General features: G+C 41.0%; 1 protein-coding gene and 1 long non-coding RNA gene across 2 annotated transcripts; one reads left to right on the top strand and one right to left on the bottom strand.

The window, feature by feature from the left end:
- Window positions 1-18171: 18171 nt before the first annotated feature.
- Window positions 18172-26874, top strand: LOC103696449 (chloroplast envelope quinone oxidoreductase homolog). The gene is made up of 4 exons (XM_008778081.4): window positions 18172-18294; window positions 20060-20201; window positions 24433-24524; window positions 26010-26874. The coding sequence occupies exons 1-4, from the start codon at window positions 18226-18228 to the stop codon at window positions 26694-26696; spliced, it is 990 nt and encodes a 329-aa protein (XP_008776303.2). The 5' UTR covers window positions 18172-18225; the 3' UTR covers window positions 26697-26874.
- A 1627-nt stretch (window positions 26875-28501) lies between these two features.
- LOC103696448 lies at window positions 28502-31210 on the bottom strand. Its single transcript, XR_602403.3, has 2 exons — window positions 31003-31210; window positions 28502-30758 (listed from the first exon to the last, which is right to left on the bottom strand). It is a non-coding gene; the product is annotated as an uncharacterized LOC103696448 (long non-coding RNA).
- Window positions 31211-72089: the final 40879 nt, after the last annotated feature.

The following is a 72089-nucleotide window of genomic DNA, read 5'->3' as shown; positions in this document are numbered from 1 at the left end:
TTAGACCCATCAATTGAAACACCTGATGTAGATCAAGTATTGTAAGGATATTTTGGTTGGGGATACATTAGTTGAGCTACTTCAGGCGAATCATATATTGTAATTATATAATTAAGAAAATGAATTGCAAAATTTTGAAATTGACATCTGTAATGCTCTTCTAGATCCCTTTCCATAAATAAATTGTATTAAATTTTCTAAATTTATCTAACAAATTTTCAATTTGTAAAACAAATTTTTCCATGTAAATATTATCATATTTCTCAAAGAAAAAAGATGTTCTATTTATTGCTTATTTTGGTGTTTTGGACTTATTATGTATCTATAAAATTTAGTTATACTTAAATGTTTGGTTTTCTTTTCCTTATTATTTATTTAACTATATCAAATTTATTAATACAAAACTTAGTTAATCCATCCTGTCAATGAGGCTATTAACTATATATGCATATTTTCTTTCAAGATATGGAGTTAACCAAATAATGAACAAGAAATTTTCAACAACCTCTCACAATAATATCTATGTCTCTAATCTCTACAAACATAAAATAACATAAATCTATATTGTATATAAAAGTGCCAATAAATTTCTATCCAGAAGTGATCTAGACCATTGAATCTACTTCAGGAAATTATAGTCATCTAAAATGCAATAGGAGAATCCTACTTAAATCAGTCATGGTCTTCAAATCCTATTATAACATAATAAATCTATGCAAAAATGACTCTATTTTCCTACTTTTGTCATAGCTAGTTTCTTTCCCCTTAAGGCCTAGATTATAATAAACTTGGATTCTAACATTGTAGGATTTTGCTATGAGTCCCATATAGAAGAACTTCAATACATACAGGATTTTTTCGTAGATCAGTCCTTGAACTATTCTACATTTGTATATCAATCTATATCTTTTTCATTTTTTTATAAGAGTCGTTGAAAAGTTCTCTATCTGTATAAATTTGTCCTTTCACTAGTTTTCTTTAACTATGATTAAGGTTAACTAGGATTATAGAAGACGAAAATACACTTAGTTTAACGGAATGGGATTCGAGACTTGGCCTCTTCCCACTTACATTCGTCCTATTCTCACTTGGGACATTATCCACTAGGAGAACCAACAGTAGGGACAACTTAAGAGGCTAGTTAAGTTTGAGGGCTAAAGGCAAAAATATTAAAAAGATAAAATATTAATACTACTAGGAAAATTAGTTAATATCAGAGAATACAAGTAATAAGTATAAGATTTTAGAGATTAAAATACAAACATAAAAAAGAGATGGCATAATATGCAAATATGAATAATTTTATAGACTAATCTGCCACAAACACCAAAATAAATCTCCCATAGGTCCTTCGCTCCATATCAATGAGTTTGATAATAAATTCTTTCATAGTTTTTGTATTTTCCTCGCCTCATATGCCTCTGATCCCATCTCTCCTTTCACCAAAACTTTCTTGCTAACTCAACTTGTATCTCTTGTCTAGTTCAAAGGTAATATAATCAAGTCTCAAAGCAATTTTCATATGGTGAACTAAGTGTCTGGTACTCTGTATGACTCAGGATGCAACCTGAGCTCCGTTGCTTTGATTGCCATGGAGCAAATTATTCTATCATTATCCCTTGGCTTAATCATAATACTAATATGTAAAACTAATAATCAAGCCTTATCTTATTAGTGATTAATTCTTTTTTTAGCACGTGTGCCGGTTTACTAATCACTATATTCTAGAAGGATCACTGAACTTAATGTGGATCACTTTGGCTACAATAGATAGGGCTGGATAGGGTCCAAGAATGAGATTTGTTACATTAGAAGCCAAATCATGTGCCAAATTTCTGAAGGTCATAACTTGATCATACAACACTCGATTATGATGATCATTTTTCAAATTAGATTATTTTTTTGAGATCTAAGACTTAGCGCTAACATTTTAAAAGGTTAAAATATGTTGAAATTCTATCATTTGGACCCCAAATAGGTTGATCTATCCACAATTTTTTTTAGAAAAGATTTTGACCTGATGTATCTTTCAATCCAAGAAGAATCAGATAGATCGACAAAAAGGTAATGTTGATGTGGGAGTTAAGATATACCTCCAATAGGATTTTAGCTTTTTTATATTTATTTCTATTAGTCATATTTATTTTTAGAAAGCTAATCTTATTTGAACTAAGAGAGAAATCCGACCGTTACTATGCAAGGGCGGATCTCATTATTATAAATCAAGACTATATATATTAGTTTTTGAATCATCAACGAAAAGAAAGAGGAGCTAAATCCTATTTTTTTATTTTCTTTTTGTCTTTCTCTAAATTTTTTTTAAGAGATTTAAGTTGAGTAAGTAGAGAAAATTCTTCTTTTTTCCTGATCAGACCATACTATAAATATATTAAAACATCACTTTGTAAGTTTAATTAATGTTGTTATTCAACACATAAAAGAGAAATACTTAGATTGATAGGTGCTCTCCTAGGTTTAAAAATTTAGATTTTCACAACTAATCCAACAAAAAGGAATTTTACCCTATATTTTTCGGTATAAGTCCTATTGGCCGTCTCACAATCTCCATTACCACACCAACTCACTTTATATGAGCCTAACTCCCTACCATCCGATCTAAAAGAAAACACAGATTATAAAAAATAAATTAGAAACCTCTCTGCACTTGACATCTAATGCTCTTATACATGTTGCATTTTCCATTACATATTTTCTCTTTCTAAATGTGGCATGTAAAACAGCTAACCTTCCTTAGCCTACATTACACATTTGTTCTGAGTTAATTGATAATTTCATCCCCTCCTTTTTATCAAGAAAGAGTTCCGCCTGCAATTGTTTGAACTTGAATTCTAGCAGCCACCTCACAAAATCAATGAAAGTCTATTCAAACTAATGAAGTCTATTTGAATATTGCCTTCAAATTATCGAACAATTGTCCCTAGTTACAAGCAGAACATAGATCTTGGTTCCCCATCGAGGATAGATTACTGGTTTAAACTCAAAAGATAGTACTCCCATTGTAGTTCTGTAAGAACATAATAACTTTTCATAATTCTTGCATACAAACTTTAAATATCACTAAAGTAGATTACATACAATGTCTGGAACCCTGGTTGGCAAATAGAACAACCACAAAGACATGATATGAAAGTGGCTCCTCACTCTGTTACAGGAAACTAGCACTAAAAAGTCTCAAAGGGAGGTTCTATATACACCCCCCCCTATTGCTAAGGACATCCCCCAAAAACCAAAAAAAAAATACCCAAACTAACCTTTAGTGTAATTACCATATTGCCCTTGAAATTTTCTCAGTACACCCCCCCTTCCTCCTCCTCCGTTTCGTTTTGAAAAGAAAAAAAAAAACACCCCTCAAACCCCCCTTAAACCCCTCGATCCATTTACATCGTTTAGGCGATCTTTGAAGGAGATTTAAGCCCCATTCGAAGCATGGACAAGCAACTAGTGATTTGGGACGAAGAATCGGCCGCAAAGGTACGTGTTCCACCTTGTTTCGAATTTTTTTTTTTTCACGGTTCGTGCTCCGTTCGGCACTGGATCGCCGAACAAAAGGCTTCTGTTCGGCTGAACAGTGCCGAACAGAAGCCTTCTGTTCGGCAACCCTCAACCGAACAGAAGCCTTCTGTTCGGCTGCACAGTGCCGAACGGAGGGCTTCTGTCCGGCACTGTGCAGCCGAACAGAAGGGTTCTGTCCGGCTCTGTGCAGCCGAACAGAAGCCTTCTGTTCGGCACTGTGCAGCCGAACAGAAGGCTTCTGGTGCCAAATCGCGTGCCGTGCTGAATTTTGTGCCGAACAGATTCTCTGATTCATTAATTCTTGGTGATAAATTATTTTATATGTAAGGCTATGCTACAACCGAATCGAGTACAATTGGATCAGAATTTGTACTGGATTACACAAGCGAATTTACAACTTACGAGGTATTATAATGTATTGTGCAATTTTGTATTAGTTTAGCGAGCTATTTTTATAACTGTGTACTTACATAAATTGTTTAATGTATAGATCTTCAAGAGTAGAGAGGACTTGTGTAATTGGTGTCGTGAAGCTGGGAGGCGAAATGGTTTTGTTGTTGTAATCAAATCATCCGATGCAGGTACCATTTCTAAGAAACCCAGAATTATGTTAGGTTGTGAGAGGGGTGGGACGTACCGAACCAAAAAAGAAAAGCGAATAAAGACTGCCTGTGGGACAAAGAAGTGTGGATGCCCTTTTGCATTAAGAGGAAAGAAATTGGATACTGCGGATGATTTGATATTACTGGTCGTATGTGGAGTGCACAATCATCCCGCTGCAGAGAATCTGGAGGGGCACTCATATGCAGGGAGATTATCTGAGCAGGAGACGGAATTGTTAGTGGATATGTCGAAGAGTTTGGTTCGTCCAAAGGACATATTATCCACATTGAAGGAAAGAGATGCCCTCAATGTTACGACTATCAAGACTATCTACAATGTACGTCAACGGTTTAAGGTTGTAGAGAAAGCCGGGAGGTCTGAAATGCAACATCTATTAGGTAAATTATCAGAGGCTAAATATATTGAGTGGCATAGGAATTGTACTAATACGGATGTTGTGCATGACTTATTTTGGGCACACCCTGGCAGCATTGATTTGTTCCGTGCATTTTTTCGTGTGTTGATAATGGATTGCACGTACAAGACGAATAGGTATCGTCTTCCGCTCTTAGAGATTGTGGGGGTGACATCTACTGACATGACATTTTCAATTGCTTTTGTATACTTAAATTCTGAGCGGGAAGAAAGCTATACTTGGGCATTAGAGAGATTGCGCAGTGTCATAGCTGATGATGTTTTGCCTGAGTTGATTGTTACAGATAGAGACTTGGCTTTGATGAATGCAATTCATAGAGTATTTCCTACTGCTAGACATTTATTATGTAGATGGCATATTAGTAGGAATGTTTTGGCCAAGTGCAAAAAATTTTTCGAATTGAAGGAGAAATGGGATAAAATTATTATGAGTTGGAATGTACTAGTGCTGTCCTCCACGGAAGACGAGTATAATGATCGCTGGAGTGCACTGCAGAGAGAGTTCGGTACCTATCCAGATGCACTACAGTATGTGTCAGATACTTGGCTGAGCAAATACAAGGAAAGATTTGTTGCGGCGTGGACGGATACATGCAGGCACTACGGAAATGTGACGACAAATAGGTATCACAAATAAAGACTCATTTAATTTTAATTTGCCTCAATTGTTATATCTAACTTTCATTTGTTTACTAGGGTCGAGAGTGAACATGCAAAGCTCAAAAAGCAGCTTGGATCAAGCCAAGGAAGTTTCGAGTCATCTTGGACTAGAATACATGGATTGATTGAGTTGTAGCACAGCTCCGTTAAAGCCTCATTGGAGAAGAGTTTATTGGTAGTGCAGCACAACTTCAAGCCAGCTGAATTCAAAGAGTTGCGAGGTTTCATATCTATAAGTGCGTTAAATCATGTCCTCGCCCAATCGAAACGAGCCAATTCAGTTGGGTTTGATGATTCAAATTGTGGGTGCGCTATTCGACGCACACATGGTATACCATGTGCTCACCAGATTGCGCGGTACAGGGTGGAAGGTCGGCCCATTTCTCTCGACTGCATAGATCCTCATTAGAGAAAACTTGATATTCTGCCTACCCCCCCCCCCCCCCCCGTGCAGCCAATTCAGTTGAGTTGTGATGCAGAGTTAGATTTGATTGCGCTACGATTCAAGAAGTTAGATGGGGCTTCTCAATTGCAGATGATCAAGAAGTTACGAGAGATTGCAAGTCCAGATAGTACACCTCTTTTAGAGCCTGCAAAACGGAAGACTGGTTCACGTGGGCGCGCTTCAATGAAGGTTGATACGTCTACTCGACGTGACCCGTCTGCGTTTGAGTTGGTTCTATCTGGACAGGATAGTTATTCACCTGGTGTTGAGAAAGTTACCATCTGCAATCCATCTACTCAGATTCAAAAGAGGCGGCCCAAGCAAAAGGTAAGTACCAAATATTTATTTCCTTACAATAGGTATCACAACGTCTACGGGATGGTCCGTGCCGTGCCGGTATGTGATGTGCCGATACGGGACATGTCGGGACGTGCCGTGCCGAGATGTGCCGATACGGGACATGTCGGGACGTGTCGTGCCGAGATGTGCCGATACGGGATGTGCCGTGCCGAGATGTGCCGATACGGGACATGTCGGTACGTGCCGTGCCGAGATGTGCCGATACGGGACATGTCGGGACGTGCCGTGCCGTGCCGGTACGGGAAGTGCTGAGACGGATAACTATTTGGATATTTCTGCCATTGTTACATATTTTCTATCATTTGATATTATTTGCAGGTTTTTCGTACTAGAGCCCAGTCACATACGCCCATTATCTATATTGATGCTATTCCTTCTGCCTTGAGACCATACATCCAGCATATCAAGGATGTAAAAGCTGATGGGAATTGCGGATTTAGGGCAATAGCTGACTTACTGGGATTTGGAGAAGATGACTGGGTGCGTGTTAGGAAGGATTTATTGCAAGAGTTGCAATGTCATTCGGACCACTATCGCACATTATATGGTGTGGAAGGGACGATTGCTGAGATCACTCATGCATTATCATATTATGATGATTGTCCACCATATGACAGATGGATGACTATGCCGGACATGGGTCATCTTATAGCATCCTGCTATAATGTTGTCCTATACCATCTCTCGTTGCAACAATGTCTGACCTTCCTACCTCTCCGTTCTGTGCCAGTACCTCTTCTATCCCGCAAAGATATCGCTATCAGATTCGTAAATGGAAATCATTTTGTTGAGGTACTACGTTCACAACACTTGCGAATATTTAATTTTGCTTATTTAATTTTGCTTATTTATAATTTTGTAGCTATTAATATTTTCTTATTTCTAATTTTGAAGGTGTTCTTGTTGCCGGGACATCCCGTTCCGCCAGTAGCGACCAACTGGCGAAAATATCATCTTCCTTGTGCTACCGGATGGGAAAATTCATATGAAGCACGGATTCAACAGTTCAAAGAGAGCATCTCACCTAATGTTATAACTAGTGAGACAGTAGAGTTAGATTGATTCTTTATATATGTACAATTTTTGAAAGTTGTAAATTTTTTTGGGCTCTTAGAGTCATGTACTGTGAAACTCCATCATCAATATAAATCAAAAAATATCTGTCTTCGCATTTTTCGGGTATTGGGGGTGCTGAGGTGGCTCTCCATCAGCTGGGAATACATATGAAGACTGTTGTTTCCGTTGAGATTTCAGATGTAAACAGAAACATACTTAAGAGCTGGTGGGAGCAATCCTAGCACACAGGGGAACTAATAGACCTTTCTGATGTACAAGAACTTAACGGTGACAAGCTTGAGCAGATGATTAACACATTTGGTGGGTTTGATCTGGTTATTGGTGGAAGTCCATGTAATAATCTTTCAGGTAGCAACCGCTATAGTCGTGATGGGCTGGAGGGTAAACATTCATCTCTTGTTTATGATTATTTTCGCATCTTAGACCTTGTGAAGTGTATCATGGGGAAGAACTTCTGATTGCACCATCTCACTTTCTTGTTTTTGGGTCAGTGAATCTAGTTGTATGTTACATCAGGGTACGTTACAGCAGGCATCATCATTTCTGAAGGAAAAGTTGAGCAGGCATTATCATTTCTTTTGTTGGAAAAGAGGGCTCTGTGATGTTCTTGGTCTGGTGAGCGAAGCGCAAATAGGCTGCGCGCTTTATTTGGGGGAGTGAGAAATTAAGGGGGTGGTAGAGCATCTTTTAAATGTTTGCCTTTGATGATTGAGGCGGATTTTCTGATAAGCAACAGTTATGTTAGCTATGTATTTAAAATGTTGAAAGATCATGAGGATGTTCTCTGTGAAACTCCATCATCAATATAAATCAAAAAATATCTGTCTTCGCATTGTTAGATTGATTGTTATGTGCACTGTTATATTTGTGTAAAATAGAACGGGCCAGGCTTTACAAAGATTACACGTAAATGTACCAAAAATATATATTTTTCATTAATATCAAAGGCTTTACAAAGATTACAAAGGCTCCATCATCAATCCCTATGACGCCATCGTCGACGCGTGTACTGCTGTACGTCCGAATGAGAGGGTGCTGGATCCGAATGAGAGGGTGCTGTACTCGGGCCAGGCTCATCACCCAGAAGTACCTGATGCATCTGAGAAATAGCATCAAATAGGTGCCCGGCACCTAGTGACGTAGCCTCTGAGGGACCCATCCGTACAATGTCGGTACTGATACCGAGTGCAGCTGCATTACGCCGCCGGTGCATGTCAGCATCATCATGACCTCCCCTAGCTCCAGAATGAGTACTCGAGCGCAGATGAGGAGGCTGAACTGCAACGTGCGTGATACGGAGATACCACTCCATGTATCCCGGTACGCTGTCTGATGGCCGGGTAACTGGGTGGCTCTTGCTCGCCTGGCTCAGCACGTGGTCCTCCCACCGCTCCCAAAGCTGATCCATATAGGAGTAATGTATCCGGTACGAGCTTGCTGTGGAACCTCTGTTGGCTCGCGTAGGGGCTAGTGGCGCTCGAGGGATGGTCTGAATACGACCAAACTGTCTAAGAACCCTTTCTGGATGATAGGGTTCTACGATATCAAGGCACTTGATGGAGCCACTAAAAAATGCGATATCAATATATGGGCGATCTCCCCGAAGCCGATGATGGGGATCCCAAATAACCTGCAAAACAAAAGGTCCATTTCAGTTTTATACTATATCGCATATTAAAAGTACTGACAAACATAAGCAAATGGTAATATGATACGTACCTCATCGATGCTCAAAAGGTCCAATGACTCACGTAGAACCACTAAATGGTCCATCGTGGTACGGGATGGAGTACCGGGCATCCAGCGGTGCACGCGGGGACTGGCATCAGTATACTCGAGCGACGGGTGAGGACTGAGTGCTGGAAAATGCTCATAAATCCATGCCTGCAGAAGCGTCATATAACCACTGATCTGTCTCACTGATGACCTCGACGCAATCCCCAACTGCCGATACAAATATGCTAAGGCAGCTGTACCCCAGGCATATGTGCTCACCCTATCCAGATCCCGCAGTAAACACAGATACGCTATAGGCACCCTGGTCCCACTCTTATCAGCAAAGAGTGTGCAGCCTAACAAAAATAACAAATAGGCTCGTGCTGCACACTCTATCCTCTGCTGGCTGTCTCTATCAGATACAGAGTGAAACTGAGTCCTCAGCCACTCCATCCTCATAGACTGACCGCGCGATGACAGTACCTCCTGACGCGCGTCTCCAGCTGACACCCCCAACAACTCCACAAGTAGCTCCTCAGCATCCCGATCACTCATCCTCTCAGGAGAAACTGCTACTGAGGCACCTGCGACAGGAATCCCTAAAATGGCGGATACATCATCCAACGTGATAGTGATCTCGCCAAATGGTATATGGAAGGTGTTCGTCTCGGGCTGCCATCTCTCTACGAAGCCCGAAATCAGAATCTTATCGATGAATCGATAAGAGCACTGTACTAACTCTACGAGGCCCGACTGCCTCAATAGTGCTCTGAACCTGGTATTTGGTTGGTTTAAAGACCACCACTTCCATTCACCAACCTTGGCAGTATGGTTCATGCACTTTAGTGGAGCTCGTTCCTGTAATATAAATGTATAATTACTACTACTTTATAAAACATCAATAAACAAAATATAATGCTATAACAAATAAACAATACCTGTTGCCTCCAGATGGAAGCTGCTATATGCGTCCTGAAACTGATCAGGACGGACTCATCCTCTGGACCTCCTGGACATGGTCCAACGGACTCATCGTCTTCGCCCCTAGCGGGCATATCATCATGCTCTGACTCAGGAGAGTCCGATGGCATATGAGCAGGCTCGGGAGAAGCAATCCTAGCACGACGTCTCCTAGCTGACGCCGTAGGTCTAACTCTGGCGGGACGGGGATCCATGTCTGAAAATATAGAAATTCAATATTAGGCTATATCAAAGAAAATAATTCAATTGCATACATAAATGTTCGGCACAAAATTCAGCACGGCACGTGATTTGGCACCAGAAGCCTTCTGTTCGGCTGCACAGTGCCGAACAGAAGGATTCTGTTCGGCTGCACAGAGCCGAACAGAAGGATTCTGTTCGGCTGCACAGAGCCGGACAGAACCCTTCTGTTCGGCACTGTGCAGCCGAACAGAAGGCTTCTGTTCGGCTGTTCTGTCCGGCACTGTGCAGCCGAACAGAAGGCTTCTGTTCGGCACTGTGCAGCCGAACAGAAGGCTTCTGTTCGGTTGAGGGTTGCCGAACAGAAGGCTTCTGTTCGGCACTGTTCAGCCGAACAGAAGGGTTCTGTTCGGCGATCCAGTGCCGAACGGAGCACTGGAGGCGGGGGGGGGAGCTACCTCGAGGTGGTCGTGGAGGCGCCGGCGAGGTGCTCGTTGCTCGGGAGATGGCCGGGGAGGTGGTTCCGGGAGAAGCCGGCGAGGTGGTCGGAGATCGGGAGAATGCCGGCGACGAAAGGGAGAAGGGGGAACGGGGGGGTTTTGGGCGTTGGCGAGGTGCAATGCACCGACCGGCGACGAGAGGGAGAAGGGGGAGACGGAGGGGGTTTGGCCGCCGGCGGGTGGTTTGGAGGGGAAGAGCGGGGTGGGGGGGGGGTTTGGGGGGTGTAGAGAGCAATTTAGGTGAGGGGGTGGGGAGGGTGGGGGTAATTTAGGAATTTTTAATTTTTTAGGGGTGTCCTTAGCAAATGGGGGGGTGTAGAGAGTATTTAATTTTTTTTTAATTTTTGGGGGGTGTCCTGAGCAATAGGGGGGGTGTATATAGAACCACCCCTATAAAAATTCGCCATCCATGCCTCAGGCGCGGGTGGTTCTATATACACCCCCCCTATTGCTAAGGACACCCCCAAAAACCAAAAAAAAAAAATCCAAACTAACCTTTAGTGTAATTACCAATTGCCCTTGAAATTTTCTTAGTACACCCCCCCTTCCTCCTCCTCCGTTTCGTTTTGAAAAGAAAAAAAAAAAACACCCCTCAAACCCCCCCTTAAACCCCTCGATCCATTTACATCGTTTAGGCGATCTTTGAAGGAGATTTAAGCCCCATTCGAAGCATGGACAAGCAACTAGTGATTTGGGACGAAGAATTGGCCGCAAAGGTACGTGTTCCACCTTGTTTCGAAATTTTTTTTTTTTTCACGGTTCGTGCTCCGTTCGGCACTGGATCGCCGAACAAAAGGCTTCTGTTCGGCTGAACAGTGCCGAACAGAAGCCTTCTGTTCGGCAACCCTCAACCGAACAGAAGCCTTCTGTTCGGCTGCACAGTGCCGAACAGAAGGCTTCTGTCCGGCACTGTGCAGCCGAACAGAAGCCTTTTGTTCGGCGATCCAGTGCCGAACGGAGCACGAACCGTGAAAAAAAAAATGCCGGGGGGGGGGGGGGGGGGGGAGCTACCTCGAGGTGGTCGTGGAGGCGCCGGCGAGGTGCTCGTTGCTCGGGAGATGGCCGGGGAGGTGGTTCCGGGAGAAGCCGGCGAGGTGGTCGGAGATCGGGAGAATGCCGGCGACGAGAGGGAGAAGGAGGAACGGGGGGGTTTTGGGCGTTGCCGAGGTGCTTTGGGCGGAACAGTTCAAAGGGAGACGGAGGAGGTTTGGCCGCCGGCGAGGTGCTTGAGGCGAGGTTTTTTGGGCGGAAGGGAGAAGCCGGCGGGTGTTTTGGAGGGGAAGAGCGGGGTGGGGGGGGGGGTTTGGGGGGTGTAGAGAGCAATTTAGGTGAGGGGGTGGGGAGGGTGGGGGGTAATTTAGGAATTTTTAATTTTTTAGGGGTGTCCTTAGCAAATGGGGGGGGTGTAGAGAGTATTTAATTTTTTTTTAATTTTTGGGGGGTGTCCTGAGCAATAGGGGGGTGTATATAGAACCACCCCGTAGTTCTAAATACACCCCCCCGATTGCTCAGGACACCCCCCAAAAATTAAAAAAAAATTAAATACTCTCTACACCCCCCCATTTGCTAAGGACACCCCTAAAAAATTAAAAAATCCTAAATTACCCTTCACCCTCCCCACCCCCTCACCTAAATTGCTCTCTACACCCCCCAAACCCCCCCCCAACCCCGCTCTTCCCCTCCAAAACTCCACTCCAGCCGGCTTCTCCCTTCCCCCCAAAAAACTTCGCCTCAAGAACCTCAAGCACCTCGCCGGCGGCCAAACCCCCTCCGTCTCCCCCTTCTCCCTCGCCCAAAACCCCCCCGTTCCCCCTTCTCCCTCTCGTCGCCGGCATTCTCCCCTTCTCCCTCTCGTCGCCGGTATTCTCCCGGAACCACCTCCCCAGCCATCTCCCGAGCAACGAGCACCTCGCCGGCGCCTCCACGACCACGTCGAGGTAGCTCCCCGCCCCCCCGCCTCCAGTGCTCCGTTCGGCACTGGATCGCCGAACAGAAGGGTTCTGTTCGGCTGAACAGTGCCGAACAGAAGCCCTCTGTTCGGCAACACTCAACCGAACAGAAGCCTTCTGTTCGGCTGCACGGTGCCGAACAGAAGCCTTCTGTTCGGCTGCACGGTGCCGAACAGAATGGTTCTGTTCGGCACCGTGCAGCCGAACAGAAGGCTTCTGTTCGGCACCGTGCAGCCGAACAGAAGGGTTCTGGTGCGTGCCGTGCTGCATTTTCCAGCACTCAGTCCTCACCCGTCGCTCGAGTATACTGATGCCAGTCCCCGCGTGCACCGCTGGATGCCCGGTACTCCATCCCGTACCACGATGGACCATTTAGTGGTTCTACGTGAGTCATTGGACCTTTTGAGCATCGATGAGGTACGTATCATATTACCATTTGCTTGTGTTTGTCAGTACATTTAATATGCGATATAGTATAAAACTGAAATGGACCTTTTGTTTTACAGGTTATTTGGGATCCCCATCATCGGCTTCGGGGAGATCGCCCATATATACCCGTCGCATTTTTTAGTGGCTCCATCAAGTGCCTTGATATCGTAGAACCCTATCATCCAGAAAGGGTTCTTAGACAGTTTGGTCGTATTCAGACCATCCCTCGAGCGCCACTAGCCCCTACGCGAGCCAACAGAGGTTCCACAGCAGGCTCGTACCGGATACATTACTCCTATATGGATCAGCTTTGGGAGCGGTGGGAGGACCACGTGCTGAGCCAGGCGAGCAAGAGCCACCCAGTTACCCGGCCATCAGACAGCGTACCGGGATACATGGAGTGGTATCTCCGTATCACGCACGTTGCAGTTCAGCCTCCTCATCTGCGCTCGAGTACTCATTCTGGAGCTAGGGGAGGTCATGATGATGCTGACATGCACCGGCGGCGTAATGCAGCTGCACTCGGTATCAGTACCGACATTGTACGGATGGGTCCCTCAGAGGCTACGTCACTAGGTGCCGGGCACCTATATGATGCTATTTCTCAGATGCATCAGGTACTTCTGGGTGATGAGCCTGGCCCGAGTACAGCACCCTCTCATTTGGATCCAGGACCCTCTCATTCGGACGTACAGCAGTACACGCGTCGACGATGGCGTCATAGGGATTGATGATGGAGCCTTTGTAATCTTTGTAAAGCCTTTGATATTAATGAAAAATATATATTTTTGGTACATTTACGTGTAATCTTTGTAAAGCCTGGCCCGTTCTATTTTACATAAATATAACAGTGCACATAACAATCAATCTAACAATGCGAAGACAGATATTTTTTGATTTATATTGATGATGGAGTTTCAAAAATTGTACATATATAAACAATCAATCTAACTCTACTGTCTTGCCTCCACCTCCCCCTGAGGAGATGGAGTCCCGTGGGGGGTTTGACCCTGAATCTGATACGACTGATGTTCTGCCTCCACCTCCCCCTGAGGTACCTCCAAATGTTGTTCCAATCAAAGCTGACCCTGGACAAAGTTCCCCTCCAAAAAAGGCAGCAAAGCCTAAGAGGGTGCCAGTGGCAAGACCTGGCCTTGCAAGGAGAGGGCAGCCGATTAACCTCTTAACCAAGAACATCACAGAGCCCTCTTTTCCAACAAATGTGTTAATCATCTGCTCAAGCTTGTCACCGTTAAGTTCTTGTACATCAGAAAGGTCTATTAGTTCCCCTGTTTGATTTGTTTGCTCCCACCAGCTCTTAAGTATGTTTCTGTTTACATCTGAAATCTCAACGGAAACAACAGTCGTCATATGTATTCCCAGCTGATGATGGAGTTTCACAGTACATGACTCTAAGAGCCCCAAAAAATTTACAACTTTCAAAAATTGTACATATATAAATAATCAATCTAACTCTACTGTCTCGCTAATTATAACATTAGGTGAGATGCTCTCTTTGAACTGTTGAATCCGTGCTTCATATGAATTTTCCCATCCGGTAGCACAAGGAAGATGATATTTTCGCCAGTTGGTCGCTACTGGCGGAACGGGATGTCCCGGCAACAAGAACACCTTCAAAATTAGAAATAAGAAAATATTAATAGCTACAAAATTATAAATAAGCAAAATTAAATAAGCAAAATTAAATATTCGCAAGTGTTGTGAACGTAGTACCTCAACAAAATGATTTCCATTTACGAATCCGATAGCGATATCTTTGCGGGATAGAAGAGGTACTGGCACAGAACGGAGAGGTAGGAAGGTCAGACATTGTTGCAACGAGAGATGGTATAGGACAACATTATAGCAGGATGCTATAAGATGACCCATGTCCGGCATAGTCATCCATCTGTCATATGGTGGACAATCATCATAATATGATAATGCATGAGTGATCTCAGCAATCGTCCCTTCCACACCATATAATGTGCGATAGTGGTCCGAATGACATTGCAACTCTTGCAATAAATCCTTCCTAACACGCACCCAGTCATCTTCTCCAAATCCCAGTAAGTCAGCTATTGCCCTAAATCCGCAATTCCCATCAGCTTTTACATCCTTGATATGCTGGATGTATGGTCTCAAGGCAGAAGGAATAGCATCAATATAGATAATGGGCGTATGTGACTGGGCTCTAGTACGAAAAATCTGCAAATAATATCAAATGATAGAAAATATGTAACAATGGCAGAACATGTCCCGTATCGGCACATCTCGGCACGGCACATCCCGTATCGGCACATCTCGGCACGGCACATCCCGTATCGGCACATCTCGGCACGGCACGTCCCGACATGTCCCGTATCGGCACATCTCGGCACGGCACGTCCCGACATGTCCCGTATCGGCACATGACATACCGGCACGGCACGGACCGTCCCGTAGACGTTGTGATACCTATTGTAAGGAAATAAATATTTGGTACTTACCTTTTGCTTGGGCCGTCTCTTTTGAATCTGAGTAGATGGATTGCGGATGGTAACTTTCTCAACACCAGGTGAATAACTATCCTGTCCAGATAGAACCAACTCAAACGCAGACGGGTCACGTCGAGTAGACGTATCAACCTTCAGTGAAGCGCGCCCACGTGAACCGGTCTTCCGTTTTGCAGGCTCTAAAAGAGGTGTACTATCTGGACTTGCAATCTCTCGTAACTTCTTGATCATCTGCAATTGAGAAGCCCCATCTAACTTCTTGAATCGTAGCGCAATCAAATCTAACTCTGCATCACAACTCAGCTGAATTGGCTGCACGGGGGGGTAGGCAGAATATCAAGTTTCCTCCAATGAGGATCTATGCAGTCGAGAGGAATGGGCCGACCTTCCACCCTGTACCGCGCAATCTGGTGAGCACATGGTATACCATGTGTGCGTCGAATAGCGCACCCACAATTTGAATCATCAAACCCAACTGAATTGGCTCGTTTCGATTGGGCGAGGACATGATTTAACGCACTTATAGATATGAAACCTCGCAACTCTTTGAATTCAGCTGGCTTGAAGTTGTGCTGCACTACCAATAAACTCTTCTCCAATGAGGCTTTAACAGAGCTGTGCTGCAACTCAATCAATCCATGTATTCTAGTCCAAGATGACTCGAAACTTCCTTGGCTTGATCCAAGCTGCTTTTTGAGCTTTGCATGTGCACTCTCGACCCTAGTAAACAAATGAAAGTTAGATATAAGAATTGAGGCAAATTAAATTTAAATGAGTCTTTATTTGTGATACCTATTTGTCGTCACATTTCCGTAGTGCCTGCATGTATCAGTCCACGCTGCAACAAATCTTTCCTTGTATTTGCTCAGCCAAGTATCTGACACATACTGTAGTGCATCTGGATAGGTACCGAACTCTCTCTGTAGTGCACTCCAGCGATCATTATACTCGTCTTCCGTGGAGGACAGCACTAGTACATTCCAACTCATAATAAATTTATCCCATTTCTCCTTCAATTCGAAAATTTTTTGGCACTTGGCCAAAACATTCCTACTAATATGCCATCTACATAATAAATGTCTAGCAGTAGGAAATACTCTATGAATTGCATTCATCAAAGCCAAGTCTCTATCTGTAACAATCAACTCAGGCAAAACATCATCAGCTATGACACTGCGCAATCTCTCTAATGCCCAAGTATAGCTTTCTTCCCCCTCAGAATTTAAGTATACAAAAGCAACTGAAAATGTCATGTCAGTAGATGTCACCCCCACAATCTCTAAGAGCGGAAGACGATACCTATTCGTCTTGTACGTGCAATCCATTATCAACACACGGGGAAATGCACGGAACAAATCAATGCTGCCAGGGTGTGCCCAAAATAAGTCATGCACAACATCCGTATTAGTACAATTCCTATGCCACTCAATATATTTAGCCTCTGATAATTTACCTAATAGATGTTGCATTTCAGACCTCCCGGCTTTCTCTGCAACCTTAAACCGTTGACGTACATTGTAGATAGTCTTGATAGTCGTAACATTGAGGGCATCTCTTTCCTTCAATGTGGATAATATGTCCTTTGGACGAACCAAACTCTTCGACATATCCACTAACAATTCCGTCTCCTGCTCAGATAATCTCCCTGCATATGAGTGCCCCTCCAGATTCTCTGCAGCGGGATGATTGTGCACTCCACATACGACCAGTAATATCCAATCATCCGCAGTATCCAATTTCTTTCCTCTTAATGCAAAAGGGCATCCACACTTCTTTGTCCCACAGGCAGTCTTTATTCGCTTTTCTTTTGTGGTTCGGTACGTCCCACCCCTCTCACAACCTAACGTAATTCTGGGTTTCTTAGAAATGGTACCTGCATCGGATGATTTGATTACAACAACAAAACCATTTCGCCTCCCAGCTTCACGACACCAATTACACAAGTCCTCTCTACTCTTGAAGATCTATACATTAAACAATTTATGTAAGTACACAGTTGTAAAAATAGCTCGCTAAACTAATACAAAATTGCACAATATATTATAATACCTCGTAAGTTGTAAATTCGCTTGTGTAATCCAGTACAAATTCTGATCCAATTATACTAGATTCGGTTGTAGCATAGCCCTACATATAAAATAATTTATCATCAAGAATTAATGAATCAGAGGATCTGTTCGGCACAAAATTCAGCACGGCACGCGATTTGGCACGAGAAGGCTTCTGTTCGGCTGCAGAGTGCCGAACAGAAGCCTTCTGTTCGGCTGCAGTGTGCCGGACAGAAGCCTTATGTTCGGCACTGTGCAGCCGAACAGAAGCCTTCTGTTCGGTAGAGCGTTGCCGAACAGAATGCTTCTGTTCGGCACTATGCAGCCGAACAGAAGCCTTTTGTTCGGCGATCCAGTGCCGAACGGAGCACGAACCGTGAAAAAAAAAAACTTTCGAAACAAGGTGGAACACGTACCTTTGCGGCCGATTCTTCGTCCCAAATCACTAGTTGCTTGTCCATGCTTCGAATGGGGCTTAAATCTCCTTCAAAGATCGCCTAAACGATGTAAATGGATCGAGGGATTTAAGGGGGGTTTGAGGGGTGGTTTTTTTTTTCCTTTTCAAAACGAAACGGAGGAGGAGATGGAGGAGGAGGAAGGGGGGTGTACTGAGAAAATTTCAAGGGCAATATGGTAATTACACTAAAGGTTAGTTTGGGTATTTTTTTTTTGGTTTTTGGGGGGTGTCCTGAGCAATCGGGGGGGTGTATTTAGAACTACCCCTCAGGCGCCTGTGCATCGTTCTCTCGTCGGTTTCCCGTACTCATCTTCCCAAATTGCCCCTCTCAACGCTACCTATTTCCGCCCCCTACCATGGCCGGAAGAAGGACCATGCACGCCGTCCGGTACGACGGCTACGGCGGCGGCGCTGCCGCCCTCGAGGTATAACTTCTTCCAAAATGCCCCATGGTATTCGTCTTGTTTCCCACTATTTTCTCATTTATTTCTTTTTTTTGGGTACAATTCTCCTTTATTACTTCTCAGTCTGCTTTGATAGTGGTTTTGGGCGCTGCTAGGCGGATCACAAAATGTAACATGAGGAATTTTTTCACGCTTAAATGTCCTTTTTCATTTAGTAGTTCACCAAGTATTCTGGTTTACAGCTTTTTGGGTAAAATCTGGGGTGACCATAGCATTTACCATGAGTTTCAAAGCAGTATAGGAATTAGGAGATGAGTAGTTTTGGAAATTAGGTAGGTCTGGACGAAGGATATTTATTAAATTTCAATTTTCTTTAATATTGAAGGAAATTGAATATTTACCAAGAAAAAAAAGCAGGAGATTGGACAGGGTGGTTCAAACTTTTTTTTATATAAAAAATATGTTTGTTTGGAGAGAAATCTTAATAGTTCAGCTAAGATATGTTTCCATTACAACAAATGTAACACTTTTCGTGGCAAAAAAAGCTGCTAAAAATAATAAAATTACTTCTAAATATTTATGGCAATGGGCTAGCAGGAGGAGGAAAAAAAACGAAGAATATACTTTATAACCATGTAAGAAATTCCGCTATAATATTTATATTTTGATACTTAAAAAAGGTTACAGTGGTGAAAGACTTTGCCCCTATAAAATTATGTGGGTCTGGAAGTTGTGTTTTTAAGTTATTATTGGGAGGTTCTGGTATCAAGTAAAGGAATTAGATCCTTGTCTTCCTTTCTTTCAATGAATCCGAACCCATAGGCATTCTAAAACATTAAGTCCCTATAAGGGCTGACCCCTCAGTAGGAGCAGTAGTTAAGCTGTCATAAATAAGCATCTCTCACAAGAATATCATTTAACCCTTGGAGCTTGATTTTGATAAGGCCTACATCCTTCTACCGAAGCAAGCAACTTGCTAGTTATATGATGTAAGGCCATTCAATAAACTCCAGATGGTCATTTCGCTAGTTGGACAGGACATTAGCTGCCTCTTTTGTGTGTTTTGGTTTTGGTGGGTGGGAGCTGGACGAAGCCAGCAGGACAAAAAGGTGTCTACTTGATTAGGTTCAATAAAGGTGAAGAAATCATGGATTTTCAAGTGGAATTATACCATGTCTCAAAGAAATTCCCTATGAGCTTTGTGATAGTTTTCAGCTTTTGTCAAAATTCTCCAAGTGGCATTGCATGTCTTTGGACTCAAGTCTTCTGACCCTGTCAATGAACCTCCTGATTACCAGCAATCCTTCTTTTTTATTTCTAAATGATGTAGGATCATCAGATCTTAATGCTGTCTATATTTGCTTTTAGTGAAAAGTTGCTGCCCTTCCTTCAAGGAGGTTAGCTGATTAATAATAAGTATTGTCACTCCAAATCCATGTATATGTCTCTCTCTGTCCTTGCAATGCCAATTGTAAGCTGTCCTCTGCATCAAATTGTAAGTTGCATCATACTCCATTAGTATTAAACAACCACGTCCTACTAGGCTGCTTTCCTAATTACATAAAGATGTTTGTGTCTTTTTATTTTCAGTGCTTTATATTGATTTTTTGTAATTTTAAACAGAAAAAGGGAATATATATATATATATATATATATATATATATATATATATATATATATATATATGCACACACAATATTTTTATTGTCCTGATTTCTTCACAGTCCTAAAAGCCCATTCTGCAATATTATCAGTTCGAAATGACCAAAATTTATTCCCATTGCAGCATGTTGAGATTTCAGTTCCTGTACCAAAGAAAAATGAGGTTTTATTAAAAATGGAAGCAGCAAGCATTAATCCACTTGACTGGAAAGTTCAGAAAGGAATGGTACGACCATTATTGCCACCAAAGTTTCCATTCATACCAGGTAAACATCAAATCTTGCCAAGTAGATGAAGCTCCTGGTTGCAATTATGGTACATCCGAAAAATACTATGTCTGCTCAAAATAACATTTCTTGAGCTTATTTTTGTTTTGTCTGTTTCTTGAGATTCAGTGTGCATACACTTTTGGCTAAAGATTTGGTCATTGAATTTTTGTTTTTTTATTATGCTTTCCATAAAGCTGCTATAATGCTCGTACATCATCATCAGAGATTACAACTTCCAGGAAAGTTTTATGGTAGCATGACTTCGTAATGTTACGAAGGTATCAACAAAAACAAATATTTTTATGACAATTTACTAAAGAACAATATTTTTTGATGCATTGAACAAACTAATTTTAACTAACATATCAAAATAAGGTATCAATAGAAACATGCATGCTTCAAAGAATATTGGGATTTGAACTGAGGAGCATGAGCTGGCTTTCATTTTCAGTTCATATGCCTTATTAAGTATAGCATCGAAAGTTTTTCATGAAGACATGTATACTTAGAGGAGAGTATAGATTTTCAAAATCATTACTTACCAACTTTTTGTTGATTCATGACTTGAACAAGTAAATCTATTGGTGCTGCATTCAGTTGCTTTCTCAAGATTGTAGTTCCAAGTTACCAACGCCACATTTTAAGATTCTAAAAGAGATCCACCTTCTCATATGATGATGCACTTCTTCTTTGTACCAATTATAGCAATCTATTTCTTGAGAGAAGTCTTTATCAAGTTGGGGTTTATGAGTCATTTTTTGTCATTAAACATATTGCATAATAATAATGTTTTCTTTCTAGCTCTAATAGGATCGACAACTTGGTTAAGAAAAGCCTTGTTATATTTGGCTAGCATCTTGTAAGCATGTTTTCAAGAAAATTTTGGGTGCACTTTTTGATACCTTCAATGGTCAATTGCCTGGTAGTTAATGATACCTAACAACCAGTGTCATGGCCAACCTTTTTATGGGCATTTTCTTTGGCACTTGTTATGAAAGTGTTGAGTATAGCTAGTTGATAAGCAATTGTTAGAGTCTATAATAAAAACAAACTAATCTATAAGGTCTCCTATGATGCATCTACTATAACAACCCAAGACCTTGCACAAAAAATGTTAGCTAGAAGGTATTATTTAGGTTCCTTAGCCTTGTATGTGTGTGTGTGTGTATAGAGTGCATAATTGATGTGGTACTAAATACTAGCTTGTAGGGATCCTCACATACTTCCTCATCTAAACTCTAGCATCCTCGCTAGGCTAAGGGTCCAAATCTAATCAAATCCAATCACAGATACCACAAATTCAATCACACCTATGGTAAGTCCCAAAAGGGCTCATGCTGCAACATCTCCTAGTCCACATAGGCTATGGGTTGGTTCCACTCTGATATCATTTTAAACAACTCAAAATCTTATTTGAAAAGGCTAGTCCGAAGATATTATTTAGATTTCTTGTACCTAATGCATAACCAATATGGAACTAAACTGATGCCCCACATGGATCCTTACATCTACCAACATATCGAACCACCCTTATCTCATATGTAGAAGATCAACTTTTTGGACTGAAGTATGATCCATCAAGTTAGAAATTATTTATAACTAACTCCCACTTTGATGTCAATGCTTTTGGGAGAAGTCCTCTATCCTAAATTTTTTAGGAGAGGAGTTGGACACTGATGTGGTTCTCTACTCCAAACTAGATTAGGAGAAGGGCTGATAGCAGTCTGCTACCCTTTCTCCCTCCCGTTGTCTCCTTCCCCTATTAAAATAGGCAGCTAGCCCCAAGGGATATAGATCTCTCTGTCTCCCTTCCTCTTCCTCTCTTGCATCCTTCAACATTTTAGTTTTTGAGAAACCCTAGAGACCTCCTTGGGTGAGGAAAGTGGATTTGAGTAGGGATTTTGCATATTAGAGATAGAGATTATGTCTAGCAAGCCGCTACAAGAAGAGAAGTCTAAATCATACAAATATTGGTTGCACCAACTAGTTGAAGGTTTAAATGCTCATATATTTGATTACTCGAGAAAAAAATTTATATGCATATTTCAAACTAGGGACTTGTGATAGTACCACTATTGCCACATAGCTGTCTCTTTTTCGGTGTTCAAGTCATCTGTAGATTGTCTAACTTTTGATTCATAATCTATGAAATTCTGAAATTTGATTGAACAAATATCCTGGTTTTACGGTGACTTTACTTTTCTCTCTTTTTCTTCCTTTATTTTTTATTTTCCTTCCTCAGCCTCCTCCCCCCATTACCTCTCTCCCTACCCTTGTGATTAAATGAAAGACTAGTAAATAACAAGCTACTGAGTAGCATGGTACTTGGTATGGCAACTTGTGTAATGCACGTTAAGAATCTCTTTGTATGCTGAATAGCTAACTGGGGCGAGAAATCCTTGGAAATACTGCTAACTCTCGGTTTGGGATACCAACTCCAAGCAACCATCCTTTATTTAGTTATCCATGGATTAACGATGTTCCATTTTGGTTGATGGTCGAGGGTTAGTGAGATAAATTGGAAAAAAGTGACAAAAGGAGAAGGGAGAGCTTAATTTGGCCGTTAAACATATTTCACCTTCCCCCTCCCCCCCCCCCCAAATTAAATTTGCTTAGTTGGCTAAAGTCACTTTTTGGGGCATTGACTAGGAATAAGATTTCTATAGGCAACCCTTTAAAATGCATGGTATAGAGAGTTCTCTAACAAGAATGCCACATCAGTAGTTTTTAGTATCTTGAACATGGTTTGGGAAGAGTGAAACAAGAGCAATGGGAGTCACCATAATGGGAGTCACAACCAAGGACCTCACCCAAAATGGCTAGCCAGAAGGTTTTTTTTGGGTTCCTTAGTCCTGTATAAGTATCTAAGATCTCTTCGATGAATAACTGATATGGGACTAAATACACGTTTGCACAGGTCCTCACGTACTCCTCTCGTTTAAGCCCTAACATTCTCGTTAGGCTAAGGATTCAAATCCATTCAAATCTAATCACAGGCATCATGATCGGCCCGTTCAGCCTCAATAAGCTTGTGCTACAATGTCTCATAATCCACATGGGCTATGGGTCGGGTCCTCTTTGATACTATTTATCACAACCCGGGACCTCACCCAAAATGGCTAGGCGGAAGATTTTTTTTGGGTTCCTTAGTTTTGTATAAGTACCCAAGATCTCCTCGACAAATAATCGATGTGGGACTGAACACACGTCCGCACGGGTCCTCACAATGGGTGCTCCATTACTTTTCTCGGCTTGAGCAAGCAAGTCTCCTACCCTTCCTCTTCCCCCATCTAGCCACTACTAACTGCCAATTTGACCATTTGGTTCGCCACGACACAAGCAACATGGCCCAACATTTGACGTGCTGTCTCTCCTTTCTCCTTCCCAACCATTAGAAAGCTTTCGCCTAAGCCACCGCCACCTCTGGCCGTGGAGTCAACTACCAGTGTAGCCATCCTGTTGAGTGATCCTTCCCTCCTCTCCTCTTGTGTCTCATGTTGAACTAAGGAATGCAGAATATTTCTTTGTGTTATGAGACTATCACTCAAAGTTTAAATCACTATTATCTTTCAATGTTGACTGGTACATGCTTTTATGTTTGTTTGATGGCCTCAGCTAGAATAGATAAATTATTGTGGTGGGCACACTTGATGACCAACTGCATTAATGACTATGATATCCTATAAGCATCAAAACCTAACATGCTTTTTTTTTTTTTTTTTTTTTTTTTGGGGGGGGGGGGGGGTGCATGAAAATATTTAAACATTCATTAAGTATGCCTTATCCTTCCCTTCTGGAATAAGGACAATGAAAATGGTGGAACACGTCTGGCTTGTTCCTTCTTCTTCTTCTTATTGTATGTATTCAATATCTTGTTTTCTCAGAATTTGTATGGCCTACTACTGTAAGGGCATGGCTATGTTGATGGATACCTTGAGAGGTTTGCATTCTAGAATATAATATAGTCTTCATCATATTATTCAGATATGAGTTTGTAGAAACATCTTTTATTGACAAATCATAATTTGGTAAACTTCCATCCTCCTACAGATGGATGTCTTGCTTGAGGTGCATGAGCAGTCCTCTACTGGCTTTCTCTTTTCTCTTTTCTTTTTCTTTTTTAATATTCCAACTTCCAATGACTATCTTGTCTTTTCATTTGTCTTTTTCTAAAACCCTGAGGAGAGCTTCACAAACTAAGTTTCATGAGCCTTGTATGGTGAAACAGTAACTGATGTTGCGGGGGAGATTATTCAAATTGGTTCTAGAGTTAAGAACTTGAAAGCAGGTGACAAAGTTGTGTCCATGCTTGGATATTGGGTAAGTGCTCAGGCTTTTTGTTTGTATATTTAATTATCACAAATACTATAAAAAATGACCATGAACATAACCATCAAGCCTTTTCCCAGTTATCTGGGGTTAGATTTATAAAGGTTCCTTTGCCAAGCATTCCTATCTAGGACTAGCTCTGGCGATGCCTTGTGTTCATGAATTCCAATTTGGATTCCATTCATGGCTGAACATGCCTTTAACAAATTACCACTGACTGTTGACCTAACACCAACACCCCACCTTTCTCATAAACCAAGCAAACTATTCATGGAGGACACCTCAGAGCATTGCTGCCAAACCTCATAGAAAACAGCATTCAGGGTGATTTCTTATTTTTCTGGTGCATTTTGATATCAGAATGCAATCTTCCCTTATCAGATCCATCCTGGAGTACTGATCATGGGCCAGGCTTGGCTATAGAAAATGTCAAATTTTAAATAAGCCCAGAGTGAAGCCCGACTAAAAATAAATATGGTTTAAGCCCGAGTCCCGGCCTATGATTAGCTCTAATTTAGACCTATTTGTTACATATGAGTGCTGTAACTTTCTAACTTCTGTCCCAAGCCTTTTCTGGGAACTGATTTCAAGTCGTCATCAGTTCTGGAACATAGCTATCTGTGCTTTCTATCTTTCCACAAGCATGTTTCCTTTATATTTCCTGAAGCTCTCTTTGACCTTCTATTACTATCCTTTTCATTACTCTTTTCCTCCTTTTCTATGTTGTAGAAGGCTGGAACCAACCCAACAGTCTGTTTTTTACTGAAATCGAATGTTAATTTTATTCTTCTTATTTTCAGCATATGATTTTAATTTCTTGTACATTCAACTCAACGAATCAATGGAAGACATCTAACTAAATAAAGCAAGGAAGAGTAGCTAAATGCAAAAAGACAGATTTTTTGAGAACAATGTATAAGTTTTCATTTTGATATCATTATATTTTGAATTTTTCACAACCCATGTTCTTGCCCAAAAAAAATAGCCAGAAAGTATTATTTAGGTTGCTTTGCCTCATGCCAGTACCCTAGATCTACTAAGTGCATAACCAAGGTGGACTAAACACAAGTACTACTCCTGTTTAAAGTCTAGTGTCCTTGCTAGGCTAAGAGTCTGAATCCATTCAAATCTAATTATAAGTACTACAAATCCATTCACAAGCACCATAATCAGCTTGTAGTCAACCTAAATAAGCTTGTGCTGCAATGTTTCTTCATCCTTATAAGCCATGAGCCGGGTCCACTTCGATACCTTTTATAACGACCAAGGACCTCACCTAAAAAAGCTAGCCTAAAGGTGTTATTTTGATTGTTTGCTCATATATTAGTAACCAAGAACTACTCAGTGCATAGCTGATGTGGAACTAAACAAATGCCAGCACAGATCCTCATATTATCAAATAATGATACAGGTTTCAATTTGAAAGTCAAGTTATTTCTTTTCATGCTTTTCTAACTACAAGACATTTAATAGCAGAATGGAGGCGGACTTGCTGAATATGCCGTTGCGCCAGCAAGCCTAACAATCTGTAGGCCTCCTGTAGTATCAGCAGCTGAATCTGCAGGCCTACCTGTAGCTGCTGCCAGTGCTCTCCAGGCACTAAGGACCATGGAGACCAAGTTTGACGGGACCGGCAAAGCTGCCAATGTCTTGATCACCGCTGCTTCTGGTGGCGTAGGGCTGTATGCAGTTCAGCTTGCCAAGTTAGCAAACCATCATGTGACCGCTACCTGTGGGGCTCGGAACATAGAACTTGTGAAGAGCTTGGGTGCGGATGAGGTGCTGGACTACAAGACTCCAGAAGGTGCGAGTTTGAAGAGCCCTTCTGGTCGGAAATATGAGTTGGTTGTACACTGCACTGTTCGTATCGATTGGTCTACTTTCGAGCCAAATCTGAGTGCTAATGGAAAGGTTATAGATTTAACACCCGGCCTTGGGACTATAGTCAGATCAGCATGGAAGAAATTGACCTTTTCCAAGAAGCAGTTGATGCCGCTGCTAGTGGTGCCCAGTAATGAGGACCTGAAATTTTTGGTTGAGCTGGTGAAGGAAGGTAAGCTTAAGACGGTGGTGGACTCGAGGCATCCGCTGAGCAAGGCAGAGGAAGCTTGGGCTAAGAGCATGGATGGTCATGCTACAGGGAAAGTCATTGTGGAGATGTAAGCAAAGAGTTATCATTCTGCCTCTATTTTCTAAAACGTGTAGATGAATACACAAATTGATGGCTTGTGTCGGCTCGGTATTGTTTGTATAAATTTATGAATTCTGGCTGGAAATTCTGGCTTCCTGTTATTACTCATGCACTGCCTGAAGTGATAAGCCATGTGCTATCTATTTGTTCTGTGATTGTATCAAATTATGATGCTGAATATAATTGTTCCTTGTCTTAATCCCTTTCCATGTAAACAAGAAAGTAGATAGACTTGTTAGGTCTTGAGGTCCATGAGTTGGCTGTTTGAAGATGTGGAAAATATGCAATTTTTCTTTTAAAGCTTTTTTTAAAGTGGTCTCAAGGGGTGACTTCTGTGAAGAGGTGTGTTCATATGGATTGGGGGACCTCTTGAAGGGGAGGCCCGGGAGGGACATAGAGGGCTTGTGACTTTAATACGTTTTTAAAAGGTGGAACTTTCCATTGCCAGACTGTCTCTAGAGCCAAAAGAAAAAAGAAATGTATGTGCCGTGACCATTTTATTTAGTGGAGCGTGTAATTATTAAATCCGGATTGGAATGGTCAGCTCCAATTAAAAATCGGCAAGCTAGTCTCCTGGCCAGTCTGATGTGCCCAAAAGACCAGGGATGTGATCGAACAGGGTGGGTAAACCTGCCAAATAGGCCGGCTTGTAGGAAAAATTCAATTGGCCAATTTTTTCCCATTTGAACCAAAAAAAAATACATCTCTAATTTTAGAAACAAATCTATTTTAAGATTAGAAGTATCTTTTGTCCTTTCTTGAAAATTCTTGCTAAATGAGATTTTCTCTTGCGTGTTGGTTTCTTCTTTCAGTAGAACATTGGTTAAAAGTTAACATTAGAAGGTCTATTCCTATGTACTGTCCTACTGCATTTCTTATTACGAAACTTTAGAAATATGGGAATTTCATATGCAAAAAAGTCTAGTATATTTTAAATCTTTAAAAATATAATTAGATTAATTAAATAAATAATTTAAATTTTTTAATGGATTAATCTACTTTGGGCTAATTAACCATAGAACTAGAGTTATAGGGTCTGTTTCAGAATTGAAAATTTAAAAAATTAAGCCACTTTTCTGGATTAAGGATTTGATTATCAAAGATTTAATATTGATAAAAAATCAAAAAGAAAAACCCTAATTCTAAACCCTCTCTGTCCTCCTCTCTCTGGTAGCTAGCCCTCCTCACTCTTTTCAACAGCTAGTGGCAACAATATTCCATCTCTATCTCTCCTCCTTTCCCTTCTCTCTGCTTTTATTCTCCCTCCTGCACCTCCTCAAGTCCCAACCATTCCTTTTCTTTACTAAAGCCTCTCTTTCTCTCTACATATAATATTTAAAATTTTATTATATTTTATAAAAATATAAAAATTATTATTTATTATATTTTTTAGATTAAAATATTTCAATAAATAATTTATTTTAAAAAAAAATATAATATAGAAAATTATATTAAAAATTTTGATTGTATAAATAGTTAGATAATTGAAAGCACTATACAATATCTTTTAATCTCCAGATACTAACAATATTTTCTCAAATTAGTTACGAAACAAATACGTAGAAATATAATTATACAACAGGAAACAGTGTTTTACTAGAAGTTTTATGAGCAAAATCTCTATTGCTCAAAGTTCTTGACAAATTCTTTTCTTTCTATAGCAATTCCAAACCGATCCTCACAACCCAACCAACCCAAAAATAGACCACGGGGTTCTACCATCCACAAGTGTCTCGTCTTCATTTCCGTGTAAGCACCTAATGGCCGGTCATTGTTATAAGGAATTTTTGCCACTTTGTTTATTTAGCATTCAAAGAATGGAAACAAATATGCACACGTCTGAAGACATGAACTTGCAAGCTTGCATGCATCTAGATGAAATCATCTAATGAAATGTAGAACCAACCTTTATATTTTCTCTCCTTTTAGAGTAGTGCAATCCGGCTAGGCTTAGAACATCAAAGAACGTTGCTCAAAGCTCTTTTACCTGCTTGAGAGCATCCAGTTTTATCACAAAGAATTGGAACAGTGATCCACCGGATGTCACCGGTTTAAAGCCTTCATTCACCACTATTCTTTCTTGTCACTGGACACCCTCAGAACATCCAACCGCGGAAGACAATTTAGAGATGCTGTTAGCTCGATCGGTGCACATTGCAATAAAATCATCCATAGGGACTGGCCTGGAGCTTGAAAGCTTATCCAAAGCAACTAGTAACCTTATTCCGCCAGCAGTAGTAGGGGAGGGGGCGACTGTAACTTTTGTGTTTCAAATCAAATTTTCAGTAGTGCTACCATCAAAAATTGCTTCTCAATCTCCTTTGTTTCTCCGTTCTTTGGGTGGATCCAGGTTAGATGATTGGGCTCAAATTCAATTGGATGCAGACGGATCACCAGGGGGCATCCTTCATTAACATGCCTTGAAAAAAGATCTTATCGTCAATCTATGGACCCAATAAGAGAGCACTCAGAGATTCATTCCTCCATGAATTCACTGATATTCAACATCACGGTTTACGAGGTGCATGGCTCTTTGGAGGTGACTTCAAAATCACGGAGTCCGCTGAAGATAGAAAAGGTAATCTTCAAAGCATAAAGGATAATCTTTTATTTATGGACGTCATCTCTTCTCTTGGTCTGGTTGACTTGGATTTAAAAGGCGGGACTTTTTTTGGAGCAATGGAAGAGAGCACCCATCCACCGCACGGCTTGATCGATTCCTCCTTTCAGCTGAGTGGGAGGATTTACTCTAGGATCTACTCAGAAGGCTTTGACTTGCACCTTCTCTGACCATGTAACTGTTGCTCTATCCTGCAATTTCAAGTTTCAATGCTCAAACATTTTCAGATTCGAGGCATGGTGGACGAAGGAGCTGGACCTAGATGACATTATTGTGAGTCGTTGGAAGAAAGTCAAAGGGATCACCAATCCTGCTGCTGTGTGGGTCGACAACCTTAGGAGAGCCCATTCTGCTCTTTGAACTTGGTCTCACTCTAAAAAAAAGGAAATTCCGATAGAGAACTGAAGGAAAATTTGTTGCATGATGTGAATATTCTTAACAGGAAGGAGAAAATCTCAGCCCTGTTGGTGAACGAGTTTAATGCGAGAAGAATTTTGAAGCAACCATTGGAAGACCTATATACAAAAGAAGAGTTATATTGGAGGCAAAGGGATAAAATCACTTGGCTACAAAAAGTGGACCAGAACTCATCATAGTTCCATAAAGTAGCCCTAGGAAGAAAAAGAAGAAATTTAATCTCATGCTTGTTGGATGAAGGAGTGGAGTATCATAACCAAGAGGATATCAAACTTAAACTTCTTTCATACCTGAAGTCCTATTTGGGCTCCCTTCTAATCCCAAATTATCAATCAACTCTGTATTGGAATCAGTCGATTGTTCTTAGTGAGTTGGATAATGAATTTACACTTGAAGAGATAAAAAAAAGCAGCAGTCTTCTCCTTTGGAGATATGAAGACCCCTGGTTTGCATGGGTTTATATATATTTGTGTTCTTCAAGAGATGTTGGGATCTTATTTGTGATGATATTATGGTGCTTTGATATGGCTACATAGAAGTTTGTGACATAAATCAGTTGGTTGCTAAGTTCACTATGAATTGTAGATTGAGGCCATCCTGTTTCCTTTTCTCTCTAGAAAAAAGGTTCTCAAAGGACTGCACTAAGCTGTTGGCTCGAGTTGAAAAGTATGCCAATTCAGAAGAAGCTATAGCTGTGATAACCGTCCCCGTTTCTGACTCAGAAACGGGGAGAGGCCATCACACCAAAGGGCGGGCATTTGTAATCGCTTGATGGTGGGCGGTTACAACCGTCCGCCTTCCCCAGCAATCAGAGGCTACAAGAAGCCCGATCGATAAGGCTTTTCACCACCCTCCTTCCTCTGTTTCTCCTCCATTGTCTCCCTTCCTCACAACTCTCCCCGGTTGACAAGATTTGGTATTAGGCCTGCGTCGCCGGAGCAAAGGGCTGCGTTGCCGGAGTAGGAGGCGGACGTTCTTCTTCAAAGCAGGTAACGCCCTTACACATAGATTATTGTTTGTAGATCTATTTTAGAAATTAAATTAAACAAAAAAAAGGAAGAGGGTGGCGGGCGCCGGCTGTGATGGCCGCGAGCTACGTCGACCGCAAGCCGCGGCGGCCGCAAGGGGCAGCCGGTGCCACTGACTGGCCGGGGAGCGTCGTCGACTGCGGCTCGGGCTCTCCTCGAGCCAAATCTTTCATCCGCGGGAGAAGAAAGAAAAAAAAACATAACAAAACTTACCGATGGTTGATCCACAGCCGAAACCGCGGGTCGTCGGCCGTGGGACGTGGGATGCCAGCGTGGCCACGGGCACAACCGCAAGCACGGTCGTGGGTGCCGTAGGCCGGCCGCTGGGCGCCGTCAGCTGTTACCCGTCTTTCCCGAGCCCTCCTCCTTTTCTTGCGTTGCGAGAGAAGAGGAGGAGAAGAAATGGAAGAAGGAAGAAGAAGGTTCGGGAAGGAAGAAGGAAGAAAAGAAAAAAAGAAGAAAAGAAGAAAAGAAGAAAAAGAAAAGAAAAGAAAAGGAAAAAAAAAGAAAAAGAAAGAGAGAGACCTTTAACGGGTCCAACCTAACGGGTCGTGTTGCCTAGAGGTGCAGCACAAGAGGGGAGGGTGAATTGGGCCCTCTTTAAAAAATAATTAAAAATAAAACATATAAAGAGTATGGGTTACTGTTATCTTATAGATTCAGCAGCGAAAATAAGATTGCACAAATACGATAGTGAATAAAGTTAGAGAAGCAGTCAGAAAAATGCAGAGGAAAGGAAGAGAAGAACCACAATCACAAAAACCAAGGTTTATAATGGTTTGGTGCACTCCTAGCACCTACGTCCACTTCTCAAGCCTAGCTTGAGATTTCACTATAACCCAGCAGATTACAGCCTGATTGTTTTCCGGACTCACAAACAAAACCCAGTCGGTTTTCCCAGGCAACCAACCGAAAACCTTTTGTTTTTCAGGATCACAAACAACCCAATTGGTTTTTAAATAAACCAACCAAAAACTTTACATCGTTTATTTTTCCAGGCTCACAAACAACCTAGTTGGTTTTCAGATAAACCAACCAAAAATTCTAAACCTTGCTGAATGTTCCCAATTCAGCAACTTCCAATCGAGGCTTGGAAGAACCTTTACAAGTTTCAAATCAATGAAACTGTTACAGCAACAATTAATCCAACTAAAAGAATGCTGTAACCAGTAAACTTAAAGCTTCAGAATATAAAGAGTGAATCAATGAAAATAAAAGCTAAAGCCGATGAAGAAGTTGGCTGTGGAAGGATGTTCCAATGTCCGAACAACAGCTCTTCATGTTGTAGTGAGAAGCTTCGACTGATTTCCTCACAGGAGAAAGTTTTTGATTCAATGCTGGTGAGGATGATGAATTATTAAGCTTTTCTTATCTTTTTCTTAGTAGAAACCTTTTCGTTTTCTATAGAATCTTTTCCCTTTTCTTGTTGTTTCTATTCTGAGGTTCCTTCATATTTATAAACAAATTCTTCGGTGGGATTTAAAATTTTTTCTTTCCGTTTTGATAAGAATCTTTTTCTATTACAGAAAAAGACAAAAGTCGTTCAAAGCTTCCCATTGTGGTCCCAGCAGTACAAGGGTCGACTCATGTAACTCAGGGGTCGACTCATGTTCATTCTGGATTGGCACTTCAAAATGTCGAGAAGGCTTATGCTGTGATATTTGCAAAGGGTCGACTCTTTATCCTTAAGGGTCGGCTCATCTTCATCAGGAGTCGCCTCTTTAAACACAAGGGTCGGTTCACGCTTTGGTTTTTCGGCCGGCGCTGAGACTGAGCAGGGGTCAACTGTTCAATTTCGGTGGTCGACTCATTTTGAACAAGGGTCGACTCTTCAGACTTTGTCTCAGGCGGTGAAAGCTTTCTATTTACTTTGAACTATACAAGGGTCGACTCATTGACTGTGTTCCTTGAATAAAACATATCAGAATCAACTTAAACTTGTCCTTTTTTGCTTAGGGGTTGAATCAAGTCTTTCAAACAGAAAACTTTAGACTTCATCTCTGATCTTCATGGACTATATTAAGATCATTTACTTTTAGAATATGTCCAATGAGATATTTGCGAAGAACTTAAGATTTTGCAGTGCTTCAATTCTTCTGATTTTTCTTGACTTATAAAACTTCATAATTAAGCCAATGTCATTAGTACACAACATCATCTCAAGTATTTTGTAATCATCAAAATTCATCCTTTAGGGTTGACAGGTCGGATTCGAGTTCGGGTTCGAACTTGTTAGGCCCAAATAAAAGAAAAGAAAAATGGGTTTAGCCAAATTTGATTAAGCCCGAGCTCAATCAGATTGGACTAAGTCCGGACGAACCCAAACTATAAATTGGGTTAAGTCCGTACCAAATTAAGCCCAATTGAGTTGGGTCTGAACCCAATTAAGCTGAATTAGTCTCAGCAGACCCAAATTGAATATGAATCAAGCCCAATTCAAAACCAGTTTAACTAAATTGAGACCAAATTGACTTCGGGCTGATCCTGACTCAAGCCTAAATGAGCCACATTGACCTTGGACCAAAATTAAACCTAATTGGACTTGAAATTGAGCCTAATAACCTAATCAGAAGACCAAATTGACCCAAAAGGGCTAGACCCAATCAGGAACCAAGTCCAATTCTTTAATTAAAGATCCAAACCTACGTGAACCCAATCTAGTTCTAAATCAAGCTCAAGGGCTCTAAATTAGGTAAATTGGACTTGAGATCTAAGCAAGTAAATTTATGTTATAATAAATTAAAAAATTATAAAATAAATAGGGAATAATGTGACCCCTGTGTGATTAATTTAGATGATTAAGGATTCGTCACCCGGTCGTAAGAAATTGAAAAGCAAATTTCAGTAAGTAATCTTGGCACTGATCTTATAGTTTTCAAATTACTATTTATTTATAATTATGAAAATATATTTGTTATGATATATTTTCTTAAAAGTAGGATCAAGTATATGATTGCATGTGATTCATGAATTTGATTAAAGAGCATCCTTCATGAATATTTGATGGTGTACGAATTATGAATTATGATTATGATAGACAGGCCCTATCACGGGATTATAGTGACCATAGCAGCATATTCATCTGAGAGTATATTTTATAAAGTATGGATAAATGGCAATATTTCAATATGACTTGCATTATCATGATTGTGAACTTTCATGGATGGAACATGCATTGCTTTATGACCTGATTTGTGTATATCATCTATAAAATATTTTATTTTGCTACAACTGATGGCTTTTTAATTACTGCATTGGCATAATTGTACTTGATCCAATAAGATAGTACTTGGTTACTTACTAAGCTGTGTAGCTCATATCTTTTCATCTATTTTTTTTCTATAGATGAATAAGACTACTAGGAGTAGGAAACTTGGTGTTATTCAGGGTTGGCGTAATTAAAAATATTATGTAATAATTAAATTTTAGAAGCTCTGTACTGTTCCAACTTCATGAATAATGTTATGACATTAGTAAATGAAACTATTTATTTTTATTATGAAATTTTAAGTGGCTTCGTGTTATTCTGTGCATAAGATTGCAATAGCACGATTGTGTCATGACCAAATTTGGGGCGTGACATTTAATGGTATCAGAGCAATAGGTTTAATAAAGAGTAAAACAAAAAAAAAGTTTTAGTAAGGAAAATGGGTAGTTAAGTCTCGTTCAATTAAATTCGGCATATTCAAAATAAAAAAAATTAGTTAATTAAATTATGCTAATATTTTGATAGGTGAAAATGAGGAACAGAGAGGAGCAAGTCGTGGCAAATATTGCAGCTCGGAGGAGAGGAGCAATAGGAAGAGGAGTTGCCAGCCAGCCGGTTGAGCAAACTCCTAACCCAGCTGCCACCCAGGCCGATTTTGCAGGAGCAAGTCAAGTGATGACTTAGCTCCTTCAGATACAGCAGCAGATGCAGCAACAGATGCAGGTGTAGCAGTAGATGCAGCAGCAGGTGTAGACCACTATCCGACCTGCACAGTCCATTGAGTCCTACTATGAGCGATTCCATAGGCTCAACCCACCTATGTTTGATGGTGGAGCTGACCCTCTGGTTGCTGAGACTTGGATTCAGGAGGTAGAGAAGATATTCAAAGCCTTGCAATATCCCGAAGAAGTGAAGGTCAGATTGGTTATCCCTATGCTGAAGGAAAATACAGAGTTCTGGTGGACGGCCATTGAAGCTGCACTCGTGGGTGAGGACAAGCTACCGACATGGGAGGAATTCAAGAAGATGTTTTATGAGCAGTATTTTCCTAAGTCAGTCAGAATATCTAAATAAAATGAATTTTTGTCTCTGAGGCAGACAGATGATATAACTGTACTAGAATATGCCAACAAATTTACTAAGCTGGGTCGGTTCTATCCTTAAATGATAGAGGTTGAGAGAAGCAAGGCTAACAGATTTGAGTAGGGCTTGAGGGACGAAATTCGATCCCGATTGTCAGTTCTGATTCTCACCAGCTACGAAAAGGCCCTAGAGAGAGCATTGAAAGTAGAAACAGATCTAAAGAAATCAGAGAAGGAAAGAGGTGAACAGAAAAGGCCCGAGATGTCAAGGAATCTGAGGAACCGACCAAGGAACTTTGAAGGCTCTCCTAGCAAGAAGAAGAAATTTAAGGTTTGTTATTACTGTGGCAAAATGCATACTGGTCCTTGCTTGAAGAGGATGGGAGCCTGTTTATATGTGGGCAGCCAGGACACATAGCCAAAGATTGCCCAAACAAAAAGAAGGTTGAATCTGGACCTTCTAGACCAGCTGATCAGATGTAGAGAGGAGCTGCACGGGTGTTCGCATTGACATGACAGGATGCTAGTGCCAGTGACAGAGTTGTGGTAGGCATGATTCCCATCAACTCTGTTGATGCTTCTGTACTATTTGATTCTGGCGCTACACATTCCTTTATATCCTCTAAGTTCTCTGCATCCTTACATCTTATGCCTGATAAGTTAGATGAGTCTTTACTTGTTTCTACCCCTCTTAAGAAGACAATAGTGGTTGATTTTGTTCATCAAAATTGCATAGTTCAGATAGAGGACAGAAAATTATTGGCTGACTTAGTAATGTTAGACATGTATGATTTTGATGTCATCCTTGGTATGAATTGGTTGTCTGAATATCATGCTCACATTGATTGCTTTAGCAAGAGGGTAGTGTTTCAGATACCTGGTGAATGAGAAATTTTCTATCAGGGTGATTCACCCACTATGAATCCCTCTTTGCACATTATCTCTGCAATGAGTGCAAGGAAGGCCCTCAGAAAGGGGGTGTCAGGCCTACCTAGTTTGTGTGGTAGACACTACAAAAGAAACAAGACTAAAGGATATTCCTATTGTGAGAGAGTATCCAGAAGTATTCCCTGATGATCTACCTGGATTACCTCCTGATCGGAAGATTGATTTTCGAATCGATTTCTTACCGAGTGTTGGACCTATCTCGAAGGCACCTTATCGAATGGCCCCGGCAGAGCTGAGAGAGTTGAAGGCCTAGCTATAGGAACTTCTAGAGAAGAAATTCATTCGTCCGAGTGTTTCACCGTGGGGAGCTCCTGTACTATTTGTCAAGAAGAATGATGGAAGTATGCGGCTGTATATTGATTACCAGGAGTTGAACAAGGTGACAGTGAAGAACAAATACCCTCTGCCCCGGATTGATGATTTATTTGATCAACTACAAGGTGCCCAAATCTTCTCCAAGATAGATCTACGGTCTGTGTATCATCAATTGAAAATCCTAGCTGATGATGTGCCGAAGACTGCATTTCGAACCAGGTATGGGCATTATGAATTTTTAGTTATGCCATTTGGACTAACCAATGTACCAGCTGCTTTTATGGATCTGACAAACAGGATCTTTAAGCAGTATTTGGATTAGTTTGTTATTATTTTTATTGATGATATACTGATCTATTCTAAGAGCAAAAAAGAACATGAAGATCACTTGAGAGTGGTATTACAGATTTTTCAAGAGAATAGGTTATATGCCAAACTGAGCAAATGTTATTTCTGGCTGAAGTCATGTGATCTCTAAAGAAGGGGTGTCAATGGACCCAAAGAAAATAAAAGCAGTGGTGGATTGGCCTCGTCCTACTAATGTCACTAAAATCAGAAGCTTCTTAGGTTTGGCTAGTTATTAGAGAAGAATTCTGGAAGGATTCTCTCGGATTGCTACTCTTTTAACTCGTTTGACCCAAAAACGAGCAAAGTTTGTATGGAGTGAAAATTGTGATCAAAGTTTTTAAGAGCTAAAGTAAAGGCTGGTATCTGCTCCTATTCTTACTTTGCCAACCAGTACTGGGGGTTTCACCATCTATAGTGATGCCTCCAAGAAAGGGTTAGGCTGTGTACTAATGCAGAATGATAAGGTAGTAGCCTATGCCTCTAGACAGCTGAAGCCATATGAGCAGAACTATCCGACATATGATTTGGAGTTGGCAGTTTTGGGAACCCGCCCATGCCGCTGATATTTCAAAAAAAATTCAGATGGCAGCGGAATCGGCATAAGCGGGATCGACGTTCATCGCATGAACATTGTTTCATGAACCGTTCGTAGTTAGATAAGAATTAAAACTTTTAAATGCATTTAGAAGATCAGATCTTCACCTTGCGCGGGTAGATGATCACCGCAAATCTGAATTCGTGGTTTTTGAAAGAGGGTTCGCTTGAAGCCGTTCAAACGTCCGGCCTCTACGGGTATCCACACGAAGTAGAGGACCGATCAAATCTTTCTTGTCTTCCCGGGGTGCTAGCTCCCTTGCAAAGACTTCTTTTGATGGCTGATCTCCTCTCTTTCAATCAACTCTTGATTGCACTTGAGAGGAGGAAGAAGAAGGATGAAGAAGAGGAAGAAGATCAAAGCCCTTCACAGCCTTCTTCTTTTCTCATGCGTTGAAGCCAAGAGGAGGAAGAAGGGATGTCGCCAAGGTCTTCTTTCCCTTGCACCTTGCTTGCGGTTGAACCAAGGGAGGAGAGGGGAGGGTGGCGGCAGCAAGAGGAGGGCTTCAAGTGCATTAGGGCGCCGGCCCCTTGCCTCCTCTTATATAGCCATCTAGGGCTCCTACAATCTAGGAGCCCTAGAGTTAATTCCATAAGAAGGGGGCGCCGGCCCCTCTCTTCATGCCGCACACAAGGAGAGGAGGGGCGTGATCCCTCCTTCTTGTGATGCCCTAATCCTCCTCTAAGGAGAATTAGGTGTCCCTCTTATGGCTAAGTCCTAATCCTATTAGGCTTTAACCAAATCATGAATCAATTGGGTTCAATCCATGCTAGTCCTAATCCTATTAGAACTTGAATGAACCATGACACAATTGAACTCTTCAATCCTAATCCAATTAGGAGTCATGTTGATTCATTAGATTAATAATTAATTTAGACTTAAGGAATCCTAATCCAATTAGGATGTATTTAATTTTAGTCCTAATCCAATTAGGACTCTATTTGAATCCGAAGTCCTAATCCAATTAGGATTTATAGGAATCCTACTCCAAGTAGGAATCCAATTTTAATTCAAAATTCCTAATCTCATTAGGGTTGTAGGAATCCTATTCCAAGTAGGAATCCCGGTCCTACTCCAACTAAGATTCCCAGTCCTAATCCAATTAGGACTCTAGGAATCCTACCCGAAGTAGGATTTGTGTTTAAGTCCAATTAATTAATTCCCTTTGTTCCTTCTTCAACCGAATATCAATCGAATTGATTACTCGTGATTCATAATCACTATTCAACCATCGGATCGGTCAATACTTCTAGTGTGTGTGACCCCATAGGTTCTACTCTGACTGGTAGTGAGATATATTATGATCTCTATCATAATATCATTGAAAACTCCTTTCAATGGGTTGGAACGATTCCAACTCAACTCATTAGGGTTTATCGATCATCAAGATAATCCCTATGAGTCCCACCATCCACCAGTGACACCTAGCAGCATGTAGTGGCTACCCAGTAGAATAGAAAGATGAACCTCTAGGTGCAGTTAACGTGTGATACAGTCCTACTATCTGGATCCCTACAGGACGGAGGTCATGGACAACTCGTCAAACCCCATCGTCTGTCATATGTCAAGATTTATTTGACTTGAGTTCGATAGTGGAAAACTCTTTTTCCACTTTATATTACTGCCCTGGCCAAGGTCTTAGAACTCAGTCTAACAAATCACATAGGATCACTCCTCTTCTATCAAAGTCGATAGATTCCTTATAGGTGCATACCCTACTCCTACAGTGAACTTACTGCAGCCAATCTACACTGCATGGACCCATATGGCTAGAGACCATGTATGTGTGCAGTCAAACTACAATAACTTCACTGTGAGTAGCCGAAGCACCGCAGGTCAAAGGACCAGTCATACTACTGCAACATCAAGCAAGTCACTGACGAGTGGATAGACATCCAAGTGACTTCTTGTCTTGGTCACGCTCAGTACCCTTATTCTCTAACAAGCACCTGCACTATCACTTCAGTGTCCCTACACTGTGGACTCAAGTCTCGTCAATCCAGAAGGAAAGTGATCTGTGCACTGATCGGATCGATCACCGTCCTCGTGATGATCCATTGATCAGGAGCATTTAGAAATTAATCACCAATGATACATGGCTCAAATTCTCAACTCTTGAGAATATGTATCATCATCTTATTAATTTCTTGGACGATTCATAGACACATAAATAATATGAATGAAAAAGATGCCTTTTATTTATTCAATAATAAACAGTCAAGTACAAAATTATGTCCCTAGAATCAACAATGTGTCAGCCAAATTGGCTTCTAGGGCATACATCTAACAATCTCCCACTTGCACTAAAGCCAATTGGTCATATATCTTAGGCCCATCTTCTCAAGGTGGGCTTCAGTCTTTTGCTGACTCAGCTGCTTAGTGAACGGGTCCGCCACGTTATCCGCGGAGTCTACTCTCTGCACCTTTACATATTTCTTCTCAACATAGTCGCGTATGAGATGGAAGCGCCGCTCTATATGCTTAGACTTCTGATGAAACCTTGGCTCCTTAGCAAGGGCTATGGCGCCATTATTATCGCAGTAGAGTGTTATGGCATCTGATGTCATCACGTCCAACTCTGCAATGAATTTCTTGAACCAGAAACCTTCCTTAGCAGCTTCAGAGGCGGCGATGTATTCAGCTTCCATAGTAGAATCAGCAATGATCGGTTGTTTAGAACTCTTCCAATTTACCGTACCACCATTGCACAAGAACACATATCCAGATGTTGACTTCCTGTCATCGACATCAGTCATGAAGTCTGAATCTGTGTACCCTTCTACCTTTAACTCTGATGATCCTCCAAAAATCAAGAATAAATCTTTAGTTCTTCTCAAGTACTTAAGAATATTCTTCACAGCTGTCCAGTGTTCTTCACCTGGATTCGACTGATATCTGCTTGTGACACTCACAGCAAGAGCTATATCAGGTCGTGTACACAGCATGGCATACATGAGGCTTCCTATTGCCGATGCATAAGGAATCTTGCTCATGCGTTGAATCTCTTCAGATGTGTTGGGGCACATCTTTTTGGAGAGATGAATTCCATGCCTAAGGGGTAAGAGACCCCTCTTGGAGTTTTCCATGCTGAACCTCTTCAGCACCTCCTCTATGTACATTTTCTGTGAAAGGCCAAGCATCCTTTTAGATCTATCTCTATAGACCTTTATTCCCAAAATATAGGATGCTTCCCCAAGGTCTTTCATGGAGAATTCTTTTAACAACCAGACCTTGACCGAGGTTAGCATGGGAATATCATTCCCAATCAGGAGAATGTCATCTACGTACAGTACGAGAAAAACGACAGCACTCCCACTAACATTTTTGTAAATACACGGTTCCTCTTCGTTTTTGATGAAATCAAACATTTTGATTGCGTCATCGAAACGAGTGTTCCAACTCCGAGATGCTTGCTTGAGTCCATAGATGGACCTTTGCAGCTTGCAGACCTTGTGATCTCCATCACTGGAAGTGAAACCCAAAGGCTATTCCATATAGATGTCTTCATTAAGATATCCATTCAGGAAGGCAGTTTTCACATCCATCTGCCAGATTTCATAATCATGAAATGCTGCAATGGCAAGCAGTGTTCGGATGGATTTTAGCATGGCTACAGGTGAAAAGGTCTCCTGATAGTCAATGCCTTCGCGCTGACTATACCCTTTCGCCACAAGCCTTGCCTTATAGGTCTCTACCTCTTCATCCGAACCTATCTTCCTTTTGTAGATCCATTTGCATCCAATAGGTACAATACCTTCTGGTGGGTCTACTAAGGTCCAGACTTGGTTGGAATGCATGGAGTCTAACTCTAACTTCATAGCTTCCAGCCATTTCTCGGAATCGATATCAGATATCGCCTCGTTGTAGGTTTTAGGATCCTGTATGTGATCCCTATCTCCCACTAGGAATATTTTCTTGGTATCCTCTTCTAGTATACCTAAGTATCTATCGGGAGGATGAGGACCCTACTAGATCTACGAGGTGGTCGAGGGACATCGTGTACTGGCTCTTTATGAATGGGTTCTATAGGATCCATGACTCGTTGCTTTTCAGAGACTTTCTCTTCAAGCTCAATTTTCCTCCCACTGCCTCTATTAAGGATAAACTGATTTTCCAAGAAGATGGCATGACGGCTCACAAACACATTGTGATCCTCTGAGACGTAAAAATTGTATCCTAATGACTCTTTAGGATATCCTATAAAACGAGCACTTATGGTCCTAGCCTCTAACTTGTCCGCCTGTAGTCTCTTAACGTGGGCCGGACATCCCCAAATCTTGAGATGACCCAGACTTGGTTTCTTACCATGCCATATCTCATACGGTGTGGTAGGAACGGATTTAGAGGAAACTCTATTCAATAAATAAATCGCTGTGAGTAAGGCATCTCCCCAAAGAAACATAGGTAAATCAGTGAAGCTCATCATGGACCTGACCATATCCAATAGGGTCCGATTCCTCCTCTCTGACACCCCGTTGAGTTGAGGTGTACCCGGAGGCGTCCATTGTGAGACTATGCCATTTTCTTTGAGATAGTCCCGGAATTCCCCACTAAGGTATTCTCCTTCTCGATCTGATCGAAGAGCCTTAAGAGATTTTCCGGTTTGTTTTTCTACTGCATTCTTGAACTCTTTGAACTTTTCAAAGGATTCAGATTTGTGTCTCATAAGATACACATACCCATATCGTGAATAATCATCGGTAAAGGTAATGAAGTAAGAATAACGTCCCCTGGCTGGCACATCGAATGGGCCACATACATCTGTATGTACTAGGGTAAGTATTTCAGTGGTCCTCTCCCCATGTCCTACAAAGGGCAATCTAGCCATTTTTCCTTGAAGACAGGACTCGCAAACTGGATATGACTCGGAAGTCAATGAGCCGAGAAGCCCATCTTTATCCATTTTGTTCATCCTATCCTCTCCAATATGGCCAAGTCTGAGGTGCCACAAATATCTTTGGTTTATCTCATCTCTAGATCTTTTGGATCCTTTGGCACTCACTTCTTGCTCGGTAATATTCACAGATACATCCATATGTAAATGATAGAGACTGTCGATCATGAAACCACGTGCGACTATTTTATTTCTCAAATAAATAGAACAGCAGTCTTTGTCAAAAGTAAAAACATGACCTTCCTGTGCTAGACATGAAACAGAAATCAAATTTCTGCTAGCAGCAGGTACATAATAGCAATCTCTAAGTAATAAACTTAATCCAGATGGTAGTCGCAGATGATAGGTGCCCACAGCTACAGCAGCAACTTTTGCCCCGTTGCCAACCCGAAGGGTTACCGCACCTTCCGTCAGCCTTCTACTTTCCTTTAGACCCTGCATGGTAGTGCATAGATGAGCACTAGAACCAGAATCTATAACCCAACTAGAAGTAGAAGAAACCGTTAGATTAGTTTCAATTATGAGCAAGTCTATACCTTCTGAAGGTGTGTCACCTTTCTTGTTCTTCAAGCTCTCGAGGTATGAAGGACAGTTTCTCTTCCAGTGGCCGTCGACATTGCAGTGGAAACATTTTTCTTTGTCATTAGCCTTTTTCTTTTGAACTTCCTTCTTCGGCTTTTTGTCTTTCTTCTGCTTCTTAGCAGGCTTCTTTTTCTTCCAAGTAGACTTTCTCTTGGAACCAGAAGTCAACTCAGCAGCAAGGACATTGCCCCTTGAACTTTTCAAGGCTCCCTCAGCAGTTACCAACATGTTGATCAGTTCAGTCTTAGTGCATTCAATCTTATTCATGTAGTAGTTTACTATAAACTGACCAAATGAATCAGGAAGTGACTGTAGGATCAAATCCACTTGTAATTCCTTGTGCATGTTCATCCCGAGCTTCTCAAGCTCCTCAAGGTCTTTGATCATGGTCAGACCGTGATCATGGACAGACTGTCCTTCGCGCATCTTTGTCTTGAAGAGCCTCTTGGACACTTCAAAACGAGCTGTGCGACTCTGCTCACCATACAACTCTTGCAGGTGTGCTAGTATGTCCCTAGCAGTCTTGAGATTCTCATGCTGGCATTGGAGTTCATTAGACATGGATGCCATCATATAGTACTTGACTCTAATGTCATCATCCAGCCATTTTTGATGCATCTGTCGCTGAACATCAGTAGGACGTGCTGGTAGTGTGGGGATATCTGAATCGAGTATGTAGCCTATTTTCTCACAGTCCAAAACAATTTTGAGGTTTCTAAGCCAGTCTTTGTAATTGGTTCCGGTCAATCGGTTGGTCTCAAGAATACGGGTCAAAGGGTTTGAAGCTGACATTGTATCCGCAGAGAGTAAAGATTCTAGTTAGACTTTTGTACTTGATCCTAATCTGTTCTAAGGTCTTTTAGAACAAATGTAACTCCCACTATTTTCTCGAATCCCTCACACTCCTCTGGTAGGGAAACGAAAATCCCACACGACTAGGGTTTCTAGTAGGTACTGCGGTCCCACCAATTTACATGCCACCTCACCTAACAGTTATTGGTGACACATAGATTGATGAATGTACAACTCTTGTACAATGCTTCTCAAGCATGTTGCAGTGCAACTTGGTCTCTAAGCCATGAAAACCTCACCTAACAGTTATTGGTCCCATCGCTTAGTTAAGTCAGACCCACCGTATAACCGTAGGAATAAAGTCGTCATTGGGTCCTCACCTAACAGTTATTGGTGCCCAACCCCACCTTTACCCTACAACATCTCATGTCTATAGAGAGGTCCAGCCCCCCGATGCAACTTGACCACTGTGTCCAGCCGAGACAAATCAACATCAGAAAGGCCTTAGCAGCTCTACTACAGTGGAAGACCTATTGACTTAATATTGGTTAATCAGGTCTTAGTGTTTGCAACTTGAGCTCTTCATAAGAGGTAATCGAACAATTGGCCAGGTAAGCAGGTGGAAGGCTCCCCTTACTCAGAGAGTAAGGTCCTAATTAAGTAACCACCTTTCATACTTTCCTAGACACCAATTAGATCAATTAATCTAATATGACTTGCTCATGTCGGTTCACTCTCGACTTGATTGAGGAGGTTTTAATTTAGGTCTCAATTGGGTTTGCTACATCATATGTAAACCTATCTACCCGACTCACATTCACATCACATGCAAACGGCGCATTGCAGGCATTCATAATCGCAGCAATAATTAAAGCTAAACTTTAAATAGGTGATGATCATGGATCCTAGTTAGGTCGTATTACAAGCACATGCACGTCAATCGATCAACTGATCTTCAACTCTTGAATTGGTTCAAAGCCTCCTTGACTCGATCCTTGACCAACTCTTGATCCAATCGCCATCAGCCGCTTGGAGCCCTGTTCATCTCATGCAACATCTTCGACTTGATCGTTGACGTACATCACATCACAGAAATACAACCAGATGTAAAATAAAAATAAAAATAAATTACATCTCCTTTTAGGAGGCACGCAGGCCTCTCAAAACATCAAATAAGATGCATGCAAGCATCTGAAAAATTACATGACATCGCAGATCACATCGCAGGTCATTACATTTGATACCAAAAGGGTTTGAATCCTATGATCATCACCATATGCAACAATTATAATTTTCAGATCTGAAAACTAACTGATTATGTCATGACATAGGTTGCTGATCATGCTAATCATGATTCTAAACTTTGTAATCTCATTAACAACGCAATTAGAATCATCATTTTATCACATAAAAATCAGCATGCAAAAATCAGCACCCCTGAAAAATCTGCATGCAGAAATTTTCAGCATGCATGATCATTCAATTTTCAGATCTAATAAGCCTTTATATATTTAATTCTTACCTTAATCTACGAAGCCTAGGCTCTGATACCACTGTTGGAAACCCGCCCATGCCGCTGATATTTCAAAAAAAATTCAGATGGCAGCGGAATCGGCATAAGCGGGATCGACGTTCATCGCATGAACATTGTTTCATGAACCGTTCGTAGTTAGATAAGAATTAAAACTTTTAAATGCATTTAGAAGATCAGATCTTCACCTTGTGCGGGTAGATGATCACCGCAAATCTGAATTCGTGGTTTTTGGAAGAGGGTTCGCTTGAAGCCGTTCAAACGTCCGGCCTCTACGGGTATCCACACGAAGTAGAGGACCGATCAAATCTTTCTTGTCTTCCCGGGGTGCTAGCTCCCTTGCAAAGACTTCTTTTGATGGCTGATCTCCTCTCTTTCAATCAACTCTTGATTGCACTTGAGAGGAGGAAGAAGAAGGATGAAGAAGAGGAAGAAGATCAAAGCCCTTCGCAGCCTTCTTCTTTTCTCATGCGTTGAAGCCAAGAGGAGGAAGAAGGGATGTCGCCAAGGTCTTCTTTCCCTTGCACCTTGCTTGCGGTTGAACCAAGGGAGGAGAGGGGAGGGTGGCGGCAGCAAGAGGAGGGCTTCAAGTGCATTAGGGCGCCGAACCCTTGCCTCCTCTTATATAGCCATCTAGGGCTCCTACAATCTAGGAGCCCTAGAGTTAATTCCATAAGAAGGGGGCGCCGGCCCCTCTCTTCATGCCGCACACAAGGAGAGGAGGAGGGGCGTGATCCCTCCTTCTTGTGATGCCCTAATCCTCCTCTAAGGAGAATTAGGTGTCCATCTTATGGCTAAGTCCTAATCCTATTAGGCTTTAACCAAATCATGAATCAATTGGGTTCAATCCATGCTAGTCCTAATCCTATTAGAACTTGAATGAACCATGACTCAATTGAACTCTTCAATCCTAATCCAATTAGGAGTCATGTTGATTCATTAGATTAATAATTAATTTAGACTTAAGGAATCCTAATCCAATTAGGATGTATTTAATTTTAGTCCTAATCCAATTAGGACTCTATTTGAATCCGAAGTCCTAATCCAATTAGGATTTCTAGGAATCTTACTCCAAGTAGGAATCCAATTTTAATTCAAAATTCCTAATCTCATTAGGGTTGTAGGAATCCTATTCCAAGTAGGAATCCCAGTCCTACTCCAACTAGGATTCCCAGTCCTAATCCAATTAGGACTCTAGGAATCCTACCCGAAGTAGGATTTGTGTTTAAGTCCAATTAATTAATTCCCTTTGTTCCTTCTTCAACCGAATATCAATCGAATTGATTACTCGTGATTCATAATCACTATTCAACCATCGGATCGGTCAATTCTTCTAGTGTGTGTGACCCCATAGGTTCTACTCTGACTGGTAGTGAGATATATTATGATCTCTATCATAATATCATTGAAAACTCCTTTCAATGGGTTGGAACGATTCCAACTCAACTCATTAGGGTTTATCGATCATCAAGATAATCCCTATGAGTCCCACCATCCACCAGTGACACCTAGCAGCATGTAGTGGCTACCCAGTAGAATAGAAAGATGAACCTCTAGGTGCAGTTAACGTGTGATACAGTCCTACTATCGTGGATCCCTACAGGACGGAGGTCATGGACAACTCGTCAAACCCCATCGTCTGTCATATGTCAAGATTTATTTGACTTGAGTTCGATAGTAGAAAACTCTTTTTCTACTTTATATTACTGCCCTGGCCAAGGTCTTAGAACTCAGTCTAACAAATCACATAGGATCACTCCTCTTCTATCAAGGTCGATAGATTCCTTATAGGTGCATACCCTACTCCTACAGTGAACTTACTGCATCCAATCTACACTGCATGGACCCATATGGCTAGAGACCATGTATGTGTGCAGTCAAACTACAATAACTTCACTGTGAGTAGCCGAAGCACCGCAGGTCAAAGGACCAGTCATACTACTGCAACATCAAGCAAGTCACTGACGAGTGGATAGACATCCAAGTGACTTCTTGTCTTGGTCACGCTCAGTACCCTTGTTCTCTAACAAGCACCTGCACTATCACTTCAGTGTCCCTACACTATGGACTCAAGTCTCGTCCATCCAGAAGGAAAGTGATCTGTGCACTGATCGGATCGATCACCGTCCTCGTGATGATCCATTGATCAGGAGCATTTAGAAATTAATCACCAATGATACATGGCTCAAATTCTCAACTCTTGAGAATATGTATCATCATCTTATTAATTTCTTGGACGATTCATAGACACATAAATAATATGAATGAAAAAGATGCCTTTTATTTATTCAATAATAAACAGTCAAGTACAAAATTATGTCCCTAGAATCAACAATGTGTCAGCCAAATTGGCTTCTAGGGCATACATCTAACAGGCAGCAGTAGTCTTTGCTCTAAAGATTTGACGACATTATCTGTATGGTGAGCCTTGTGAAGTTTTTACTGATCACAAAAGCCTAAAGTATATATTTACTCAGAAAGAATTAAACATGAGGCAAAGAAGATGGCTTGAGCTGCTAAAAGATTATGATCTAAGCATCAAATATCATTCGGAAAAGGCTAATATTGTGGCAGATGCTCTCAGTAGGAAGTCAGCAGTGGGCTCCATATCTTTGCTTACCACTAAGAAGCAGATTTTGAAAGATTTTGATATGATGCAGATCGAGGTGATTACCAAGGGTGCTGGGAGTATGTTGGCTAGTTTGTTGGTGCAACCTACCTTGATAGAAAGAATAAAGACTGCTCAATAGACATATGCACATTTGTGTCAGCTTAGAAATGATGTGGATAGAGGGTTACGACTTGAACTTCAAATCCACCCGGATGGTACCCTGCATTTTGGCAGTAGATTATGTGTGCCCAAGCATGCTGATCTAAAAAGAGAGATTCTGGAGGAAGCTCATCAGTCTCGTTTCTCTATTCATCCCGACAGCACTAAAATGTATAGAGATTTACGAAAATATTTCTGGTGGAACGACATGAAGAGAGAGATAGCAGGATTTGTAGCTCGGTGCTTGGTATGTCAACAGGTAAAGGCTGAGCATTAGAGGCCGGCTGGTTTGCTAGAACCACTAGAGATTCTAGAGTGAAAATGGGAGCACATTACTATGGATTTTGTTACTAGGCTTCCGAGGACAGTAAGGAAGAATGATGCAGTGTGGGTGATTGTTGATCGCCTCACGAAGTCAGCTCACTTTTTACCCTTTAGAATTGGCACTTCACTTGACAGGCTGGCTCAGAGGTATATTGATGATATTATGCGCTTACATGGGGTACCAGTAAGCATTGTATCTGATCGGGACCCCCGCTTTGTATCTGGATTTTAGAGAAGTTTCCAGACTGCTATGGGCACTGATTTAAGACTCAACACTGCTTATCATCCTCAGACTGATAGTCAGTCAGAGAGGACGATCCAGACCCTGGAGGATATGCTGCGGACTTGCACCGTTGATCTGGCAGGTTGTTGGGATAATCATATATCACTAGTGGAGTTTGCTTATAATAATAGTTATCATTCTAGCATCCAGATGGCACGTTATGAAGCCTTGTATGGAAGAAAATGTCGGTCTCCTCTACATTGGGATGACGTTGGAGAGAAGAAGTTGTTGGGCCCTGAATTAGTTCAGAGTGCCAGGGAGAAGATTCTACTAATCAGGAAAAGGCTCAAGGTAGCTCAAGATAGATAGAAAAGCTGGGCAGATAAGAAAAAAAGAGAAGTGAAATTTCAGGAGGGGGACTTTGTATTCTTAAAAGTTTCACCCTCGAAAGGTGTTACAAGATTTGGAAGACATAGTAAACTGAGTCCTCGCTACATCGGACTCTTTGAGATTCTTGCCAGAGTAGGGGAGGTTGCTTACAGACTGGCTTTGTCACCAGAGTTATCCAGTGTGCATAATGCCTTTCACGTGTCTCTTCTACGGAGATACATTTCCGATCCCAGCCATATATTACAGCACAAGCCCCTGCAGATTGATAGAGACCTGACTTACGAAGAGTATCATTTACGCATCATTGATCATAAGGAGCAGGTCCTGAGGCGACGTATCACCCCTATGTGAAAGTTCAGTGGAGCAACCATTCGGAGAGGGAGGCCACATGGAAACTTGAGGAGGATATGCAAGCGAAACATCCACAACTCTTTGAGAATGCATGTTTGTAAATTTCGAGGATGAAATTTTTTATTAGGGGGGGAGAATGTAATAACCGTCTCCATTTCTGAGAGAAATAGGGAGAGGCCATCACACCAAAGGGCGGGCATTTGTAATCGCCTGATGGTGGGCGGTTACAACTGTCCGCCTTCCCCATCAATCGGAGGCTACAAGAAGCCCTAATCGATGAGGCTTTTCACCACCCTCCTTCCTCTGTTTCTCCTCCATTGTTTTCCTTCCTCAAAACTCTCCCTGGTTGACAGGATCTGGTATTAGGTCCGCGTCGCCGGAACAAAGGGCCGCGTTGCCGGAGTAGGAGGCGGACGTTCTTCTTCAAAGCAGGTAACGCCCTTACTCATAGATTATTCTTTGTAGATCTAGTTTAGAAATTAAATCAAAAAAAAAAAGAAAGAGGGTGGCGGGCGCCGGCTGCGGTGGCCGCGAGCTGCGTCGGCCACAAGTTGCGGTGGCAAGGAAGGCCGCAAGCCGCCGCGGCCACAAGGGGCGGCCGGTGCCGCTGACCGGCTGCGGTTTGGGCCCTCCCCGAGCCAAATCTTCCGTCCGCGGGAGAATAAAAAACAAAACAAAACAAAACTTACCAATGGTTGATCCGCAGCCGCAACCGCAGGCGCCGGCCTCGGCCGCAGGTCGTCGGCTGTGGGACGCGGGACATCGGCGCGGCCACGGGCACAGCCGCAAGCACGGCCGCGAGCGTGACCGTGGGCGCCGCAGGCTGGCCGTCGGACGCCGTCGATCGTTACCCGTCTTTCTCGATCCCTCCTCCTTTTCTTCCATCGCGAGAGAAGAGGAGGAGAAGAAATGGAAGAAGGGAGAAGCAGGTTCGGGAAGGAAGAAGGAAGAAAAGAAAAAAAAGAAGAAAAGAAGAAAAAAAAAGAAAACGAAAAGAAAAGAAAAGGAAAAGAAAGAAAGAAAGAGAGAGACCCTTAACGGGTCCGATCTAATGGGTCGGATCTGAGTTCGAGTCCGAACCCGTTAGGCCCAAATAAAAGAAAAGGAAAATAGGTTTAGCCAAATTTGATTAAACCTGAGCCCAATCAGATTGGACTAAGTCCGGACGAACCCAAATTGTAAATTGGGTTAAGTCCGTACCAAATTAAGCCCAAACCCAATTAAGCTGAGTTAGTCTCAGCAGACCCAAATTGAATATGAATCAAGCCCAATTCAAAACCAGTTTAACTAAATTGACACCAAATTGACTTCGGGCTGACCCTAACTTAAGCCTAAATGAGCCATATTGACCCTGGACCAAAATTAAACCTAATTGGACTTGAAATTGAGCCTAGTAACCTAATTAGAAGCCAAATTGATCCGAAAGGGCTAAACCCAATCAGGAACCAAGCCCAATTCTTTAATTAAAGACCCAATTGACCTATGTGAACCCAATCTAGTTCTATATCAAGCCCAAGGGCTCTAAATTAGGTAAATTGGACTTGAGATCTAAGTAAGTAAATTCATGTTATGATAAATTAGAAAATTATAAAATAAATAGGGAATAATGTGACCCCTATGTGATTAATTTAGGTGATCAAGGATTCGTCACCCGGTCGTAAGAAATTGGAAAGCAAATTTTCAGTAAGTAACCTTGGCACTGATCTTAAAGTTTTCAAATTACTATTTATTTATAATTATGAAAATATATTTGTTATCATATATTTTCTTAAAAGTAGGATCAAGTATATGATTGCATGTGATTCATGGATTTGATTAAAGAGCATCCTTCATGAATATTTGATGGTGTAAGAATTATGAATTATGATTATGATAAACTGCATGAAAAATGAAATTGAGGCATATTTATGTATTTTTAAATTATATAATGTCATTTATCATTTTTCGAACCCAAAGTTTGTTCAGATCCTCTTGGATGAGGACAAACTCCTCGTTCTTAGGTCCGAAGTAAACTTCGAACTCGACCTCCAAACTAGTGGAGGGAGAATGCCGAATCTGAAGTGAAGCCTGGTCCATCGACCAATTGCCAGTAGAAGCTTAAACCTCACTCATGGCAAAGAATGTGAAAAAGAACGAGAAGGAGAAGAAAGAAGAAGATGGAAGAGTGTACCTCATCTATGGAAAGGCGAGAAAAAAGGTACTTCAAGCAACCAAGAGCATAAGCAATCATCAGGAATGGGTCGGCGGAGATGCAAAAGATGCCACCATGCCTTGAAATGGGGTGTTTCACCATGAAATCTCGCTAAAGGAATCATAAAAATGAGGGCAGAGCAGCACCACGACCAATCTCGGATGAATGGAAATGGGAATATGGGGAGAACTAAACGACTTTTATATACGTACATGCTGCCCAAATCAAAGTGATGCTATAGCTATCCGCGTTAATTGTGCCACCTATCAGCTCGGGACTTGCTACAATCAACCTACTCGGGTCTCCATTTCAAATATTTTCGAAAGTCCCATCATTGTCCAAAAAATCATGCCAAAATGATGATGCTTCAAGGAGCTCAATCGACATATTGGATATCATTTCCAGAATTTTCTACATGGTCCCAGAAATATCCATGTATGACCTCTGTCAGTTGAATAGTTTTACTCCCTTTGCCTGAAGCAAAAAATGACCTCGATTTTGAAAGTAGGGGGCAAGTGATAGGGTGAATATTTGGCTATTTGACATTGGGGTAAACCAAAATTCCTGACCTCGGTATTATCTGAAGTACTTCATCTCGACGATAGCTAAGGTACTATTCTAGCTTGATCAAGTAATGGGGAAAGGCCACGTATCTCATCAAAGCCATTTGAACGCGGCCACGACCCCCATAATAGTTATGTTAGCTCGGCCATAATTGCATGATTAAAACAACTATTACTGTATGTGACGTGAAAAGCTATTATTGTGTAATTATTGCATGTTGTAAAGAACCGTTATCAAGCAGTTATTGCATGCTTTGTTAATCTTGGTAACAGACATCAACCCCAATCTTTTGTATAAGGAGAAGAGAGATATCAGGTAAATCATTCTCTAGACTTTACTCTCTCTAAAAACTTTCTCTTTCTTCGGCTGTTTCCTTAGAATTTGACTAAATTAAGTGCAGGAAGGTCTCCTACTAGAAAGCAGCAAGAAGACTTTGATTCCGGGTCGGATCTGCATCTTAGGAGTCCAGTCATCCACTTCACCAACATCTCCATTATCCATAGCACGAGGCATTCCACTTTAGATCATAGCCGACCTCATCCTAATTTCCGGTGTCAACCAATCTCAATTGACCTCGGATTCTTGTGAGTTTTCCATATTTCTCCACAAGTACAATCTTTTGTATAAGGAGAAGAGAGATATTAGGTAAATCATTCTCTAGACTTTACTCTCTCTAAAAACTTTCTCTTTCTTCGGCTGTTTCCTTAGAATTTGACTAAATTAAGTGCAAGAAGGTCTCCTGCTAGAAAGCAGCAAGAAGACTTTGATTTCGGGTCGGATCTGCATCTTAGGAGTCCAGTCATCCACTTCACCAACATCTCCATTATCCATAGCACGAGGCATTCCACTTTAGATCATAGCCGACCTCATCCTAATTTCCGGTGTCAACCAATCTCAATTGACCTCGGATTCTTGTGAGTTTTCCATATTTCTCCACAAGTACATGCTTGCTTCATATTTTTGTACAGTGATGAAACTTTCATGCCTATTTTGACTCCATGGATATAACGGTGCATGCTTGGTCTTCTAACTATTTTCTGTGTACATCAGCTCAAGTTGTAAGCTCGAATCATCTAATTTGTATATTAATGTTTCCCCCACTTCAGTTCAAGGTTTTGGAAAAAAATAAAGCTTTTCAGAAGAATTCTTCTATATGATTTGAGAAGAGCATTCGTTACGCAACGTGCCTTCTGCCAGATTTCGGAAGAGTAATGTCTGAATTATTGGTATGCTATAGACGGTGATTTGAATCTTGATGCGACGCAGGGTTCCTCTGTCGTAATTCAGGTGTCATGAATTCAAAATATAAAAAATACTCTTTCTGCAACAGTGGTTGGTCGTAGGTGAAATCGCAATATGACGTGGCTCTGTCTCCCACATGTCTCCCACATGATTTATGTGGGACCCACAAAGACTTGGGCAGCGGTTGTACATCTATTCAGCTGCCACGTTGGTCCCACGCGGAAAGTTGGAGAATGACGGATGACCGGCCAAATTGCATCCCATATGTACACAAGTTTCACGCTATCCAATCATCCGCCGTTGCAGCATTTACGGACGGCAAGTGATGATGATTCAAGCAGACCTGGAAGCGTGTTCATTTCCCATCCACAAGTCGTGGGCAGCCAAATTTCGTGTTCTCCTCATAATTTCATGCTCCGAACCCCCCGAGCTTTAGTCTGACACCCACATCCACCTTTCCAAACTGCCCTCTACCGACGCTCTTGTTTCCCTTCAGGCTTCAGGTGCCATGGCCGGAAGAACCATGCACGCTGTCCAATACGACGCCTACGGCGGCGGCGCGGCAGGCCTTAAGGTATAAATTCCTTCCCGGGATGCTCGTGTGTTTCTCGTCCTCCTCTTTCTTTCTCCCTTTCTTTCTTTATTTTAGTCTAGTCGTACTCTATTTCCTGTTTTGGAAATATGACCAGCTGGGGAAGTCGTGAGTGGACGTGTATCAATAAATTATCACTTTGAGCTTGGTTGTCTATGCTGCGAGAGATACGAGTTGGATTAGAATATAATGATCACTTCGATTAGAAGAATTTTTTATTGAAAATTCAGCTTTCTATCGAGCTTTTCTCTCTCTTTTTCTTTACAAAAAAGTTTCAACAGTTTTCCGTGGACCAATTGGATTTTATCTGATACATCCATAGATTGCATCATAAAGTGTTATGAAAGTTTCTTAGAGCCCATCAAGTAGGTTGTTTGGGAGATGGACCTTCCATCGCAACCCCGACCCCAAATCACTATTCGAAAAGGTGAACAGGCGGCCACATACTCACAGAAACTAATATTCTATCGATCGATCAACCCAATATAATTTGGAAAATACTATATTTCACACATATATAAGGATATTTATCAGAAATAACTAATTATTTATTTACATCTCAAAATTTTAGTATTTAAAACATTCATACATGATACATATATAACATATTAATATACCAACTGATCCACAGATGGTCCGATCATGGAGAAATTTTTTTTTTTTCAACCCGCTCAACTCAAATCTCTTAAGAAAAAAGTTAAAACAAGATGGAGAAATCTCAAAAGTAGGTTTTAAGGCCTCTTTTTTTATTAATTCTTTAAAAAAATGAGGTATATAGCCTCTATTTATAATATGAGATTTGGCTTAAATACAATTTGGGTCAGATTCTTCTTCTTAATCTTAGTAAAACTCTTTTTTAAAATAAATATCTCTAGTTTAAAAAAAAATAAAAATCTCGATGAGGTAGATCTCGACTTGTACATCAACTCTGAGTCTTATCGCTCCACCAAATTCTTATCGCATAGAGAGCTACGCCCAGTCAAAGTTTTATCCAAAAAGAAACTTTCTATTTGAGCGGCCCATTTTAGAGCCTAAATGATAGAATTTTAGCCCAATTCAATCTCTAACTGATTGATCGAAAGTTGTAGATATCAAAAAAATATTCAATTTCATAAAAAGATCATCTCAATTGGGCATCGTATGACTAAATTATGGCATCTAAAAGTTTGGCTTGTGACTCGGCTTCCCGATGTGGCGGATCTTGCTCCTGGACCTTATCCAGCCCTGCTCATAGTGGCCAATGTGGCCCACATAGAGTCTGGTGATCCTTCTGAATCAAGGTTTTCCTTGTTTAGGAAATTTTGCTCTTGCTAAATCAAAACTAGAGCTGGAAAAATGGTTGCTTTTCTGTCTCATAATTGAACCATCTAGCTTTGCTTAGAGATAGTTTCTGGTCTGGCTCTTCTTCGGTCTTGAGTCTTAGCAAACCACTTGCTTTGCTGCTGCATTTGTATTTCAAGGTAGGGATGCTCCTTGCTATCCTTCTTCGTCGATGATGACTACAACGATTTTTCGATCTTGATCTTGGTAGATTGGTCAATGAAACTAAAGAATGAGAGCTTGGCCTCTTATAAATAGTATCAGATTTTCATACTATCATTGTAAACTTACTGCGGATATTAACTAGTCGCTTTGCTTGGGCAGCAACTGCAATGTCTACATTTTCTTATATTTTAGAGGAGTTGATCATAAATTCCTTCTCGTCCTTCACAAACTTCACAAACCGATACCAATGGTATGGGCTTCTAAGGATAGCCTATCAAACATCTAAAGAAACTACTTCATAAGTTACCTCATTAATATACTTCTCAGTTATAGCAAATTTGAAGGTACATTGCTTCGTGATCTTCACTTAGACGCCCTTCTGGATCCAACCAAGTGGGTAGGGACGTGGATGAGGCTTGGTCTGCAACCTTAGCTTCTGAACTAGATTTTCAGAGATGAGGTTCTTCTAGCTTTTAGAATTTATAATAGCCTCAATGATGCTTTGCTTCAACTAGATCTTTAGGCAGAAGAGTTCCTCTCGCACTTTTAAATCTGCTTTAGTTGCTGTCTCGAGTTTTCTTGCCATCGGGCTTAATTTGGAGTATACTTGCCCAAGCTTAAGCAGCTCGTCAACTTCTACAGCATTGAGAACTGCCCTTCTCTTCTTTTTAGAATTCTCATCCTTTTGCGTCTTTTCCTTCGACGCAATATAGGGTGAAGTTTCCAAAACTTCTCCTTTGTGTGTCTACGGAGCCTACAATGATCACAATAAATTTTTTGAGTTGTGTTGGCATGATTCTTGCCTTGTTCCCCCTTCTAGCTTGATTTTCTACTATCTTTCTTAAACTTGTTGCCATTTTACCTTCCCTAGGCCGAAACTTCTCAATCCCTATAGCCTTCATGCTGGCTTTGCTGATAGCTTCAACTTTGAAGAGTTTCAGCTCTTTTTGGATATTCTAATAAAGACCTCTCACGTACTTTATGAAAACTATATGATCGTCGATGGAGATTCCAAGGAAGATTGCTTGCTTGTAAAACTCAGTGGTGTAATCCTGGACAAACTGATCATACTTTTGCCGCAGCTACTATTACTTGATCCACCAATCCTCCTCGTGACCAATTGGGTAGAACTGCTCCTTGATTAGGCGTTTGACTTTTTTTATATCAGATTTGAAATATCGTTATTCCTTATGTACAAATTTTTTCAGATAAAAGTATAGCTAGAAAGCTTGAGACGAGCAAAAGCTACCTTCCAGATACTAGAGTATACATAGATAGTAAAATATGTCTCTAATTGGTCTAGCTAGTTATCTAGCTTTTCTACTTCAACAACTCCATAAACAGGGATCCCGATTCGAGCCTCAACTTTAAACGGTTGAAGAGAAAGATTTCTCATACCCGTAGATCACTCATCCTCATCCTCCTCGCCAGATGGTGGATCTTCATCTCAAGCTATAGGAGATACCTTCACAATAGGCATTATTGGTGCTTGTGTTGAAGGTATCGTTGATCTTGAGATGATCTTGATGAGTTTGGCAATCTTCTTCTCTAGTTGTATGAGATCTCCCTTCATCTCATCATCACCCATTAAGAAAGAACTAGCAATTATACTCGCATTTGTCCTTTGATGTACTTGAAGCACGGATAGCCCTTCTTCTGATTGCTTGTATTGCTCACGCGTCTAGACCATGAACAATGGACCCATATATATAAAGGACTGGAGCTCTGATACCAACTTGATATGATCTAATCAAGTTGGAATTCCATCAGATAAGGCAGGGCTCTGATACCAACTCGATCTGATCGGGGAGAAGGAACATTCTTTTCAATCCGCTCAACTCGAATCTTTCAAAAAAAACTATAAGAAGATGGAAGAATCTCGAAAGCAGTGCTTAATTAAGTCTCATTCCTTTATTTAATTCTTCAAAAAAATAAGGTACATAGACTCTATTTATAATATAAGGTTCGTCCTAACACAATTTGGGTCGGATTCTTCTTTCTAATCCTAGTAGAACTCTTTTTTCTAAAATAAACATCTCTAGTTAAAAAAAGGTAAAAATCTCAAGGTGGTAGATCTCGATTTCTACATCAACTCTGCCTTTTGTTGCTCTGCCAGATTCTTATCACATAGAGAGCTAGTCCTAACGCAATTTGGGTTAGATTTTTTTTTTCATCCTAGTAGGACTCTTTTACATAAAATATTAGAAAAAAGCTACAAGTCTTGAGGAAATAGATATCAAAATCTATATTAACTCTTCCTTCTGTCGCTCCATCGGATTTTTATGGCATAGAGACCTACTTCCGCTCAGTCTTACTCAAAAAGAAAATTTTCAGTTTGATCGACCCATTTTCGAGCCTATCTTAGAGTGGGAGGTGAGAGTTGGCTCAGTATAGACCCCTCTAGATCTAAGCTCAAAGGGAGAAAAAGAGTGAGAGACGGAAAATTCCTTTTTTACCGTCTAACACACCCACACAAACCCGCACCTGGATGGAATATAGAGAGAGAGAGAGAAAGAGAGAGGGGGAGAGCCTTTCCTTCTCTTTTCTCTTTCTTCTTTCCTCTCTTTCCTCTTTTTTTTCCTTCCTAGCTTTGGCAAGAGAGAAAATCTGAGAGGGAGTGAGGAAGAGAGGCAGAAGAAGAGAAAAAGGAAAGGAAGAAGAAAGGAAGAAAGGGAGGGCATGGAGGCAACGGCAAAGGGTGAGAGTAAGAGGGCATGAGAGAGAGTGAGGGAGAGGGCTAAGGAGGAGAAGGAGGCCGCGGATGGTGAGGGGTGCCAGAAGGTGTCCGGTCGGTGGTGCGGCGGAATGAGAGGTGGAGGAAAGGAGGAGAGAAATGGAGGGAGGCATGGGTGGGGGTGGGGGTGGGGATGGGAATGGTGGGCACAGTAGGGAGGAGGACAGAAAAAGAGCATTCATCGCATTGTTTCTTCCCTTCTTTATTAGTTTTTATTTTTTTTCTTTCACTTGGGGAAGAGAAAGGCATATGGCCCCTCTCTTGTCTCTTGGAGAGAGGGCCACACAGCCCTTTTCTCACTTCTACAATGCAAAGCACCGCTTTATGCAAGGCCTTACTGCTTGGGCCGTAGTGGCTGTTGATCATATATTATAACATGCTAAGATTCAGAATCACAACAATAGTGTATTTAATTTTGAGAGATATACCTGTGGAAGATATATTGAATACGATTCTTCAATCACCTGAAATAATAGCTGCTAGATCTTTTCTTCCTTGCTCCTCACAAAAGATAACCGTCAATGGGGCAAGCTATCAACCATATGGAGAGGAGAGGGGGACCTAGCCTTTATATAGGAAACATAAAGAAACCTTCCCATTAAAGGCTCCAAAATCCTAATTGGTTCTACTAGCCTACATACCAAAATTACAAAATAAATAGGACTCAATCCTATACATCCAAGGTGCACCAAAGTCCATAAAACAAAATAATCACACATCATATTGGGCTTAACCATAGTACCATTCTGAGCCATACATCTAACTCGTTTTATAAAACAAAAATACGCAATTAGTGTAAGCCCATATTTTAAAATTATTCTAACATTCTCCCACTTGGGCGAACACGAATTGTCATATTAGTTTAAAAACTTTATTTTTGAAAACGACTCTCGGGTTAGACTACAAAAGTGGCCACACATATAGCTCAAATGATAATCACCTTGAATACATGATCCGGTCCAACAAGAACATCAACATTAAATATAGAAGTCGTTACACTATTTAATCAATGTAAGACCACTCCACAGCTACAAATGCTAACATCCTTATCGACATGGATCCTCATCCTCCAACCAATGTGGTAGTATGTAGAATGAACTTAGTACCAAAATGTGATCAAAGATGTGCTAATTCATATCGGTCCTCATAAATGCTTCAAAAGAAGCCACATGTCTCAAAAGAGACTCACATCTTGTCTTTATGCATTATATCTCGAGATCAAAATGATATCATAATAAAAAATACATGTGAAATGCATGCTCAAATATAATTATAATTTCTGTGCACAAAATACAGAATTATAAATAGAGAGATAAATGTTATTATTATTGAAAGAGGCTGTACCCGAAGCATATGGGTTGCCTACATACCCTATAAAGGGGGTCAAGCCAAATCATAGTTCTTTTACATAAATAACTCCCACTAACCAAAAACATCAAAGATTTCCACAATGCCCATATTGGCAATATGTGTCTTAAAGACTTTCGGTGCGAGTCCTTTAGTCAATGGGTCTGCAATCATTGCCTCTGTATTTATATGCTCTATTTTTGTTTGCCCTTCTTTAACTTTATCTCTGACTACCAAGTACTTGATGTCTATATGCTTAGAGCCATCAGAACTCATGTTATTCTTTGAAAATAACACCACTGCACTATTATCATAGTAGATGGTAATTGGTCTCGAGATGGAATCAACAATTTTCAGTTTCGAAATAAAATTTCTCAACTAAATGGCTTGGACCGTAGCTTCATAACATGCCACAAATTCAGCCTGCATAGTAGAAGAAGCCACTAGAGTTTGCTTAACGCTTTTTCAAGAAATAACACCACTAGCCATCATAAAAACATAACCTAAAGTTGACATCAGATCATCTTGACATCCTGCAAAATCAGAATCTGAGTAGCCTACCACCTCAAGATGATCTGTACGTTGAAAAGTAAGCATATAACCTTCAGTCTTTTTCAATAATCTCAAAACTTTCTTAGCTACTTTCCAATGCTCTTGTCTTGGATTCGATTAAAATCTACTAAGGACACTCACTGCATAGGTTATGTCAAGTCTAGTGCAAACTTGAGCATACATCAGGCTCCCTACAACACTTGCATAGGGTATGTTCTACTGAGATACGCCCCGTTCGATGCGATGTTCAAAGCGGAATTCGAACGGAACATCGTTCATCATATGAACGCTCCTCGGATCGTAGAATTCAAAAAATTTTCTGGATCCAAATTCAGAAGATCTTTGAACTCATTAGGGAGGGAAGATTAGGATCTGAGGAGGGTTGATTAAGATTCATAAAACTGAAACAAAAATCAGAAGTTATAAATTTGAAGATCTTCTCTTCAAATTTTCTGCAGGTGTAGAACACCACAGCCTGATGATATATTCTAGGTTCTTATTTGAGCCGCACAATTGTCCGGCCTCTACAGGTATCCATACGAGGATCTAATCATCTGAGAATAGGTCTTACCGGAGTGCTAGCTCCTTGCAAAGACCTCTCATGACTATCATAATATTGGAAGATAAAAATCTGCAGCATACCACTTTGAAGAAGAACGCTTTCTTCTTCAACCTTGCTCACAATGGAGAAAGATGAGAGATGAAGCGTTAAGCGTGGATCTTCCTTGCCTTGTTACCGTGGAAGAAGAGGAGGATGAAGACCCCTTGCTGTCGTGGAGAAGGAGGAAGAAGAAGAGGAGGTGTGGAGAGGAAGAGAAGAGAATTCATTCATAATGTCTCCCTTGCTACCCTTTTATAGATTGGATTTAGGGCTTCTCCTAATCTTATTAGAAGTATGGGACTATAACCCACCCTTAGATTAATGCCAAGTGTCCAATCCTTGTGCTCATAGATGCATGACATGTGTCCACTTAATCAATTGATTAATTTCTTAATCACATTAGGATTCCTATTCTCATTAGGAGAATTAATTGATTTGGGAGCATGCATCCTATGACGCCATATGGACTTTAAAGTCTGCATAGTGTGAACACGACTTAAGTCATATTCATCCTACGATGATATGTGGTCTTTAAAAGCCGAACAATTCTTGGTTTAATCAAATTGACTCAATCATGAACCCAAATCAATTTGGATCGAACCCAATTTGATTTGGCTCATTAAATCAGCCCAATTGCAATCAATTCCACTTAATTCTTCTTCCATTAACTTATTAACACTTAGTGGTTTAATTCAATCACCAATCATATTAATGATTGATTTCTATTGTGATTCCAAATCACAATTATGATAGTCTGACTAATTAAATCCTCTATATGTGTGACCCCGTAGGTTCTATTCTGACTGGTAGTGAGACATATTGAGATCTCCATCTCAATATCACTGAAACTCCTTTCAGTGGACTGAAACGATTTCAGTTCTACTCTCAGGGTTCACTGATCATCAATTGAATGCCTTCGATCTCACAATCCACTAGTGACACCTAGCAGTATGTGGTGGCAACCCAGCAGAATGTAATATCTGAACCTTTAGGTGCAGTTAACATATGATACAATCCCTCTACCATGGATCCCGACGTGACGGAGGTTATGGATATTTCGTCAAACCCCATCATCCGTCATATGTCAAATTTATCCGATTTCCAGTTCGAGATATGAAAAACTCTTTTTCCAAAATACCTGGCCAGAAATTTATCGAACTCAGTCTCATAAATCATATAGGATCACTCCTAATCTATCAAGGTCGATAGATCCCATCTAGATGCAACCCTATTCCAAAATGAACCTACTGTAGCCAATCCGCACTACAAGAATCCGAAAGGCTAGGGCCCAAGTTCACATGCTCGTCAAACTACAGCAACCTCACAGTGAATAGCTGAAGCATCGTAGGTCAAAGGACCAGTCATACAACTGCAGCATAAGTAGTCACTGACGAGTGGATAGACATCCATGTGACTACTATCTTTGGTCACTGTTCGTCCTTTCCTGTCTACCTAAAAATACGCTAAACAGATCGTTGTTAGAACCGACAAACAAAGTTTAAATTTAATTTACTCTTACCTATTCTACTCGAAGAATAGTGGTCGTAAGAGGTCGATCCACAGGGAGGCGATTGGAGTTGCTTAAAAATAAAAACGTTCACTCGGATTCAAAAGCGATTTTTGAATAACAAAAGTAAAACATTACGTCGGGGATGTTGATAGATTCTCTAGTCTACCGGAGAATGATTTTTAATTAAAATTACTAGAAGACATGTACTTAGATTCAAAAAGCATTTATATATTTAATCAAAGAAGAGTTTTTTTTTTTGCATAAATTAAAATGGATGAAAACAGTGCTTAGGGAGATTGAAGCCTGGAACATAGACTGCATAACATAAAACAAACTGCAGGAATTAAACTTAACCTAAAATATGAATTGCATATAAGAAAAATTAAAAGATTTTATAAAAAGAAAATAGAAATTAACTTGAACCTAGAACAGGGATTGCATGAAAGAAATTTTTCTAGATTTCATAAAAAGAAGACTGATTACAAATAAAAGTGGAGATTAGAGGCCTAATACTCCTCCTGTTTTATAAATAAAAATAAAAGAAAACAAGAAAATCACTTCTCCTTCCCTCTCTCTCTCTCTCTCTCTCACGGTGGAATACTTAATTCTTTTCTTTTTCTTTTCTTCCCCAAAAGAACAGAGCAATGCTCTGTTTCTTTTTTTTCTTTCTTCTCTCCCACCGACCAAACACTCTCCTAGCCTCCACCCCCCAACCGAGCACTCCCCTCCTTCTCTGGTTCTTGACCTCAACCCCCCCAACCGAGCACACCCCTCTTCTCTTCCTCCTTCTCCTTTTATAGCCGCGGACGGACGCCTGATGCGGAAGGAAGATGGCAGACGCGGGGAGGAGTCGATCACGGACACAATCCGGGCTGCTGGCACGCGATCTTCAAATGGAGAAGGAAGATGGCAGATGCCACGGGATGCCGTGGGCTGGGATCACGGGAAGGAGCTGGAATCACCGGTGATTGCGGGGGATTTGGAGACGGGCGAGCTGGGAGGAGGGGCTGATCCGAGGGTGCACAGAAGAAGGAGGCACGGATGGAGGGATCGGCTGGGATTTTCCTTGCTGGGAGAGACGTGGATCCGGGCGATGGAAGGAGCTGGAGCCTGGCACGGTGGCTGGCATGATGTGGATGGAAGGTGGGGACGCATGCGGCTTGGATCACGGGAGAGGGGTTTCCTTCTTTGGGTGGGCGTTCATGGCATGGGAATCACTGGGGTGCTGCTATGATCGCGGTTGAGGGGCTGGAGTTTCCTTCACGGATGCGGGATCGACGGGATCACGGACTGAATCATGGGAGGTATCGCGGTTGAGGGGCTGGAGCGCTGGATCTTGATCACGGGATGAGCTGGGAGCGTGCATTCGGGATGATGGCCACTGACATGGATGCGGTGGAGACGCGGTGAAGACGCTAGCTTCCTTCCTCGGGCCAAGAGGGGGATGCGAACGGCTGGGATGGGGCTTCAGCTTGATTTGGGAAGGAGCTGGGACTCTTTGAAACGGACGGTTGCTGATCGTGGGATCTGGATTACCGGCTGCTGGAATGGATCGCGGAAGATGACGTGGCTAGGGGCGTTGGGATTGAAGGCTGAAGATGATGGTGATCTGATGGACGGCGCGGATGCTGGCACAATGCGGGGAACGAGCTGATTGGGCTACTTGCACAAATAAAACATTAATTAGTTAATTCTGTTATTAATGATTAGCTAAAATACTAATTAAGATGGTCTGACGATTGCACTTTTGTGCTCTCATCACACCCCTCAACCAGCTTATTGCTAGTCTCTAGCAATTTAGTGCGACAATGATAAAATGGGAGTGCAAAAGTTTTATTTATTATATATATATAAATATACATGAGCTAAGATAAATACTCACTTTCGTAGAGCATTACGATTGCACTTAGCACGTGCAACAAGCCGTTAAACCCCTAGGTTACCCTAGTGGACGAGTGTTGTCTCGTGAGGGTTTGCAGTGAAGTTACCCACAAACTTCAATCCCAAAATAAAATTTGTTTTATGAAATGAAAGTCTAATTTCAAGTACATAACTGATAAAAAGCACACAAGGTTTTAATTACTAAGTAGCCCAATTTCTAGGTTAGTATGCAATTTAAGTTGAAGTTATTAGGTTTTCCGTTAGGAAGTTGTAAGACTTATTTATACTTGAGTGCTCAGTGAAGTTTGGACCATGCACAAGCTAAGGTTTTGGATCTCCAAAATATCGCTAATATTAGTAGTTTCCAAGAATTGGTCGGACAAGACCTATTTGCTGATTCAAAATCATCTTTTCTGCAGGATTTCGAGAGCTGTGAATGTTTACTTTAATACCTCATGGGCTTTATCTGTAATATTTCAGTTTACTCGAATTTTTACAACGACGGCTTTCACACTATTGTCTTTCTTAAGGTCAATATACATTTTTTTTTTCATTTTTTTTTTGTGTTTTTTTTTGTTTTTTTTTTGTTTTTTTTTTTTGCATTAAAGGAAAATGATAATGTATATATTGTGCACTTTTACTCCTGTGATGATTCCTCCATATAGCGAGCAATTAGTCGACAATTCTCACACCTGTTGGCATGAGGTGTCGGGCATCAAGACTCCCCTACGGACCTATGCTCGGGTTCCTCATCACAAGCCCGCTGGCCTTTGACAATAGGTAGCCCTTTTCGATGTACCTGACTAAATCCACCAATTAGTTTTTTTTTTGGATCAGAAAAAGATGGTTCATCAGGATTCGAGGTTGCTACCATATTCTCAACACAATGTCGAACCTATACCTTAGAAAATGCAGGCCAGATGTATTGTGAAATTCAAAGCACTAATTAGCTTACAACTCACTAAAAGGAACTTAATAAAAAGAACTCACTTTGCACTACTTCCAACTAGTCATCGGGCTCTTAGATTTTATATACCTTGTGTGTTGTATTTATTTATTTTTATTTTATTTTTTTTATTTCCAAAATTTTTTTTATTTTTTTTAATAAAATTCCAAATGCTTAAAAATACCCCCAAACCTAAATCTAACATTGTCCTCAATGTTAAAGAAAAATTAAAGCAGTAAGAGGACAGAGGAGAAGTTACCTGATATGGGTAGGTAAATTGAAAATTGGGGCAAAATCCCCCAAACCTGCATGTTAGTAATTTTTTTTTTTTATAGAAGATATTCATATGTTGGGTTGCCTCCCAAGAGCGCTAAGTTTTATGTCTTCAGCCAGACAATTATAATTCATTCATGATAAACAGGGTCGGTCAAAAGTGTCTCCTCGACTTCTGGACTCAAATACTCAAGGTATGGTTTTAAACGATGTCCATTAACTTGAAATGACCTACCATCTTTAGTATTGCATATTACTACCGCACCATGCGGATGTACTTTCTCTACCGTGTATGGGCCAGTCCAGCGGGATTTAAGTTTTCCAGGGAATAGATGTAATCGAGAATCATATAAGAGAACTTTTTGTCCTTGGTAAAACTCTTTACGAGTAATCATTTTATCATGCATGACTTTCATGCGATCCTTGTACTTCTTAACACACTCGTAAGCATCGTTCCTAATTTCTTCAAGCTCGTCAAGCTGAAGCTTTCTATGTTCTCCCGCCTTGTCGAGATCAAAATTTAAGCGTTTGATTGCCCAATAGGCCTTGTGTTCTAACTCGACAGGTAAATGGCAAGCCTTGCCATAGACAATCCTGTATGGGGACATTCCAATTGGTGTTTTGTAGGCCGTACGATATGCCCACAATGCATCTGTTAACCTAAGGGACCAATCCTTTCGAGATGGATTGACAGTTTTCTCAAGGATGGTCTTGATTTCTCTGTTGGAAATCTCAACTTGTCCACTCATTTGTGGATGATATGGTGTACCGACCTTATAGGTGATGTTGTACTTCCTAGCAAGCTTTAAAAATTCTATTGCAAAAATGTTTCCCCCATCACTAATGATAGCACGAGGGGTGCCAAAGCGAGCGAAGACAGACTCCTTAAGAAACTTGATCACTACTTGGTTACACGCGATAGCCTCAATCCACTTAGATACATAGTCAACAGCTAGGAGTATGTACTGGTGCCCAAATGACATAGAAAAAGGACCCATAAAATCAATACCCCAAACATCAAAGATTTCTATAATTAAGATTGGGTTTAGGGGCATCTCATTTTTTCTTGAAATTTTTTCTAGTCTTTGACATCGGTCACATGCTTTGCAATACTCGTGTGAGTCATGAAATAGTGTGGGCCAATAGAATCCGCACTGCAAAACCTTTGCAGCCGTCTTTTTACCACTGAAATGACCACCACAAGCGTGGTCATGATAAAAGGAAAGGACATTCCTTTGATCATGTTCAGGGATGCATCGTCTGATGATTTGATCAGGACAGTATTTGAACAGGTATGGTTCATCCCAAAAATACCATTTTACACGAGCTAGGAAGCGAAATTTCTCTTGTTTGGTCCAAGAGCTGGGCATTTGTTCAGTAACAAGGTAGTTGACTACATCAGCATACCATGGAACATTGGTATGGAAAATCATCATTAATTGTTCATCAGGGAAGGTCTCGGACACAGGCATGGATTCTCCAGATGATTCAACAATTAATCTGGACAAGTGGTCAGCTACAACATTTTCAGATCCCTTTTTATCTCGAATTTCGAGATCAAATTTCTGGAGCAATAGGATCCAACGAATGAGCCTTGCCTTAGCATCCTTCTTTGTGAGAAGGTACTTAAGGGCGGCATGATCGGAATAAACAAGAACCTTAGATCCTATCAGGTAGGGACGAAATTTATCTAGGGCAAAAACCACTGCCAACAATTTTTTTTCAGTGGTAGAATAGTTAAGTTGGGCGTCATTCAGAGTTTTGCTCGCATAATGAATCACATGGGGAAGCTTCTCTACTCGCTGACCTAAGACAGCACCTATGGCATAATCGGATGCATCACACATGATTTCAAAAGGATGACTCCAATCAGGACTCCTTATGATGGGTGCTGAAGTTAGTTCAGACTTTAGTCTTTCGAAAGCAGTTATACAAATTGGCGAAAAATTAAAAGTAGCATCTTTTGCCAACAAATCGCATAAGGGTTTCGACAATTTACTGAAATCCTTGATAAAGCGGCGGTAAAAACCCGCATGCCCTAAAAAGGATCTGACTTCCCTAACAGTTTTGGGAGGTGGCAATTTAGCAATTAATTCTACTTTGGCCTTATCCACCTCAATTCTCCTTTGTGACACAATGTGTCCTAAAACAATACCTGATTCTACCATGAAATGACACTTCTCCCAGTTAAGAACTAAGTTTTTCTGTTTACAGCGTTCTACAACAAGTGTCAAGTGGTGTAGGCATTCCTCAAAATTGGATCCAAATACAGAAAAATCATCCATGAAAACTTCTAAAAATTTCTCCACCATGTCGGAGAAAATACTCATCATACACCGTTGGAATGTAGCTGGTGCATTGCATAGCCCAAAAGGCATGCGACGATAGGCAAAAGTGCCATAAGGACAGGTGAATGTGGTTTTCTCTTGATCCTCACGTGCGATAGGGACTTGGTTATATCCAGAATAACCATCGAGGAAACAGTAATGGGAGTGGCCAGCTAGCCGTTCTAGCATTTGATCGATGAAGGGTAGAGGAAAGTGGTCTTTCCTAGTCATGGCATTAAGCTTCCTATAGTCGATGCATACTCGCCATCCCGTTTGGACTCGAGTAGGGACTAACTCATTGTGATCATTTTTCACCACAGTGATGCCAGACTTTTTAGGTACGACTTGAACTGGGCTTACCCACTGACTATCAGAAATAGGATATATAATCCCTGCATCTAAAAGCTTGATGACCTCGGCTCGAACTACGTCCTTCATGATTGGATTAAGTCGCCTTTGTGGTTCTCTAGAAATTTTTGCATCTTCTTCTAGATGGATTTTATGTTGGACCATAGAAGGACTAATCCCCTTAATATCAGCTATAGACCAACCGATAGCTTCCTGATTCTTCTGAAGGATACTTAACAGCTTCTCTTCCTGTTCTTTAGTTAGATTCGATGCAATTATAACAGGTAAGGTCTTGTTTTCTCCAAAAAATGCATACTTCAAGTTTTCGGGAAGGTCTTTAAGTTCTAGTTGTGGAGGTTTGACATTGGATGACACTAGCTGAGATTCCGAAATAGGCAATGATTCAAACTTGGTGGCCCATCTGCTAGTATCCATCACTGGAATGGAATCTAACAATGCATTAACCTCTTGATTTGACTCACAATCTTGACCAAAATTAGCCAAACATCTTTCCAATGGGTCAGAACAACTCGATTCTTCAAAAGAACTGCTAATTATATTCTCAATCATGTGAATTTCTTCCAAATCGTCCATCTCAGTTGACTGACTACTACTATGAAAAACATTGAGCTGGACAGTCATGTTCCCAAAGGCTAGAGTCATTATACCATTTCGGCAACTAATCACAGCATTTGAAGTGGCCAAAAATGGTCTACCTAGGATCACCGGGATGTGACTTTCTGGATTTTTTACTGGTTCAGTTTCAAGGACTACAAAATCTACAGGGTAGTAGAATTCATTAACTTTTACAATCACATCCTCTACAATTCCTTTGGATACTTCACAGTCCTATCTGCTAATGACAAGGTAATGTTTGTGGGTTTTAATTCCCCCAAACCTAGTTCGGTGTAGACAGAATAGGGTAATAGGTTTACACTTGCTCCTAAGTCTAATAGGGCTCTCCAAATGATGGTGTCTCCTATTTTAATTTCAACAGTGGGGCAACCAGGGTCCTTGTATTTTGGGGCAATCTGTTGTTGAATAAGAGATGAGGCTTGTGCCGCCATCACAGCTTGTCTAGGAATACTGGTTTTCCTTTTCACCGTGGTTAGGTCTTTTAAGAATTTTGTATAGGAGGGGATCTGTCTGATGGCATCTAGGAAGGGTAAATTTATTTGAACATTTTTAAAGACTTCCATGATTTCATCGTACTGAGATTTTTTCTTTGAGTCTTGTAGTCTACTAGGAAAGGGAGCCTTAGGTGTGTAAGTTTCTATTGGTTTCTTCTCTATTCCTTGTGTTCCTTGTTCTTGTGCCTTTTTCTGGGTGAGGTTTGGTTCATGCTTTTCTTCTTTTTCTTGCACAGGAAGTTGAACTTTGTTGTCCACTTGCTTGCCAGACCGTAAAGTGGTAATTGCCTGGACTTCATGGGTAGGGTTTCCATTAGAATCAATTTGAAACTGGCCTCTCGGCCCTTGATTCTGTTGCCTACTAGGGTTAGGCACTGGCTGACTGGGCAATTCACCTCTCTTCCTATCCCCTAGAGAGTTAGCTATTTGGCTCAGACTAACCTCAAGTTTTGCAATTGCTTGCGCATGGAATTGGTTAGTCTGGGTTTGAGCCATATTGGTCTGTTGTTGCTGTTGGATGAAGTCTTGTTGTTGTTTCATCATGTTAGCCATCATGGTTTCTAATGGTGAAGATTGTTGTGGGATAGGGGTATTGTAAGTAGGAATAGGTGGAGCCAATGATTGGTTTATTTGTGATGGACCTATCCTAGGAAAATTCTTTTGAAAACCTGGTGGACCACCTTGATGCTGAATAGGTTCATTTTGTTTGTATGAGAAATTTGGGTGGAACCTATTATCAGGGTGGTAGACTGGGCTGAATGAATTTGGAGTGGGCTTCTTGAAGGTATTATATGAGTTTAGAGCATTTGCCTGCTCAGCCTTAATGTTGGGTAAACTAGGACAACATTCCACTAGATGCTCAGAACTGTTACACAGGATACATAAACTATGTGACTCGTGATCCGCTTTCATGATGGGATTTAACTCTTTGTATGAACTCGAGCTAGTGGAAACAGTGAACGCATCAAATTTTTTGCTTAAGTTGTTCATTCCAGTCACCAGATTGGACATGACATTTTTGAGTTCTGGGTCTGCTTTCATTTCATAATTACCTGGTTTTCTAGACCCGAACTCATCTCTATTTACTTCCTCACCATAGCTACTCCAATTTTGGGCGTTCTCGGCTAAGTCAACAAGAAATTCATAGGCTTGATCTAGGGTTTGGTTCATGAACCTACCCTTGTGCATGGACTCAATCATGTTTCTATGTGCCGGAGTTAGTCCTTTATAAAAGAAGTGGACCAGATCAGCCTTATCAAGCCCGTGGTGCGGGCACTTGACCAAAAGATCATGGAACCTTTTCCAAAGTTGGAAAAATTCCTCCTCAGGTTTTTCTCTAAAAGTTCTGATGGCATCCTTAATTTTTTCAGTCTTTACTATGGGATAGAACTTAGCCATGAACTTCCTAGATAGTTGTTCCCATGATGTGATGGAATTAGAAGCAAGGGAATACAACCATGCAGCAGCACGATCCTCTAAAGTCATGGGAAACAACCTTAATTTAATACCCTCTTCATCTAAGTTTTGATTTCTAAACGTTTGACAGATTGTCAAAAATTTGTTTAGATGAATATAGGGTTGTTCACTCTCGAACCCATGAAACTTGGGTAACATGTTTATTGTTGCAGCCCGAATTTCAAATTGGGCTGCATTATTTATTGGCAATACTATACATGTAGGTGGACTAGCGGATGCAGGAGCGAATAATTCATTCAGGGTTCTAATATTTTCACCCATTGTAGAGATCGACGGTTGGTTTACAGTTCGCAGATTATGATGAAAAGTTCTGTCAATCTCAGGATCAAATGGGGTTAACTTATCCCTTAATGACCTTCTACCATGCATACATTTTCCACAACTTAATTAGACTCAAATTTTTTTTTTTTTTAAACGAAATCCTAAAAGATAAGAAGAAGGGCTAGACCAAGATGACCACAATCAACACCACACAACAATTTGACCCTATTAGTCTTAGAGCTAAGTGAGGTTTAGTAGCTTCTTAAATCTAGTTGCACAGAGACCTATCAGGTTAAAAATTTCCTGAAATTCTCTCTAGATTAGATAGCTCCTAATCTCCCTTTCAGATTAAGCTTGAGCTTACCAGTTAAGTGATCCAGTAACTAGTGACCACGAAAGTTCCGGGGTGTGCGGTGGTGCCAGAAGGGATACACCGATACCACAATACCCGTAACAGTTCTCACTGTTGTAAAACTTTCCTAGACATCACCAATTACTAAATCCTCACTGGAGTGGCTTTCAGCCGCTTCTTTCCAAGAGCCTAATTGAGCTCGAAAACCCTAAGGCCAACGTCTAATTTAATTTTAATTTAATTTGGCTTAGGATAAGTATGCAAGGTGGTGATTTTTGGGCTAAGGACAGGTAATGACTTCCCGACCTTATCTTTTTAGTGGGTTTTGCCCTTAATTACTTTATGCAAATGCTTAATACTAAATGCAGCAAATAATCAATATTTTTTTAAAGTTTATGCAATGTCATTAGGTTGTATTGATTAAATGAGCAAGAAATTTTTTTTTATTTTTTACTTTTTTTTATTATTATTATTTTAAATTTTTTTTTTAGCAATAACTTGAATGTAAACTAAACACAATCCTTATGCGTCAGTCAATCTCCAAATGCCCGTTGAATAAGCTCTGGAGATTACTCCGTGAGGAGCCCCAATAGAGGTATGATCACCTCGGAGGATTGCACCCTATCAATTATTAGCAAAAATAATTTTTTTTTGATTTTTTTTTAAATTTAATTAATTTTTTTTTAACTTTTTTTAAATAAAAAAAATTAAATTTCAAATTTCGAATCACAGAATTCAAATTTTGAATTTAAATTTTTGAATTTTTGAATTTTTTTTCAAATTTTTTTCAATTTTTTTTTTGAAAACTTTAATTTCGAATTTCAAATTTCAGAATTTAATAACTACGAAATTACTAACTAAAAATAATCAAAATAAGGAAAATTAATAAAAATAAAAACTTACTACCGGAGTGCGTTCACTCCGGGCATCCAAAATTCGATTTGATCTTTGTGATCGTTCTTGCTTCTCGATTTGCCTCCCCGGCGACGGCGCCAAAATTTTGTTCGTCCTTTCCTGTCTACCTAAAAATACGCTAGACAGATCGTTGTTAGAACCGACAAACAAAGTTTAAATTTAATTTACTCTTACCTGTTCTACTCGAAGAATAGTGGTCGTAAGAGGTCGATCCACAGGG

The sequence above is a fragment of the Phoenix dactylifera genome, unplaced genomic scaffold, assembly GCF_009389715.1.
Source record: "Phoenix dactylifera cultivar Barhee BC4 unplaced genomic scaffold, palm_55x_up_171113_PBpolish2nd_filt_p 000263F, whole genome shotgun sequence".
Taxonomy (NCBI): domain Eukaryota; kingdom Viridiplantae; phylum Streptophyta; class Magnoliopsida; order Arecales; family Arecaceae; genus Phoenix; species Phoenix dactylifera.
The sequence above is the reverse complement of the archived record's forward strand: the minus strand, read 5'-3'. Positions and strand labels throughout refer to the sequence as shown.

What these genes read in the sequence shown, in the direction of transcription:
- LOC103696449 (XM_008778081.4), top strand. Translation starts at nt 18,226, where the DNA reads ATGGCCGGAAGAAGGACCATGCACGCCGTCCGGTACGACGGCTACGGC. An exon ending in GCGGCGCTGCCGCCCTCGAG is followed by an intron (nt 18,295 to 20,059) that starts GTATAACTTCTT and finishes TTCCCATTGCAG; the next exon opens with CATGTTGAGATTTCAGTTCC. An exon ending in TGTCCATGCTTGGATATTGG is followed by an intron (nt 24,525 to 26,009) that starts GTAAGTGCTCAG and finishes ATTTAATAGCAG; the next exon opens with AATGGAGGCGGACTTGCTGA.